The following is a 56,518-nucleotide window of genomic DNA, read 5'->3' on the forward strand; positions in this document are numbered from 1 at the left end:
GTGGAGTCCCACAGGGTTCGGTGTTGGGTCCACTGTTGTTTTGTGTATTTATCAATGATATTGATGAAGGTATATCAGGCTTAATGTCGAAGTTTGCAGATGACACAAAGGTTGGCAGGGTTGTTAATGACAGTAATGGCAGTGTGCTACTGCAACAGGATCTAGATAATTTGGGCAGATGGGCTAAGAAGTGGCAACTGAAGTTCAACCTTGACAAATGCAAAGTACTGCATATGGGTAGAAGTAACCCCAGAGAAACGTACCAACTGTGTGGTACTACACTTAAGGTGGTATAAAATGAAAAAGACCTGGGAGTAATTGTGCAGTCAGATATGAAGTTTTCTGAGCAGTGCAGACAGGGTGCTAGGGCGGGTAATGGGGTTTTGTCAATGATATATAGGAATTTTGCTAGCAGGGAAAAGGAGGTGATTGTCCCTCTGTATAAGGCAATGGTCAGGCCACGCCTTGAGTACTGCGTACAGGTCTGGAGGCCTCATTTTAGGAAGGATGTAGATTTGCTTGAGCGTGTACAGAGAAGGGCAACACGATTGGTGAGGGGAATGAAGGGATTCTCTTACCAAGAGAGGCTTAAGTTCTGCAAATTGCAGTGGCTGGAGACTAGGCACCTGCGCGGTGATCTGATTGAGGTCTATAAGGCCTTGAATGGGTTGAGCACGCTGAATTCTGATGGGATCCTTCCACTTGTTCAGATTACCAACCTACGGGGACATACGTTCAAATTAAGAAAGGACAGATGTAGAATAGATGTGCGGAAATTTACCTTTAGCCAGCTGGTGGTTAATTGCTGGAGCAAACTTCCATCTGTCGTTGTAGAAGTTGATAGGTTAAATAAATTTAAGGAGGAACTGGACAGGCATTTGGAGGGAATGGTGTGATTTTTTTTTTTTTTTGGCTGATGCTGCATAAGCTCCTACACATGCTTTCTTGCATCATGTGCTACTACTACTACTACTACTACCTGAGTCTCGCCAGGATGGTCGGCCACCAAATGGTGTCGAACGCCCCAGCGAAGTCGATAGTATCACTGCGGGTTTGTGTATAGTGTACATAGTGTTTGGGAAGGGGACGCCACCGGTGGTTCCCCACAATTGTGCCATAAGTACTCTTGTGAAGTATACATTATTTGTAAAAGCTAGACAAAAGTATTGTGTGTTGTATACGAGAAGCGTTATGTTGGATTCTGTTGTTGGGGTCTAGCTTTTGGCCGTAGGACCCCTAATGGGACACAACGTTGCTCGTACATATCGCTAGGAGGAGGTAAGCCAAGTTGCCCATTATTCTATGGCAGGTCCTGCTACCTAATTGCCTGAGCATTCAGTGACAGGACCTACATAAAAAAAAACAAAAAAAAAAAAAAAAAACAAATAGAGATTGGCGAATATGAAAGTCAAGTGTTGGGGGGAGGGTAATTAAGGTGTAGAGGAAGGCGCCCTCAAAATTATTCGGTGGAGTAAATTCCACTAGGCGAGTGGGAGAAGGGAATGGGAGTCAAAAGATACCAGACAAGAGAGTCTGGTATTGTTCACCACTTGGCACACAAATAATGGTCAAGAACCAAGGTCATTTTCTGTGGTTTAGTTATGTACAAGTAACTGTCACAATTGAAGATGTGCAGGTAACAGTTAGGAGACCAAGTCCCCTCAGTGGCCTAGTCATGTCTAGGAATTTGTCATGATCAAGAGGTAAGGTCCTTTCCTGTAGTTGAACCACGTCCAAGTAACTGTCACAATTGGAGATGTGCAGGTCATTGTTGGGAGATCAAGTTTCTGTAGTTTAGTTATATCCAGGTATTTTTCATGGTCGAGCGGCAAGGTGGTTTAGTCACATCCAAGTAACTGTTCCAATTGAAAATGTGCAGGTCACGGTTGGGAGATCAAGTCCCCGCAGTGGCTTAGTCATGTCCAGGTATTTGTCACAATTGAAGGTGATTATCAGTAAGTCTTGTTTAGGGGTTTTAGTCACATCAAGGTATTTAATCGCATCCAGGTGTTTGTCACAATTGGTAGGTATCGATATCAGCAGTTGGGTGTATATTATTCACTATACACTGATTGCTTATCGGCATTGTTTTTTCGTCTTGCAAAGAGCTCCTGGACAAAATTTGCAAATGCCGTATACTTATATATATTGTCCAGTAGGTGAAATTCCTGATTTCTGGGTAAGTACATGACTTTGGTGTCGATTCCGGTGGGACCGAACCATGGTTTTCGCCTGAGCTTCCCATGAAGGGTCCCCCCCCCAAAAAAAAGCTGGGAATTTTTTATTGGAAGAGGAGTGCAAGGTGATTTGCAAGGTGATAGTTCAAGTTTTTGGGAAGAATCAGGTGCTAGGATAAAAGGAGTGGATGATAGGAAGACTATCCACCTGGAAATTAGAAGTTAAAAGGATAGAGGGCATCTTGTGGAGGGGCTCACCCTCCAACACAACAGAAACAAAATGGTACAGAGGGACTTTATTCAAAAATGGCAGCATAGCACTGGCTGTCATGATACAGATGGATCACTGCCAAAGATGGAACAAAAAGAAGAGGTGGTCCTCAGTAGAAGATATGGCCACCCCCCCCCCCCCTAATCTCAATGCAGGCTTTGCACCGCCTGTCCATACTTAGAACAATGTTGTTGATAAATTCTTGCGGTAACATCGTCCATTCCTCTGTCAGCGTCATCTTCAGCTGGTGAACATTTTCTGGTAGGTGTGGACGTGCCGCTAGGTGTCTCCCCAAAGGGTCCCATATGTATTCGATGGGATTTAGATCGATGGAACGGATAGGCCAATCCATACGAACAATGTCTTCACTTTTTTCGAAAAGCATATCAACAGCTGCAGTGCGATGGGGTGTGGCGTTATCATCCATAAATACGAACTCCGGGCCAATAACACCTCGGAATAGATGTACATGGGGAAGGATTACCTCAGTACAGTAGCGTGTACCGGTTACAGTACCGCGTTCCAGTATCTGGGGTTGTGTACGTCCATCCCAGATAATGCCTCCCCAGACGAGAACACCCCTCGACTTTCATATCGATCCCTTTCAGTGATGTTCGCGGGGTGCTCCCGTGTGCCAACCTCTCGCCAGATTAGCTGACGTCCAGAATCGCTGCTGAGACTGAATCTACTCTCATCAGTAAAGAGTACCTTAAGTAAAGATTTTGTGGTTGTCACCTTTAGAAATAGTGTTGGTCCTTAAGTTTTGCACACCAGTGTACTTTACAAAACCATCTTCTTACCAGCTGTGTGCTATGGTGCAGGTATATGGTTCCCTCGTGCCATCATTGCACTTAATAAAGCTAAGCTACATACAATTCAACACAGTATCCTACTCACTGTGACCAGTGCTTGCCGCACAGTCAGTAATCCTTCGCTCCAAGGCCACGAAGAATAACCTGGAGGTTATTCTTCGTGGCCTTGCATACTGCATAAAGAGAGGAATTCCACCACCATTCTGGACATCACACTCGATCTAGAGTAGCACAGTGGTATCGTAACCGTCCTCCTCACACTGGATGGTAAAGGCCCGGGTTGGAATCCCGTCGATGACGCGATGAACTTTAGTGGGCTTTTTTCACTCCGTGGTTTGTTAGTCTCAGATGTAGATAGCAAGGTTTCTCCCTAGAAACTGGGTTTTTTTTTCTTCAGCAAACAGGAAAATAGACTAGAGAACACACCCAATTTACAGACAAAATAAATATATGGGTAGATGTAATCATTTACAGGGGACTCTTAATATCATAATTTTTTTTTTTTTTTGCGTTTCCACACAGTTTTAAATCTCTGGAATTTACAGTGTACTGCATCACACGACAATGTAAACTGGCGGCGATGGGAGAAACCCCTGGTACCGTTTGACCCTCAACACACTGAACACTGTTTCCCACAAGAGGTTTCATTCCAGCTGTAAGCTTTGCAATGAACAAGCAGGTGTCTCCTTGGTTTGCACTCACCATGGCCACGAGTTAACTATTCAAAGTTAAGGCTCAAGGACTAAACTATTTGAAAGAGAATTAGAATCTGACCTCTACTGTTCGTGCTGTGAGGTTGAATCTTGGAGACATTTCATCCTTGAATGCGGACTGTATGCTTCAGACAGGGAGGAATTACTAAATAGGTTACCAAACTTCACGGAGAATAATTTACCTCTCTTGGTTCAGAGCTGGGACTTCTTTGCTTTGTTTTGCTTCAGGAATTCTCGGCCAAAGTTTTTAAAAGAAGACAGAAGTTAAGAACTCTATTGCAGGATACAAGTTAACGGAAGTGCTGCATATTTGTTGACAGAATGCTTGCTGTTCATTCATCTTCATTAGATATTTATGGATTATAGTGCGAGTTGATCTTCCGCTACTGGATACCCAAATGTAGGCTTGCATTTGTGGATGGACTCTAAATGGAGATAATGTTAATCTAAGTGTTACTGTTTAATGTTTTTCTAAGTGTTACTGTTTAATGTTTTTCTAAGTGTTACTGTTAATGTTTTTTCTAAGTGTTACTGTTAAATTAATGTCATTCTAAGTGTATGTATGTATTTGCTATTTACATGTAAATAATTGTTTAAATATATCTTGAGATCGTTATTATAGATATTAAAAAAAGAGGTTAAACGCAAACTGTCCCACTAAGTCCCTGTCACATTCCTTTGATGCCCTATGAACCGTGAAATTATCGTCCTTTCAATGTGCAATTGGTTATGAAGTAAACTTAGTAGTTGGAGAGATAACTCAGAACAATAAGGGATGGTTTACCTTCACATTCCCACGTTTTATATCAAAACGTGGGAATGTGATATGATATACCGTATAGGAATTTTGCTAGCAGGGAGAAGGAGGTGATTGTCCCTCTGTATAAGGCAATGGTCAGGCACGTCTTGAGTACTGCGTACAGGTCTGGAGGCCTCATTTTAGGAAGGATGTAGATTTACTTGAGCGTCTACAGAGAAGGGCAACAAGATTGGTGAGGGGAATGAAGGGATCCTCTTACCAAGAGAGGCTTAAGTTCTGCAAATTGCAGTGGCTGGAGACTAGGCACCTGCGCGGTGATCTGATTGGGCTGTATAAGGCCTTGAATGGGTTGAGCACGCTGAATTCTGATGGGATCCTTCCACTTGTTCAGATTACGAACCTAAGGGGGCACAAATTCAAATTAAGAGAGGACAGATGTAGAATAGATGTGCGGAAATTTGCCTTTAGCCAGCGGGTGGTTAATTGCTGGAAGAAACTTCCATCTGTCGTTCTGGAAGTTGACAGGTTAAATAAATTTAAGGAGGAACTGGACAGGCATTTGGAGGGAATGGTGTGATTTTTTTTTTTTTTTTTTTTTTGGCTGATGCTGCATAAGCTCATACACTTGCTTTCTTGCATCACATGCCACTACTACTAGTTCCCATTTTCTCGAAACTGAGGTCCCAACTAAGTGAATTATTTTAACTAAATGATTCTTAATTCAGGCATAATACTCCGTATTCACCGACTTTCCTGGTGGAATAAAATCTTGGTAAAATTTTTTCTTCATGAAAGTTGACAGTTATGCATGCGAATATGGCTAAGGTGGCTATGATCATGTGGAAGGGGTCGTGACACTTATTCTGCACAAAAAGTTAATATTTTAATAGTGACAGCTTGAGCTGATCTAGGTTCATGAGGCTCAAGACTGGCTTCCTAGTGGGCCCCTTTTAGGTAATAGTATACCGTAATGTGCATGGCACAATCAGTTAAATTTATGTGGTCACTTTCGGAATAATATAATCTGTCAATTAAGAGGAACTATCGAGGGGCAAACGGCTCCAGTCCTGTTAGTCGTGACTGGATCCGCTCCTGAGTGACAGTGAAGGATTTTCAAATTTCTTCGTTATCTATTCAATGTAAGTGACATTAAATTTTCCTGTTCATTTTATGGTATATTTAACCTATTTCTGTGGTCACTTTACTGCGTACTTTCGCGGTCAGTATAATGATTATAATCACTGTCCTTACACACCTAGAAAACCTCAGTTCGAATTCTGCGAGGAATTTTTATGGGCTTTTTTTTTAAATATCGCTTTGATATTAGGTCTCTGGTGACCGTTGCATTGTTCTCTCTTCTGGAAACTCGGTTTTTCATCCAGTAAACTGGAAACCGAGTGAAAAATATACGCAGTTACCAATTTATACTGACGCTTCTTAGTTTTAATTTATTTGGCGCTTAATACTCAACGTAACCTATCCTAACTTCTAATACTGTAAAATTAATCAAATATAGGTCTAAGGAGTATTATTAGTTATAAAACTTTTATGTGGATTATAGTTTGTTGTCGTCAGGGCTGTGCAAATGCACTTGGGGGTTTGGATGCAAATGCAGTTAAGGGGCCTCGTTTATCTATATTGAGACAAAAAATAATAGACATATTCGGGGCCCGCAATATGTCTATGTGGGCAGCGCATCTCCCGTTTGCATGTCCCAGGTTGTTGTTGTTATCGTACAGTTTTTGGCCGTTCAGCGACCTAGATTATATTGTCCTGTATATATTATGTCTACAAATTGCGTGTGTTCTACGGTCGATTGGTGTTTTCTGGACGATAAAACCTGAATTTCTGGGAGAAAAAATCATGTCACCCTGTCCGCAGACAGGGCAACTCACCTGCATTGTGAAAAAGACCTATAAAAATTCCTTGCGTCATTAACAGGATTCCAACTCATATCGTTTACATCTGGTGTAGGGAGGATGGTGGTTATATCAACTGTGCTATCTTTGACAGGATTCGACCTCAGATCTATACCAACTAATTTTAAATAGGTGCATTATGGCCTTAGTAGCCCTCGCACCAATAAATCAAACAAACAACAACCAACTCAGGTTTTTTCCCCCCTGGTGTGGGAAGGACGGTAGTTATATCAACTGTGATACTCACGAGGGCTTTTCTTGACTTTCAACTTCAATTTCGTTTTAATGTTTTTTGTTTCAGTATAGTCAGTGTTGACGCAAGGATATTTGGCGCCCCAGCTGAGAGCCCATAGATATGCGCTCTAGTTAGTTTTGATAAGTTAATACAGGAAAGAAATTTTGTTATTTTAATAAGACACTTTCTCGTCACCATCCTCCCCAACACCTGGTGGAAAAGGCCTGATTTCGAATCCCGTCGATGACGCGAGGAACTTTAATGGGCTCTTTTCACTCCATGGCTGAGTTAGTCGGTCTGAGGCGCAGATAGCAAATCCTCCTCCTCACAGAAACTGGGTTTTTTTTTTTTGTCCAGCAAAACAGGCAAATCGACCAGAGAACACACGCAATTTACAGACACAAACACGGGTTTATGTAATGAACTACAGGTGACCCTAATATAATAAAATAAAACTCTTCAACAATTTTTTTAACATAACTGTAATCAGTTCTACCCTTTACCTACCTTTTCCTAAATTCTTAGTGAGCATTGCTCCTTTTATTAGGTCTTTGTAATTTTACCAAGATTAAGTAATTTTATCTAAGTTGTTCAAAATCTGCGATGTCCACCCGATGCTGATGTCAGAGGCAATCGCCTAGTTTTCTTAGTGCTGAATGCAGCTAATATATTTCTAGTGTAATTTTATACTATAATAATATAGAATGAATGACATATACTGAAAGTTAAATATTTACATAGTATAAATTTGCATTTATGTCTTTTGCAATTTGTTCTTTTTTCGTAAGCGCAAACAATTCAAATATCATGTGCACTTCAGTACCAGTTTGTGCAGTTACATGGAAAAAAAAAAAAAAATAAATAAAATAATAATAATAAAAAAAAAAAAGAGGAGGAGGAGGAAGAAGAAGAAGAGGCAAACATACAAGGTCAAGGAGAATTACTCGAATTCCTGTTTTGTGTTTTTGTTGTTGAGTAACGGCGCTTAACAAATACGGAAATGCACACTTGTAAAAGTCATCGACCTTACAAGGGCAAGAAAATAACATCAGTTACCTTAAGTACATCAAATGATTTTTATCTGTATAAAAATATCATATGTTACATTTAATCTTTTTTTAATATAAATTAATTATATTCCGGTTATATATAAATGCCTACAGTACTTAGATATGATATAAAAAACGGGAATGTCATTGACCCTTAGTGACCTGGAACCTCGAAGTGTGGAGTCGGCATAAGAAAGCAGAAGAGTATTGAAAGTCTACGCTTTTCACTTTACACCGTCAGGTGGCTACATGTCGCATGTAACTCCAGCTATTGGAGTGTAATTGCGATCACTATTCATTATTAGTTGTGCAGTTTCGTTCATCGGGTGAATGCTTCTGTGTGGTTCAAGTAGTCCTGATCGTATTACGTGATTAAGCAACGTTAACTTTCCGGAGTGTGTAAATATGTTGAGTTAAAGCTGATCGAGCCGTTTTGTATTTATTTATATTTCCAAATTCCTGCATCATAGTGAAATTTTATCATCCTCTTGCTCCTTCTGAAATATCTATATTAAGCAGTTCTGTGATTGCCATTTTCATTTATCATCATGCATTTCGGTGTTTACTGATATAAGTAAGTTATCCCCACAATTATAATATTTAGGTAAGTGCTTCAGAGATTCGTCATTGCCAGTGCGGTTCAGGTGCGGTTAGCGCCGAGTGCACTTGCCCCTTTCAGCGTAAACTGCGATGTTTAATGCATTTTACTGGACCAGCGATACTTCAGGTTTGCAGGAAAGCCTACGATTTGATGGAATGCCTGTTTTTTCAGTGAAATGCTCCGGTTTACAGATATTACCGCAGTTAAATGAATTTTTAATTAACTGTTTTCAAGCATTTGGCCAGAAAGGCGGCTTAAAATCACGTGCGAGCCATGGAGAATCTTGGATCTATTACACTTCCTGTGATATTTGCTCCTGATGCGAGTGTTTTGAAAGCAGGGATTCCTCTTTCAGGCTTGCATTTACCGAATGGAGAAGCTACTCGTACGACTGCAACAAGCCACGGTTTCGCAACTAGTTATTCATTGGCTTTGTGCCTTTTATCCAAATTGTCTTGCAGTAGGTTTCTGTGTTCTTGTTTACCTACATGCATGGTACTGACAGCTGTGTTTTTTACCCTATTATTAGGAAAGAACTATGTAAAATATTGCCTTCTTTGGCTTGATACACAAGAAGAATGGATTGTGTGTACAATGTTTATACTACTGTATACTGCAGTGTCTTTCCCACTGACTTGGGGGTATCTTTTACTAAATCTTGCTTGTGGATATCATTTTGGTCTTATTGCTGGAATGATAGTTACCGCTGTAGCAGCCACTATAGGTGTCACTTTGGCACATCTCCTAATGAAACAATACTTTGTTAGCCTCATAACTGCAAAACTTTTGAGGATGAATATTCTTCATTCAACTTTAACGATGCTAGAAGGAGCACATGCTTTTAAAGTTGTAGCAGTTTCACGCCTTACACCTATTCCCTTTGGTCTTCAGAATGCAGTATTTGCTGTAAGTAAAACCATTGCAAGATTTTATTTCAGTTTAACGATAACGATGCAATTTTTATTTTAAATAAAATAAAAGTAAGATATTAATTTCAGTTACAGAGGTCTTTAATAGATTTGTTCTTTTGCATGTGCAATTTAATACAGATATAAGGGAGATGTGTGAGAAATACAATATATATATATATATATATATATAAATCGTACGCTTTTTTTTTTTTAATGGAAAATAAAGTTGCATGCAGTTGAAAATAGCTGATGGAAGCTTACAGAGATGAAGTTTTTGTTATATACAATTAACCCAGCTGTAATTTGCAATAAATTTCAAGAAAAGGCTTTTCTATTAAAAATTTGAGAAATTCAGAGTGTGGCCAGAATGACCTAGTTTCCAAGTAGGTGCTGTCAAGATAATGGTGGCTGAAGATTAGTTGAGAAAAGGGAAGGACTTGAATTATGTAAATCTGTTATAATAAGCAGAATTGTATGAATTCCTGAATGACACTGTCAAACAACAAATTGTGTGAAAGAAAAAAAAATTTGACCTGAATTTTTAAGTGAATAGATGCTTCATCACAGCAAATGCCAGATGCTATGAGTAATGCTGCCTGTTTCCTAGTATTCTATGTTCATCATTCAGCTCAGCCTTACTATTTGCACATTCACCATTTCAGGTTGATAAATCGATTTTTAATTAACTGGTTTATTACTAGTGGCATCATTTGCCACTACTAACAACTATCTCTTGATAAACTTCTCGTTCATTTCAGAAATCACAAATATAGATGGTCTCAATTTATTCTATCTTTGATCTGTTAAGCCCCACTTTTTCTGACAGAATCCCAATTATTGGCTATCACAACTGCTACTCATCTTAGTTGCTTTAAATATTTGTTCTGTATTCCTTTTACTTCAAAGATGGTACTTGTGCATACATATGCTCTGAGATTACTTGTCTGAGACTTTGAAATCTTCTCTGGCTTAATATCTTTATCCCATTATGTCAGGTTCATTTGTTGCCTCTATTATTCTCCCAACTCCACTAGAAGGAGCACATCACATGTAACTCTCACTTCCTCTCTTTGAAACTCTGCTATCCCTCAATTTATTATTATTATCAAATTCTTAAATTATTATCAAACTGTATTAACTTAAATTATTATCAAACTCTAATGAGGAGCTAAAAGACTTTGGGTTAACTGAAAGGAATTTGAAAATGGACATGATAAAGGCAGATGGAATCTATCCAGTTATATTGCAGGAGACAGCAGAGGAGGTAAGCAAACCCTTAGCCATAATTATGAGAGCATCCTTGGATTCAGGGGAGGTCCTTATGGACTGGATAAGTGTGAATATATCCCCAATTCATAAAGGGGGTCAAAAGGTGACATGAGTAATTACAGACCTCTTAGCTTATAGTCTGTTCCAAAAAAGTAATGCAGGACCATTTTGACAGGCAGTTATACTGCAATTGCAGCATGAATTTGTCAAGGGGGTGGTCTTGTCTAACCAGTCTGATAAGTTACTATGATGTGCAGTGACCAAGGAAATGAATGCAAAAAATAATTTTGGCATCATATACTTGAATTTCAGGAATGCTTTTGATACTTTTACACATAAAAGACTGCTGTACAAACTGGAGCAATGTGACATTAAGGGCAAGTTACTGCTATGGATAAAGAGATGGTTAAGGAAGAAGACAGTGGTTATCAATGGGCACTGCTCTTCGTGGACTAATGTTATTATTGGAGTTCCCAGGGTTCAGCTGGGTCCATTTTTTTTTTTTTTCAATATTTATCAATGATATTGATGGAAGGTATCAGGCTTAATGTATAAGTTGACAGGATGGTTAATAACAGTAATCAAGGATGCTATTGTAACGAGATATAGAAAAATTAGGCAGATGGGCTGAGAAATGGCAGCTGAAGTTTAACATTGACAAATGCAAGGTACTGCATATCAGTCTGACTTGGCGCATTATGGCCTTAGTTGCCAATGCGCCATAAAAAAGCAAACCAAACCAAACCAAAGCATATCAGTAGCAGTAACTCCAGAGTAACTTATCAACTGCATGATACTATGCCCAGGGTAGTGGAGAATGAAAAAGACCTGGGGATAATTGTGCAGTCAGACATGAAATTCTCTGAGCAGTGTAGACATACTGCCAGGACAGCTCATGTTTGGTCAATGATATATACAGAAACTTTGCTAGCAGGGATAAGCAGGCGATTATCCCTTTGTATAAGGCCATGGTTAGGCTGCATCTTGAGTACTGTACATTCAGTTCTGCTATAACGTGCATTTTTGCAATGCAAATTTTATGATTATTAGGTATAACGCAATTTTCACTTTGGCTCATGCATGATTTCATCAGCGAGTAACACTAGGTGAACGCAGAACCCGGCACCAAGCTGAACTTAGCTACCTGTGCATTATATTAATGCACAGGTTTACAAAGCTTAAAAAATAGGTTGACATACAAGTTGACAAAGCTTAAAAAATGTCAAATTTCAAATGTTTGAGAGCTATATTTCCCATTTACTGTTGTATTCGTTGGAGACATACTGTAGTTATTTGCTGTATTCACAAGATAACACGTGATGTTGTAGACAGACTCTTGTTTACAGGAGCTGACTTTTTCTGTTCGAAAAGAAATTTCGTGAGGCGTGATAGCATGATCAGAGGAGCACATTTCTGGAAGACAACCATAAAACAATAAAAACAATTTGATGTTCCTGGTTTATTGGGCTTTTCTGTTAGTGCAATTTATTATAAACGGGTAGTAAACTTGATATTTTACTGCTTTTACTGCTTTTGTGATAATACCGATAGCTGGAATTCTGTGGGGTTTTACGTTATTATGGCGAAATGTGTTTCCCCTTCCATGAAATCTTCAATCATAAAAAAACTTAAATTTTAAGAATCTTCTCTTCATTCTTATTTTTTAAGCTTCGTAAACTTGTCTCACCTGTGCAATTTGTGCGTCCCATGTTCGTCGTTATTTATTGATTTTCTTTTTTACTGTTTCAAATTTTACAATCCAAAAAAAAAAAAAAGAATGTCATTGACAGAAATATCAATCAAACAAACCTCATATCTTGTGAAGGTAAAGTTCTGTATGAAATATTTATTTATTTATTAGAAATTTAAGATGGTTAAACCTGTGTTAGCAATTTTATTTGGTTTCTAACTTTTTTTAGTGTTTTACTTACCAGACTGAATTTTTTTTTTTTTTTTTTTTGAGCGCTCTGCTGCTATCCCTATTTTCTCCATAAGCCCTGTTGTTTTTCATGCGCAAAATACCATAACGTGGAGATTTTTAGGAACATATGTACCGCACTATAGTAGAACTGACTGTATACAGGTTTGGAGGCCTCACTTTAGGAAGGATGTAGATCTGACTGAAGTGTTTAAAGCCTTGAATGTATTGAGTAAGCCAAATGAATGGCATTCTTTCACTTGCATAGACTACACACGAGGGGCCATAAATTCAAGTCGAGAATGGTTGCAGGATAGACGTATGGAAGTTTGCCTTCAGCCAGTGGACGATTGGCTGTTGGAACAGGCTTCCATCTGTTGTGTAAGTGGATGGGTTGAATAAATTCAAGGAAGAACTAGACAAATTCTTGGAGGGTCAACTGGTTTTTTATTTTTAGATGACACTATATAAGCTTGCTTTCTTGCATCAATTGTGATTATTACTACTATATCCACTCTCATTCCTAACAATGAGATCATTTTCCTTGGTCATTTTAATGTTCATATCACAGCTGTTGTCAGTTTTTTAGTTAATATCTAGCTCGTCAAGATGCTGAGGCTTTTATACTTATTAATTATTAAATCACACAGCTTGTTCATTTTTATTATTATTATTAGCTGTATGGTACAAGGAAGCCTAAGGCTTATGCTGCACCAGCCAAAACAAAATTCCCGAGAGAGGGAGGGAGGGAAGGAAGGAAGGAAATTGCCAAGAAAGAGAAGGATGATGACATAGCCCTGGGTGTGCCAAGCCCATACTCACCAGATGGGAGCCCCTGGTGATAATTTTAACTGCTGGATTACTAGATAATGCCAATCACATACCCAACGCTCTATTTTTTTCTCACCAACAGTCCTTCAAAGTACATAGTCAATGTTAGTGGTCTTATAGGCACCTCAGCTCACAACTTAGTGGTATTCTCGTCTCCAGTGAAATCTCTCTCTCTCTCTCTCTCTCTCTCTCTCTCTCTCTCTCTCTCTCTCTCTCTCGACAGTTGTCAGCCTTGTGTTGTTTGGCACTACAGGAATTCAAAATGGGATGACCTACATGATTTCTATTCTTCTTTTTCTTTGGATTACTCTTTTAAATCTTCCGATCTCAGTGTTTGCAGAAATTGTTGGTGAAATTATTTTTGTAGGGATGAAGTCCTTAATTCCGCATTCTGCCCTAAAATCTCATCCTTTATCTAAACCTTTATTTTCCAATAAATGTGCTAGGCACATCAAGATAATAAAGTAGCATATGGAAAATGGCTTATATCCAAATCTCCAGCTTAATTTTTCGACTATACTAAAGCTTGCAGCAATTGTAAAACAGTTATTAATCAATCCAAACTTTAATTTGAACAGGCTAAGAGTAGAAAAGTTCAGAATTACAGTTTAAAATCAAGTCAATCAAGACTGCATATTGATTTTGAGACATCTATAGGAATTGCTTAATTTTATGCTTATAATAGAAAAAGTTAATTTGTTGCATAGCTTGATACAATGATGATGATATTCTTTTTTTTTTTTATATGCTGAAGCTGGGAAAAAAAAACAAAAAAAAAACTGGCTCATATTGCTAATTTTTGGCCATTTTTTGCTAATTTTTGTTTAAAAGGTAAAACTATGGAAATTTTGCCTTAAATTTAGTACTGTAGAGAAAGTGTATTGAGAATTTAATCCTAATCTCCAGTTAATCAATTATGTAGGATGACAGTTTCTTGCTCCTTCCCACTGCTGCTCCTTCCCACAGCCAGGTGGGAAGGAGCAGCAGTGCATAGCACACGCTTCTTGATTAGACCAGGGTTCGAGCCCATCACCACCAAATACGGAGGATGCAGAAAGGTCAGGGAATGACCACCGCATATCCCCGGAGCAATATGGCCTTAGTTGCTAATGCTCCTAAATAACAAACAAACAAACAAACAGTTTCTTGTTTTGAGTATTAGATTCATTCTGTTTTTTGTAATAGACAATATTTTCATTTGTGTGTATTAATACAGCTGATATAGAAATTGAAAATTTATCAGCTCTTTAAAAAACATTAACATCAAGTAATTAGTATTTTTTAAAAAATACTAGTTTTGAATATCATATTTATTCAACACAGGTTAGTCCTATTCATCTTTGGAGATATGTAGGAGCATCAGCAGTAGGATTGCTTCCAACTCAGGTGATTAATGTTTATCTAGGGACAACAGTACGCTCTATGGAAGATGTTCTCGAAGATGATAGTACTGCCTCAGTGGGCTATGCTATTCTTCTTGTTCAGGTCTGTTTTATAACATATTTTGTAATATGAATTTATAAGTGAATATATGTTGTACTTGTTCAAAACATGAATCTGAGTAATTTAATATACTTGGAAATAATGTTATACATTGGTTAATGAAATCTTTCATCTTACCATTTGTATTAATTTTAATTGAAACTTTTTCAATCAGGCAATTTTTTAAAAAATGGCAAATTTTAAAAATTTATTAATTCTGGCATGATTGATAATAAGATCAAAAATCATTTTTAGAAACACCAGTCGGCTTAATTAAAAAAAAAAAAAAAAAATTGCTTTATTGCCTTCAAGTCAAATTTTGGTTGAAAAGTGAGCAAAAACAAAACCAAGTAAAATAGAAAATGGAACACTATGGAAAACTAACGTGGTGGGTGCTCTTTTTCTAAGATGGAGTTTAAATAATTATTTTACAAATTTTTTTTTTTTTTGTTGATTATTTTCATCAATGCACCTGCTTGATGGTTAAACCTTAATTGCTATGTTTTATTTAGCACATCCACATACTTATCCAGGTCTTGTTAGCATATTTCTTATTACTGTCAATGACCACCATGTCCACTTATTTTATTCTCAGCGAAGTTTGACATTAAGTTTGATATGCCTACATCAGTATTAATAATAAATATTAAAAGCAGTCATCATAATCATCAGCCGTTTTCAATCCACTGCAGGATGAAGGTGTCTCCAGCAACTTTCCAGTTTCTTCTGTTTTGTGCAATGACCATCCATTTACTACCCACAAGCCCGTGAATTTCATCTGTCCATCTCCATTGTTGGCTTCCAGGTTTTCTTTTAGCTCCTCTTGGGTATCATCCTGTTATTTTCTTAGTCCATTTGTCATGTCTTCGAGCTATGTGTCCTGCCCAAGTCCATTTCAGTTCTTTAGTATTGATAAGAATGTCCTTAATTTGTGTTTGCTGCCTAATCCTTGTGTTTCTCGTCTTATCTAACAGTCTGATTCTTAATATAATTCGTTCCATTCTTTGCTGTGTAGTTTTCAGCTTCTTTTCAATTCTTTTGGTGAGTGCTCAAGTTTCATCTCTATAATGGCCTCACCAGGGTGTGGTCATGGTGTGGCATATATATTGGTTCATTATTTTAAGTTTCAGACATTGGGATATTGCTCCTCGGTATGTGACTATATTTCGTCAATGCTATCCATCTGAACTTTATCCTTCTCTTAACTTCCAGTCATTTATCATTATTACAGCTAATGACTTGTCCAAATTAAAAATTGATTTCACCTTTTCAATTACTGCTCCTTCAATGATTATATCCCTGTCTGTGGCGTACTTGTTCATCATTACTTTGGTTTTTGCCATATTCATCTTCAGTCTGAAATCCTTACCAACTCTGCATAACTGATTAAGATTTTCCTTTAATTCTTTAGGATCATGGCTTATGATCACGATGTCATCTGCAAATTGTAAATGGTTTAGATACTCTCCATTCACATTGACTCTTTCTGCGACCAGTCCAGTCTTCTGAAAGCTTCCTGAAGGGCAGCAGTAAACGACTTAAGAGATATTGTCTCTTTGTCGAACTCCTTTCTCAATTTTAAATTTGCTACTATATTGTCTAGTCTAATAAAGGAGGTAGCGTTCTCATATATTTTCTTCAATATCATAATGTATGGGGTATCAATGCCTTGTCTTTCCATTGCCCAAAACATTGCCTTATGCTGTGTGGAATCAAATGCCTTTTAATAATCCACAAATGCCAGGCATAATGGTGTTTTATATTCATTTGCTTTCTCCATTAGCTGTGATATTACGTGAAGGTGATCCATAGTTGAGAATCCTGTCCTAAAGCCAGCTTGCTCTTTTGGTTGATTCTCATCAAGTAATCTTTCTAATCTGTTAGTAATGACCCTTGTGAACAACTTGTAGATGTGGGACAACAAGCTAATTAGTCTATAATTTCCAATTTCTGATTTATCTCATTTCTTATGCAGCAAAATTATGATTGCATTATTCTGCTCCTTAAGTGTGACACCTTTCCTAATGTGTTTTGTGAAGAGTCTTGCCAGTTTCTGTGCCATGTCTCTTCCTCCCAATTTTAACAACTCTGCAGTAACTTTATCTTCATTCGGGGCTTTTTGATTCTTTATTTTCTTCAATTTCTGCTGTTCTATCTCATCAGGATGGATGTTGGGTATGTTGTATGTGTTGCTAATTTGTGATCCATCTTTCCCCACTGCTGGCATTATTCCCTTGCTCCTTATAATATTATTATTATTATTAGCTGCATGGTGCAAAGAAGCCTGAAGCTTTATGCTGCACCAGGCAAAAAAAAAAAAAAAAAATTCCTGGGGGGGGGGGAGAGATCAGGACCCTGGGTGTGCCAAGCCCATACTAATCAGGTATGAGCCCCTGGGATTATTTATAATTTTTTTATAATAGTCTTCTGCTATTTATAAGTACACCATTGCAATTTCAGTATCATTTGTCTTTCTGTATAAAATTCTGTATAAACAAAGGACTTAAGTCAGCAGCCATTAGCTGCTGATTTAAGCCCTTTGTTTTCCCCTTAATGCTTGTTCTACTTTTCTTATGTTTAAATCTTATGTCTTCTCTCAGTTTCTTTCTAATGGCTCTGCATATCTCAGTATACACATTTTTGTCTTTGTCAGTGTTTATCTTGCTCTTTATTTGTCGTTTTCGGTTCATCATAACAAGTGTTTCTTGACTAATTTTTTCTTTGGATTCCTTTTTACCTATAGGTTTCTCAGGCTTTATCACTTTAAGAAAGTGTATTCCCCATTGATACCTTGGTCCTGAAAGGTCTGCTGAAGCTCACACTTGTTCTTAAGTTCCAATACATACTGCTTTTTTTAAAAGCAGTAAGAGAGCCCAACATGGAACCTTAAGGGACCCTCTGCTCATCACATTAGTCCATGAAGAGAAGTGGTTATTAATAACCACCCCCACCTGCTGTTTCCTGCCATTTAACCATCCCTTTATCCATAATAGTAACTTTCCCTCACATTCAACACTGCTCCAATCTGTAGAGCAGTTGTTCATGTAGAACAGTATCAAAAGCTTTATTGCAATCTAAATATGTGATCAAAATTTATTTTTTGCATCCCTTGTTACTATCAGATCAGTGCCAATCAGATTAGTTAGACAATATCTCCCCTTACGAAATATATTCTTTGATTGCCATATAACCAACCAGGAGAGTGTACAATAGTGTCATCACTCTACTTTGGATTATATGCAATTGCATATGTGCATTATGCATATGCATATTGTGGCCATTGTAGTCATTAGTGCATATAAATGCATATAGTACAAATATTACAAGCAATTCTGCATATTCCTTAACTTGATGATTTTTTTCAAATGTTGATCTCAGAACTATGTAACGAGTAGTCACTGTATTGCAATTAAATTAGCATGGGATAATATTTCACTGAGCATGGGGGAAATTTCTCAAATGAGCATGGGAAATTTTTTGTAAGATCCTGATCTTACATTAAGTTGCTATTATATTTATATATATTGTTTTCGAAAGAAAGAATATGGTAGAAGAAAGATAAGACATGTTAAAGGGAGGCAATCAGCGGACTCTTTGTAATTTCAGAAAATGTAACAAATATGCTTATTTCTGGTTGTTGAGGGAGCATCGCCAGTAGAGAGTAGGCAATAGCAGCAACGTTAAAGGGGAGAGGAAATAAGTGCTTTGATAGTAAACCATGCTGTATGTAGTAAACACAAAAATTATAATAATTGGGCCAATTGGTACCATCTGAAGACTTTCAAGTGAGGGAAGTAGTAGGCAGTGTATGAAAATAGTGAGAACGAGACAGAAGAGACTGAGAAATTCCAAATAATAACAAAAGATGCAAAAATCTCTTACTTCACTATCAGAGAGTGAAATCTGATGGACATAGTCTCCAGTGGGAACTAGAGTTGTGGGAGGACAGTGGTGATGCAAAAGGGGCTGCTAATGAGTTTTGCCCAGCATGTGGCAGAGATAGAAAATAGCTGGTAATTCTGCGGGGGAAAAGGTCCCAGAAAGAGAGGATAATATATAAATGGAGAAAACAGTGCTCGCAAGTGAAAGTAAAGGGGGGGGGGAAAAATAATAAATAAACATGTAAATATCCCATAGTTTAATGCTGTTTTTTCTATTTGTCTTCATGCTATCGACTACATCAGGTGAAACGTTATTGGTAAACATTCCAAAAATTAAATCTGTTAGAAAATTTTGTATGGAATAGTGGATTGCCAATTATAGAAAGGATTTTGCTGTGGATGGCATTGTGTTCTGTGTTTGCATAAAAGAACATTCCATGCAAGAAAAAATTCCAGATTGACCAGCACGTGAAAACAGCATCACACATTATGGCCAAGCAAAGGAAAAGCAAATAAAAAGCAGAGCAGTCACAGTTAACCAACCCATGTAATTCAAAAGAAGAGTAAAGTGATTTTTCAAAAGAATTCTGTCTTGCCCTGATAAGCAGCAATATCCCTTTCAATGTTAAACAATCAAGTCTTCAAGCAACTTTTGAAAAAATGTTGCATGAATCAAAATATTCCTGAAGAATTTACTGTGAGAAAGAATTACCGAAATTCGTCATGATATTAGAGAATATCCATCAAGATATTAGAGAAAACTACATTTGGATGTCCGTTTATGAAACAACATATGTTTGTGGCAACTATATTACACATTTTATATGTGGAAAAATAGATGCAGAACCATCGCATCTGCATTTACTTGCTTGTAAGGCCCTCAAAAAAGTGAATTTCTCTACAATAGCAAGATTTTTTGCAATTATTATTGTCAGAATCAACCCATAGTGAGTCTGCATTTTTATTAGTGATACTTCTTGTATGGTAAAAGCCACCTCTGCATTACAAGTTTTCTATCCAAATTTGATCCATGTGACTTGTTTAGCCCATGGCTTACATAGATTAGTAGAATTTTGGTGAAATTAACAAACTTATTTCTAGTATAAAAATCATTTTGTCAAAGGCACCTTTGAGAATAGCAATTTACAGAAATATGCTACCTACTCTTCCACTCCTGCTTGATCCTTTTTCACAAGATGTGGAACGTGGTTGCAAGCAGCATCGTTTTATGTGAAATTTTGATTCTATAAAAGAATTTGTTGATTCCTTGGATAGTAGACATTCAGTGCTATTGGTAGTGCTGAGTCAATGTTTTCTGATTCTCTGGCTATAAAACATTTATTGTTCATCCAGACTCATTTTAGCTGGTTATCTACTTGTATAACCAAACTCGAAATGTGAAGACTTTCTTTAAGCAGCACAATTAGAGAGATGGAAAAAGTTGAATTGCAAATTTCAACCATGCAAAAAAAGTTGAATTGCAAATTTCAACATGCCTGGAGGAATAGAGAAGAAGAAAATACAATAATGTTTTAGAAAATAACTCAAGATTTTGCACTTTTTAAGGAAAATAGATGAATTTATAAATGGGAAAGGAAATGAATTTCCATTTCAAGTAGAGGCTTCAAAAGCTCACATTTTTAAATACTGCCCAGTCACTTCCTTAGAAAGACCATTTTCTCAGAAAGATCAGAAGTAGAAAGACAATTTTCTCTGTATGAAATGATCTTGGATGATAAATGCCACAAATTTATGGTGGACCACTTTGAGAAATATATTATTGTGTATTGTAACAAAATTATTCCAGGTGAGAGTTTGAAAGGGAAAACTTTTAAAAAAGATGTTAAAACTTTTCATAAATGGTTTTATTACTTTAAAATGCTGAATACAAAGAAACTGTGGTTCAATTAATCGTAATAAACAAGTTAGTTTTGGTGTATGTTTTAGTGCATATTTGATCTGTTTTTTTAGTGCATATAATCTGATGTCTATTCATCACTTTAAATTTTTTTTTTTAAACTTTGCCAGGATCAAGTATTTTGCTTTATTATGAAGAAAATAAAATAAAGCTTATGAAGCAAAATTTCCAAGTAGTACAACTCGATATTCAGAAACCTTCAAGAAAATAATGAGAAAGTTTGTATTGTCCTTATCAATACTTATAGTTCACCTTCCATTTATCAATCCTTGTGGTTCAATGGTTAAACAAAAGTTTACCATTTTAAAAGTCAGATTCTCACTTATGCTACACTGGTGTTCAAAGAAAGTGCATCACCTAGGAATTTCACATTTATAACCCTTTTCCATGATGGTATGTTACATTAATGACTAGCATCACAAATAGAAATATAAATAAAAGATATTTATTAATAGTTAAGGCAAAGCTAAGTAATATTTGACAGGTGCTCTCAAAATATTCTAAAGTGAGCATTTTCAACCTTTATACAACAGTTTTGGTAAACACAACAATTATGGCTGAAATATTATCAGAAGCCTTCAATTTGCTTCCGTTTATCACTTTAAATGGAAAACAAAATGAAAACTTTATCAGGTGCAAACTAATATTTAGTTGAACTGCCTCTGGCCCTGATGACAGCAGCACACCGACAAGAGGCACTGACAAGATCAATTTCTGAAGATAATCAACTGATAGTTCGTGGTTCCAAACATGAATTATGGTTTCCTGAAGTTCATGAAGGGTCTTTGGTTTCTTTCTGACAACTGGAGATTCGACACTATATGCCAACAGTTCCCTATAGGATTCAAGTTTCTTGACCAGCTAAGAGTTGTAATGGACTATTCTTTCACCATTTTTTCACCTGTAACAAATATAAACACATTACTGTTGAACCTCTAATGCAGAAATGAAACTAAAGTAACTACAGAAGTGCCTACTTACAGCTTTCGCCTGGAGAGCGAAAGCTGTAAGTCATCTTTCAGGAGCTAAACTGCAGGTGAGCTACTCCATGAGCCATGCAGGTCGAATTTCTTCTGTTCTGAGAAAATAACTGATTTCCACTGCTTGGGGGTCCATTTGATATGCTCATTATACCAAATTAATTGGTTATTTTTTGTGTGAGGAGGGGCTTCTTCTTAGGACAGTGGGCTACAAGTCCATTTTTGAAGAGGCATCTTCTGAGTGTTACTGCACTTGCTGCCACTCCTGTATGTTCTTTCCATTCTCTTTTCAGCTCAGATGAAGAAGCGTTATGGTTCTTAAGGCACAAGCACTTCAAAACGCGGTCCTGTTTTGGCATAGAGGCTCGTTTGTGTCCGGTTCCTTTTTTCCTATCTATCAGCAGAACCAGTATTCTTGAATTCGGAAAGAAATTACTCACTGTCGACTGATTGTTTGTTTATTTGGTTTTTTTGGAGCATTAGCAACTAAGGTCATATTGCTCCGGGGATATGCGGTGGTCATTCCCTGACCTTTCTGCATTCTCCGTATTTGGTCACGGGCTCGAACCCTGGTCTAATCAAGAAGCGTGTGCTACGCACTGCTGCTCCTGCCCACGTGGCTATGGAGGCGGCTGTCGACTGATTACAATACATTCTATAAGCAATACGACAGGAAGAACATCCCTCACATAAAGCAACAATAGCACTCTTTCTTCGTGGTGTCAACTGCACGTAACTGCCATCGTGACACAAGCAAGGAATGATTGCAACTCTTGCAGAGCATATAGCTGAAAGTAACAGCGGATGCAATATTATGTCATCACCTACGCGTGTGAATCTTTTCTGATGCAATTTGTAAGAAATATTACCATATACTTATGTTATTCGGATGACAGTTACAATTTTTAAGGGTGATGCAATTTGAATGTGTGCGTGTTATTTTTATTTTTTTTTGTTTCTAATTTTCTACCTTTTTTATTTTACTTTTTTTTTTTATTTTAATTCTCTGCCACTAGTCTCATCAATTTTTCTGACATCTATTCTATTTAGGCCTAAACTTTGAACAGTATCTCTTGGTTTTATATAAAAATCATAGTAGCTTCTATGATTACTAGCTTTGACACTTCCCATTCATCATTTGTATTTGGTAAAGGAACTGCCTAGTGGTTCCTTTACCTGAAGATTCTTAATTCTTGATTAAACCTGGGTTCGAGCCCGTGGGCCACCAAATATGGAGGATGCGGAAAGGTCAGAGAATGACTACCGCATATCCCCAGAGCAATATGGTCTTAGTTGCTAATGCTCCTAAAAACCAAATAACAATGACAACAATCCTCCAATAAATCCATAAAGGTCTTACTAGCATGCGAGTGACCACCCCACAAGTTCCAGTTAACATCTGGAAAGTTAAAATATTACAACACATTCTGATTTACCCTCCACTTTATTTCTCTGCACAATTGTTTGTTGTACTCATCAGAGTCAGTAGGCCTATAACACATTCCTACTCTCATTTGCCTTTAGCCAGCGGGTAGTTGATTGCTGGAACAGACTTCCATCTCTTGTTGTGGAAGTTGATAGCTTAAACAAATTTAAGGCTGAGCTAGACAACCATTTGGAGTGAATATGGATGGGTGAAATGCTTTTTTTTTTTTTGGCTGAAGCTGCATAAGCTTGCTTTCTCACATCGTATGCCTCTGCTAATGCTAATGTGAAAAATTCTTTGTCCACATTCTTTGCTCTTTTAAACAATGCTTTATCATATGCAGCCTTGGCCTCTCTGACCTTACCTGTGGTACTATTAAAATCAACTTGTAGATATAAGCTTCAGTCTTTTAATTGCTCTGCTTTCTCTTTCTGCTCTATTTTGACTGGTCAGTCCTACATTCATCTATTTCAGTACTTATCCAATATTTTCTTAAACAGTATGTACGCTTATGTGATTTTTTTTTCTTTAAAGGTATTCCATAATTCAAGTGTATTCACCTTCACTTTGCAACGTGCCCAGTTAATAGATACCATATTATTTAACCCCGGGGGCTCACATCTGGTGAGTATGGGCTTGGCAAACCCAGGGTCCTGAGCTGGATATCATCATTCTTCTCTTTCTTGGTGATTCCTTTGTACTTCTCTCTCTCTCTCTCTCTCTCTCTCTCTCTCTCTCTCTCTCTCTCTCTCTCTCTCTCTCTCTCTCTCTCTCTCTCTCTCTCTTCTTTCTTTCTTTCTCAGGGGGTAACTCAGGGAATTTTTTTTTTTTTTTTTTTTTGGCTGGTGCAGCATAAGCTTCAGGCTTCCTTGTACCATATGGCTAATAATAATAATAATGTATGAAGGGACACTACAAATAATACTATGTAACAAAAAGTTTGTTTATATTTAACTGCTTCTTTTATGTATTTTGTGTGTTGAATCCAATGATATTATTGGTTTCAACACAACATTTTGGCTATGATTGTTTCTTACATTTATATTTATTAAATAAGTGTGTATCAGTATTGTGATGTATATCAGCCTATAATATTCATTTAATAAGATTTCTATTTATTATTATTATTATTATTTTTTTTTTTTTTGCAGTTTGATGTTGATACCAAATGAATGTGTAAGTTGTCTCTTATTCTGCTATGTTTGTGGATTTGCTATTTCATTTACCTGTGAATTATTCCAAGTTCTGTAAAATTCAGGAAGTTTTCTAAAACCTGTAAAAGATGTAAGGATAAAACTAAAAACATGACAAATATTGCTTTCTCTGTATAAAAAGTTGTTGTTTTCTTTTGCTGTCAGCATTACTTGTTTTTTCCAAAAACAACTACTGACTGTACAAATCTTGAATACACCATACTGTGAAATAGTTTCCACATATGAGGTGATATGCCCAAAACCTTTCAAACTCCAAGACTATTCAAAAGAGAGCGGTCATGTTAATTAATGACTTACATCTTACAAACTCTCTCCACTTATCTCTCAAATATTCAGTTTCTACTGCATCTTTTCTGTAGATTCTTCTATGACTGCTCTTCTGAATTTGCATGTGTAATTCTGCTGATGTTTTCCAAACCAGTTCAAACATATGCCTCAACCGTTCAACATTCATTTATTTGCTGTCCAATTCCAAACCTGCTGACTAACTTTCCCTCTTCTTTGTTTATCCCTTCTACTTCTGTTTTTTTGGAACAATCTTTATGTGTATTTCCTTAAGATTATTACAAACTGCAGATATTCAAGTCATTTTAACAAATATCTTCTGTCTCATCAACCTTCAATGGTGTTTACCATTCATAAAAAGTGGGAATCTTCTTGCAGCTTTACAGTCTACACTACAGTTCTTTACAATTAATTTATAAGTAATAGCTTGTTATTTATGAGTTAATTTTTATATATATTTTTTAAATTATTACTGGATTTACAGTTATAAATGCTTGAATCCAAGCATTGCAGATGCTTAAGATTCATGCATTTATAAGTGTAATGATATTTTTTATGTTGCTATAACATACATTTTAAATAATAAGTTAAGACGAGACCAGATTAACATAGATAATATAAATAACATTTGTGCTAATCTGGTTCTGCTACATATGGACTGTCATATTTGCATCTTGCTTGCTTATTTTTGGCCCTATCATATTCAATAAGAGCTTAAAATCATCTGCTGACATTCTTGTAAACAGCTGTTTGTAGAGGTGTGCCTGACCAGGGAGAAATGGCCTATGCTTGGCCTCCATCAGTTTGTACAGGTATTTTGTATATTGGAATGCCATTGTTTTTAGTACCTGTTGTTGTCACCCTGAATTAAGAATTACTCTTTAAAAAATTTTAAATATAGTCAATCATCTATATACAGTATATATCTATATACAGTCGATTCCGGTTATTTGGGACACATCGGGACTAGTGCATTTTGGCCCGATTAAGCGGCTTCCCCAATTATCCGAAGTTTCACGTAAATAGTTAAAAATACAATTTACCCCCCCCTTTACAATTAGTTCACTGTACAATCAAATCACGTTACGACGAACTCAAAATAGTAAAGTACCGTTCACTGTAGTATGTGCAGTAAGCGCCGGTCATTATGATCACGTTTGTGAATTGAATTTTAATTCTATTAAACAGCGATTCTAATTAGCGAAAATAGGAGGAATGTTATCTACAGGCTATAAAAGTAAAGATATATTAAGCACAAATTTACCCTTTATTACCTTACCAATTAAAAAATTAAATGATACGTGAAAATCGGAAGAATATACGTGATAATCGGAATAATTAATACGTACTGTAATATGTACATACTAATTAAACTAGTTGACATTTCTGTTCACTGACATTTGTTGGTGGGGGCTGAAATTTAAAACAGTAAAAAGATAAGCAATCAATAACAAAGAACAGGGCACACACAAATTGCAAGTAACACAACACGTGCAAGTGAGAACGGAGTAACAAATTAGGAAGCTTTAAAAATAGGAATGAAGAGAAGATTCTGAAAATTATTATTTTTTATATGATTGAAGATTCCATGGAAGTGTAAACACATTTTACCGTAATAACCCACAGAATACCAGCTGCCGGTATTATCGCAAATTCAATAAGATCGAGTTTACTGTCCGTTTATGATAGATTGCACTAACAGAAAAGCCCAATAAACAGGTGACTGCTAATTGTTTTTATTGTTTTATGGTTGACCTCCAGAAATCCGACCGAACTACGTGGTACGGTCGGAGACAATCGTAGGGTAATCTCCAGTGCTGAGGTCTCCTGCCCCGATTAAACGGCATTTTGTCCCAATTAAGCGAAGTAAACCCTGGCTATTTTCTCGATTGGTTTTTGTTTTTTAAGATTTGCCCCAAATAAACGGCTGCCCCGATTAACCGGTGGCCCAAATAACCGGAATCCATTGTGTATAATCAATATATCATCTATATATAGTCAATACTACATTTAACAGGCCAGCTTCATTACATACTTTTACAAGTTATGCTTCCAAAACTTTTGTTTTCTTCTCTGTCTTCCATCAGCTATTGCAAACATCGCACATGCTTTAGTGATAGCATTTTTGGACTATATTGCATAGATTTATTACTAAGGAATTTTACATTGGTTTGGCTGCTGTTGTTTTGAGTTTTTTTTTCCATTGTTCTCCAAGTTTTCTTCTTTGCAGAAACCAACTATGACTCATGCAAAATTCAAGCAACTATGCATAGGTCAGGGTGGTTGCATCCATGGCACATTTGCAATTATTGGCAGATCCTGGCATTAACTACTGGTTGTGTGGGGGGGGGGGGGCTAACAAATATCAAATATTTGAAGCTGAGTGGTGAGGAGCAAAGGCACGCAGTAGCAAACCTCTTTGAGTGGACTGTGGTTCAAGCTCAAGTGACTGCTAAATACAATTAATAGTTGTATTCATGAGTTACTGTAAATTCCTCTGAATTTGGTGATCTTGCCAGAGTATAAACAGGAACATTATTATAAGGCATCAAGTTCAGTTAAGCTTATATTAAAATGCTGAGTGATTTCTTTATATTAAGAAATCAGTTTTTCTGACTTCAGCTTTTTTAATTGTATTATGTGATTCATTGTGAATATATTACTGTATTTTATTGAATCCCTCAAATAAGCCATGCACCCTGTTTTTTTTAAGACATCATGAAAAGTAAAATCTTTTTTATTGTGAAAAACTAAGAATATTTTCAGTTTTTCCACTGTATGATACATCATTACTGCATGCCTTTAGTAATGTGTAGCAGAACATATACACAATGTTCTTGAGCTGCACAAAGTAATATACCTTTTGCAGCTCAAGATCCTTAAGTTGCATGAAATGAGCCAAGTCATTTCTTTCATAGGTAAGGGAAAGAGACAAATGAATGTGCCCACTGCTTTTAATAACCAATTAGCAGCACAATTATCAAAGGAATTATATCAGTGTTATTTGCTTTGCTTCCATTCAAAAATTGTACTATATTTGAATGAATTATGGAAGCAAGAATCTTTATTTCTGAAAGAAAGACAAACATTTTTATGCAATTTATTATTTCAAATCGCAATTTTAATATTGATAATAAACAAAATACTTCATTTATGCTGCTGCCGGACACCAATTACTTTGATGAATAAAAACACTAAAGTAAGTAAAAATGCACCATTTTTATTTGCTTGTTTGACCATAATCTTAAGAGTTTGCTTGTTTGACCATAATCTTTGGGTTAAATTTGAGTAAGCTGCACATTGATATATATATATATTTTTTTTTTTAATTTAGAAAAGGGCACATGGTTGATTTGAGAAAATATAGTAATATCCATCAAGCAAATTAATAATAAATAAATAAAATAAGTGAGTGATTTGGTTTATTTCATTTTCAGATTGTATTAAGTATTGCTCTTATGGCTTTAATTGTGAGGTGTGCTCGACAAGAATTAAAGAAGACTGTAAGTGTTGAATTGCAAGATATTACTACACAAAATGGAAGAGTGAACTGTTCTAAGAAGTTGTCAGTTAGGCAGAAGTGTAATGTGACTACATACAATAACCAGTGGCCTTATGGATGGAGAGCAACCAATGGGAACATCCTTTTGCTTAACAGGGTGTAAATACATTTAATTTATAGAAACAAATTTAATAAGATGTTAATATATAATTATTGACATATTTTACCAGTAATCTGTGATACTGTGAATCTGTGCATGGAGCAAAGATATTAATTAGTATATTTGTGCAACTGAAGCTTGTATATCCTATTTATAATGCTTGAACATTTTCTTTAAAAATTTGAATTGTTTCAAATTTATGAAGTGTTTTTCATCGTGAAACATTTTCAGGTACAGACTTGTACATAAGATTGTAATATTGAAGTTACAGTTAATACATTCCATTGTTTGTTTCATATTCTAATATTAATTGTTTCTAACTGTTTTCTTTCTTTCTTTTTTTTTTTTCCTAGAATAAAGCTATTTTTGTAATTGTAGAAGAGTATTTTAATATAGCTTGTTAAGTCAGATTTTATAAAACTAATGATAACTTAAATTGCCTATGAGTAGTTGTACAGTTGTGTGTGTATGCGCATGCAAGCGCCAATAGTTGAATTCCTTATGAGTGAATTAGGTTTAGTTTCAAATGTTGATAAAAATGCATTGTTTGGGAGTTTAGCATATTTCAACAAAATTTAATATATTTTATGTTGCAGAAGGTTTAGATATTTATTAGCTGTGCCTGTAAAATATATATAAAGGGCACAATACATTTCACAAATGTTATGAATGTAATGTTAATTTTGTAGAAAAAATATGACAACAGCACTTGACATATCTTAAAATATGCAGTTCTCTGTTTTTCTCTAGTCCCTTTGATGTATATAGTACATTTTTAATCAGTCAGTTAAACATAAAAAGCATTTCCTATTTGCATGATAATATTTGCAACGTTGTCATCTTTATTCATCTCATCAATATAATTGGTTGATGAGATGAATTTTGCACCGATGTAACCTTCTATGCATTTTAGATTCAGGTGCCCTGTATAACAATTATGAAATCTAATGCCTAGTTTCAGAAAAAAAATTGGCATGGACTGCTTTGTTAATTTTTCATTCAGAAAAGTTTTCTTGATATGGTGTGATGTGGAAAATTTTTCCAACCATTGATGGTTGATCTTTAACTTCTGGTAGGCAATTAAAATCTAATTACTTCTTGTTAGGTTGTTGGCTGGGAGTTTTTTTTTTTTTTTTTTTTTGAGAAAACATTTGCAAAGTGTTTGAAAGTAACTGAAATATGCAATGCTTTGAGCAAGATAGTGGACTTTATGCATCATGGCCTTAGTTGTCTTTGCGCCATAAAACAGAAATCTTGGAGATAGAAACCGAAGACATTACTTGAAAATATAGCCATTACTTTTGTTTGAAAAGTAATGGCTATTTTTTCCTGTTATAAATTGTTTTCTCTAAAAATTCAGTAAACAGATATGCCCTACTTTTATGAATGTCTTAAACTAGTGGCAGCCATTTGGCAACCCATCAATCCAAAATACTTTTGGTTTGTTTCAGTAATTTTAAAAAGTAATGTATGTTTTTTTTTTTCATCAACAAAACAAGTAAAATCAAAGAATAGGAACCTGCTGACAGATAATACAGTACTTTCTTTCACATTAATGAGAGAAACTGATCTCACATCTAGAGAGAATGATGTCAATGTCAGTGCTTTGGCCATTGAAAAAATATCTAAAAATTGATACTAATTGCTGAATTTGTATAAATTTTTCAGGAAACTCATTATATATAATTTTTTTTCTCTCCAAAAAATAAATTACAAACTTTTCTTTTGTTTTGTATATTTTAAGAAGCTACTTAATTTTATTTATATCATGGTTAAAATTTTTACGTCTTGCAGATCAGTGTCAAATATGAAGATTGTCTGCATCATTGTTCAAATATTTAATATTTGTGTTGGTACTTCATATTAAGGTCTTCTCTGACCATCAGGCCTTGTTTACATGAATTTAATGGACATGAAAGTTTGTTGGACAAGCTTAATAACTAGATCTATGTAATCCCACATTGTAGTACTATTTAGCAGTGAGTAGAGTACTAGATTCCAGAAGTGAGGTCAGTCAGACAAATAGAAAGATGTTCTGTTCATTCGCCTACTTGCTTCCCTCCACCACACAGTTTTTTTTCATTCGACTGTCTACTAAAAACAGGTGAATATTCAGTGTGTTTGTGGTTCGTGTAACTTTCGTGTTGAAATTTTGCCCATTTACTGAACAAATGTGTTCATGCAGATTCTCAGGGCAGCTGAAGGAACTCCCTCAACTATGTTATAAATGGAAATGTTCTTGAAATATACTGAAGAATCAGAAACGTTGTTTGCCTATTTTGAAGTTGTATCATTTTTAATATTCATTAGGTAAATTTTACCCTAGTACCTATGCTCCTGGTTTATCTATTTCCTTGCTCAGTTTTTTTTTTTTTTTTTTTTTTTGCTGCTCATTTATCTCTTCAATAATATCCAAAAGTTTAACATATAATAACAAAACCATTTTTTAATTATATTTTTAAAACAGAGTATCTATTTTCTCACATTCACTTTTAAACTGATAAGAAATATACTGGCTGCATGTCGAAATATACTGGTGCAGTGTCGAGTCAGTTTGGTGTGACATAAGCATTGGGAGATCAAAATTGAGAGTAGGAGTGTGCTATAGGCCTAATGACTCTGATGAGTATAATAAGAAACTGTTCGGAGAAATAGAGTGGGCCAGTAAATCAGAGAGTCTTATAATGGGGGATTTTAATTTCCCAGATATTGACTGGAATTTGGGGGCTGGTCACTCACACAGTAGCAAGGCTTTTGTGGATTTATTGGATGATTGTTTTCTACATCAGCATGTTCGGGAGGCAACTAGAGGGAGTAATACTCTTGATTTGATTATCAGTAGTGATTCTTCATGCATTAAGAATCTGCAGATAAATGAACCACTTGGTGGCAGTGATCACAGTGTGCTGAAGTGGGAGTTACTCAAAGAGGTAACTACCATTAGGGGTAAAGGGAAGGGGTATTGCTTTCGTAAAGGCGACTACAATGGACTGAGACAGTATTTAAATTCTATACAGTGGGATCAACTGATGATATTGCCAACAGCAAATTCAAAATGGGAAGCATTCAAAGAACTTATTGTGGAAGCTACTAGGCTTTACATACCAACTAAGAAATATTGTTCAAGGTTTAGGCCTAAATGGTTGTCAGATGAACTAATGAGACATGTGGCAGAGAAGAAAAATGCATGGGATACATATAAATTAATGGGTGACATGGAAGCCTATGATAGATACAAGTTGATCTGTAACCAAGTTACAAAGGAGGTTAGGCAGGCGAAGGCAGATTACGAGAGATCCTTGGCAAGGGATGCGAAGAAAAACAGCAAAGAGTTCTTTACTTATGTAAACTCTAGAAGGAAGGGGATGAATCAGATTGGTCCACTTGAGATCGATGGGTCAACTGTTGATGACCCTGCTCGGGTAGCTAACAAACTAAATGAATATTTTGCATCGACATTCACACATGAGGAGTTATTCAGCGAGGGGAATGCCAGAGGTGTATTCAACTCTAGCAGTAAGCTAGAGAATCTTGTAATAACTGAGAGCAAAGTGGAGGAGAAAATGTTGAAGATAAACACAAGAAAGGCACCTGGGGTGGATGGGATCTATCCAGTTATATTAAAGGAGGCAGCAAAGGAGGTAAGCAAACCCTTAGCCATAATTATGAGAGCTTCCTTGGACTCAGGGGAGGTACCCATTGACTGGAGATGTGCAAATGTGACCCCAATTCACAAAGGGGGATCAAAGGCTGACACAAGTAATTATAGACCTGTGAGTTTAACTTCTGTTCCCGGAAAATTAATGGAGGCACTGGTGAAAGAAGCACTGCAGGATCATCTAGACAAGACTTCAGTTATAGCTAGGACACAGCATGGTTTTGTTAAGGGGAAGTCTTGCCTGACCAATTTGATTGGATACTATGATGCAGTCACAAAAGAACTGGATGCAGGGAATAACTTTGATATTATATACTTGGATCTTAGAAAGGCTTTTGATACTGTTGCACATGGAAGACTGCTGCACAAATTGGAGCAGTGTGGCATTGGAGGCAAGTTGCTGCTATGGATAAAGGGGTGGTTGAGGGGGAGAAGACAGAGAGTGGTAATCAATGGACACTGCTCATCGTGGACTAATGTTATTAGTGGAGTCCCTCAGGGTTCAGTATTGGGGCCTTTATTGTTTTCTGTATTTATAAATGATATTGATGATGGTATATCAGGCTTAATGTCCAAGTTTGCAGACGATACGAAGGTTGGCAGGGTTGTCAAGGACACTACTGACACTATGCTGCTGCAACAGGATTTGGAAAGGTTGAGCAGATGGGCTTCGAGGTGGCAAATGAAGTTTAACATTGACAAATGTAAAGTACTACATATGGGAAACAGCAACCCCAGAGCAACGTATCAACTCTGTGGTACTACACTGACAGTGGTAGAGAATGAAAGGGACCTGGGGGTGGTGGTGCAGGCAGATATGAAGTTCTCTGAGCAGTGCAGACGAGCTGCAAGAGTAGCTCATGGTGTATTGTCAATGATATATAGGAATTTTTCTAGCAGGGATAAGGAGGTGATTATTCCCTTGTATAAGGCAATGGTCAGGCCACACCTAGAGTACTGTATACAGGCCTGGAGGCCTCATTTCAGGAAGGATGTAGAGCTGCTGGAACGAGTACAGAGAAGGGCAACTAGATTGGTGAATGGGACAAAGGGGTTCTCTTACGAAGAAAGGCTTAAGTTTTGCAAATTACAGTGTCTGGAAACTAGGTACCAGCGGGGTGATCTGATAGAGGTGTACAAAGCCTTGAATGGTTTGAGCATGCTCAATGCTGATGGGATTCTTCCTCTAGCTCAGAAAAATCACCTGAGAGGGCATAAATTCAAATTGAGGAAAGACAGATGTAGGATAGATGTGCGGAAATTTGCCTTTAGCCAGCGGGTGGTTGGTGGGTGGAACAGACTTCCATCCCTTGTCGTGGAAGTTGATAGCCTAAATAAGTTTAAGGCTCAGCTGGACAGGTATTTTGAACGAACAGAGGGGTGAAGTGGAAGTGGGTTTTTTTTTTTTTTTTTTTTTTTTTTGGCTGATGCTGCATAAGCTTGCTTTCTTGCATCAAATGCCTCTACTAATGCTAATGCTAATGCTAATGTGAATGTTCACTGAAATGACTACTATATCCTTACCAAATGAAGCTAGTAGCTTGCTCCAATGACTTGACTCTACTAAACCTGCATAAACAAGGCTTAATTGGGAAGAAGTGACTTCTGAGCATACATCGCTGATCATTGACTTAAACAGTTTTCATCAAATTAACAAGAATTTGAGTGTTAGTTATCTCTTCCTGATGTGGAAGTTAAATATCAATCAAAAAGTCACATTACAGAAATAATATAGGCCAGTTATGTTTTTGAGAACCACGCAGTACTCTTCACTAAACTTTTCCTTGCTTAATGCAGACTAAATCCAGTTACTCAGTTAAGTGCATGTGATTATGTATAAGTATTGTGTGAAAGCATCAATAATACATAGCCAAATCTGAATTTATATTAAGATTTGGCTATGTATTAAGTTATATCTCATATTGTGAATACCTTCACAACAAGTTTCCATAATATTACACTACTTCGAATAAATAACGCTTCAGCTGAGGAGAAGACTAATTTTACTTATTCTCAGTTGGATACCACCACCCAGATGGCACCGTTTCAGGGCTATTTGGCCCTTCTTCGAAGTAGGGCAATAGCATGGCAACTCATTGTGAAGGTATTCACAATATGAGATATAACTTAAAACAATGCTGCTTTACTAATATTCTGTTCATTCAGATTTGGCTATGTTATTATTGATGCTTTCGCACTATACTTATACATAGTCTAGACTTTTTCCATAGCTTGAAGCTTACGCCCTAAACGCTATATAGTCTAAATACACCATCGGGCATCTCTCATATTGTGCAGTTATACTTCATAATTGTTTTGCCATCATTGCATCACTCGGGTACCTACCCACCCACCAAAGAAGGGCCAAATAGCCCTGAAACGGCACCAGGGGGAGCCTGATGTCCGGAGTTTCCAAGAATAGGTAACAACAGCCTTCTCCACTGGGGAAGCGTTGCCTATTCGAGGAGTTTGAGTTTTTGAGTGGTGTGAGTTGGAGTTACTGTCCCCTTCATTCTTCTAAACCGTTTCTTTTCCTCTTCTACTCCTACTATTACTTTCCCTCTACCTTTTTGCTTTTTTTAGTCTAATAGTGACAACTGGATAGTTGAGTTATTATCCCACACAAATACAAAATAACCCTGAAACAGTGCCATCTGGGTGGTGGTATCCATCTGAGAATAAGTAACATTAGTCTTCTCCTCAGGTGAAGCGTTACTTATTCGAAGTAGTGTGATATCATGGCAACTTGTTGTGAAGGTATTCACAATATGAGATATAACTTAAAACGATGCTGCTTTACTAATATTCTGTTCATTCAGATTTGATGTATTTTTGATGCTTTTGCACTATACTTATACATAGTCTAGATTTCCATAGCTTGAGGCTTACACTTTATAGTGCATGTGATTTAAAACATTAAAGATAGTGATGCATCACACTACAATGATCTTCATGATGGTGCAGTCCAAAACTTTTACAAATAAAAATTATGTTCATCTTTGAGGCTTAACTTTAATAAGCCTGTTGCTTGCAACATTAGATGTAAGAAGTAAATTTCACTCATTTGGCAGTTGGTTCAAATGAGTTTTAACCACATGACCATTAGATCATATCGCAAAATCCATTAAAATTAATAGTTGTTTAAAATATATATTTCCATAGTTATTTGGTAAATAGACTTAAATTATTTTTAAGAGCATATTTGCCAAATTTTTTAAATTTCAGATTTCATTTAATTATTCTTTTTCTTGTATCTAATGCTGGATATCTAATATCTGGTCCTTGGATATACTAGGGTACTTTTTTGAATTCTGAATAACAATATGAAAATTGGCATTCCCCAAAATCTTTATGCCATGATGCTACATAATTTTGCAGTTACATGGGGCATGCATTACCAAGCCATGTAATGTGGTATGAAAAATTTCACACTTGATACACTTAATGTTGTCTAAGAATTATATATAAAAACGATTGCCTTTTTAGTGAAAAAAAGAAAATATGTTCAATAGTATTCCTTTCATATTCAAAGGTACAGATTTTTCATTGTTAGCCATTGCAAGGCTAGTCTTGCATATTAAATACTGCATATCTTTCCTTACATTTAATATTTTACATCTTTTGCTAGGTTAAGGACTTATTTTCAACCCATAAGTGGATATTTAAAAAAAATCTCCAGTTCTAATTTTTTTTTTTTTTAGTTTAAATATCAAGATATTGTTGAATATAAAATATCGGTACCTCCCCCAATTTAAATATTAAAATATATATTAAAATTATGTCAGTGTGAATTTTAATGAGCTTGATCTTTTCATTCAGTTTTTAATTTAAAAACTACAGCTAAAATAAATTTTTGTACAAAAGATGCCTTGTGCTTTACCATGTGCTAGTAGTGTGTAAAAGATTCTGAAACTGGTCATGTTGCGATGCTATGAAGTAGAGCAGCAGAAATGTAATGTAGTAGGCATAACATAGTAGTTGTCGTTATACCTAATTTTTACGTTTGCTATCATGTAAAAAGTGAAGTGCACTTCATTATGATGGATGCAAACAAATATTTCATACGTCACGAGGCTGAAGTGGGGATTAATGATTTTATTTTTTGTAAAAGTTTGGAAAATGAAGCTAGGAGGTGCTGAAGCATATTCAGCATGATCATGGATTGGATAGATTAATTAGAACATCAATATTGAAGTGGTAGAAGCATTTTACTAGCGGTATAGTACATTGAATGGCACTTTTAAAAACAGTGTATTGCATGTGTTTGAGAAGTGGGTATAATTTTTCAAGAAGTCTTCATATTACAGTTTTGGTTTTAAGTGACAGGTCTCAGAACTCTTCAAACACCACTTATTTTCATGTAGTCTTGGTTTTTGCTTCAATTTCACTTACCTTAAAATGCTGTGTTGAAATTGACAAGACTGATGTTTCTAAAACTCTTAATTGCTCTTGTTATTCAATGTGGTGTCAGAATGAAGGGAAATTTTTGAAGTTTGCCAAACTTTGCATTCCCCCCCCCCCCCCCCCCCCAAATATTGTTTTGCATATTATGCAAACATCCTTCTGTGAATTTTTTCTCACCTGCTTCAGCGTTAATAAAGATGTTAAACTGATACTAAAAAAAAAAAAAAAAAATTACATAAGATATTGCTATTCATTTCTACTAAGACACTCTTTTGCATGGAGCTTCTCATAGGTAGAGCCATATGTAAAGAGGAGGCTCATTTATGTCTGAAGAAATTAATGAACTTGGCACAAGTGGCTCATATTGTGAAGGATTTCACAATATGATATATGTATAATAATGATGCCTAATATACAAACATCAGTTTATCTTAAAATTCAATGTTAGTAATGAACAACTGCAAATAATATCTGGCAGATATTATTTGTAGTTCCAAATATATTTAAGATTGATATTTATAGCTGATATTGTAAAAAATTGATATTTAATAAATTTGCATATGATGCAAGAAAGCAAGCTTATACAGCATCAACCAACAAAAAAAAACAAAACCCTATTTCACTTGTTCATTTCCTCCAATAGTTCACCTAGTTCTCCCTTGAATTTATTCAAACTATATGCTTCCACAACAAGTGAACACTTGTTTCACCAATCAACCACCCACTGGCTAAAGGCAAACTTCTGTATATCTGTTGTACAGTGTCCTTTCTTAGTTTGACTTTGTGTCCCCCCTTCGTGTGTAGTCTGAGCAAGGAAGAATCTATCAGCTTTAAGCTTGCTCAATTCATTCAAAGCCTTAAACACTTCAATCAAGATCACTTTGTAGGTGCCTAGTCACCACATGCTGCAATTTGTAAAACTGAAGCTTTTCTTGATAAGAGCATCCTGTTGTTCTCCTTACCAATGCTAAAACCCTTTTCTGTACCTGTTCCAGGAGCTCTACATCCTTCTAAAATGAGGCCTTCAAACCTATATGCAGTATTCAAGGTGCTGCCTGGCCACTGCCTTATACGATGGGATAATCCTCATTATCCCTGCTAGCAAAATTCTTGTATATCATTTGACAAAACTCCATGAGCTCTCCTGGCAGTCTGTCTGAACTGCTCAGAGAACTTCATATCTGACTGCACATTATCTCCAGGTCTTTTTCATTTTCCACTACCCTGAGTGTAGTACCACACAGTTGATATGTTACTCAGGATTACTTTTACCCATATGCAGTACTTTGCATTTGTCAATGCTAAACTTCAATTGTTGCCATTTCTCAGCCCATCAGCCTAACTTTTCTAGATCCTGTTGTAGTATCTTTTTTTTTTTTTTTTATGTGAACCCCCAAACACGAGAGGTATTAGAACCTATAGTAGTTAGTACGGTGCTTGGGTTGGAGGTTGTGACAGGTTTTGGGGGCACCATATCAGATGTGGGAACAATATTCCATGGCAGGGCGGATTTGCGATTTATACAGAGTGAGCAGCTGTTTGGAAAAAAGTAACGCCGAGAGCAAGTTTTTTTAGATGCAGAGTAAGCAATATTTGTAATGTGCTTGTGCCAAGAGAGATTATAAGTCAGGGTAATCCCCAAAAGAGATATCATTTAGCCTAGAAATCAGAGTGTCACTAAAGATAAGCATAGGAGCAGAAGAATCCTTTTTGTGAGATATAAGACAAAACTGAGTTTTAGAAGGGTTGAAATCAACCAAGTTATCTTTGCCCCACTGGAAAATTACCTGAAGATCGACATTTAAGGAATTGGGAGCAGATTTTCGAGAAGTTGAAGCTGATTGAGCAGGACAAGGTTTCTCAAAATGGAAAGTGCAATGTGCTATCATCGCAAAACTATGGATAGGATTTCCAGTCAATGGAAGAAGGTCATTAACATACAAGAGGAAAAGAGTGGGGGAAAGAACTGAACTCTTGGGGGACACCGGCATTAGTGGAGAAGTTAGAAGACAGAGAGCCATGCCGACCGGGCTAGCCGGGTGGGTAAAGCGCCTGCCTGGCAACACAAAGGTCGCGGGTTCGAATCCCGCCTCGGGCTTGGATCAAAGTACTGCAAAAAACCTTGGGAGGTGCACTATGGCCACAGAAGCCGATGCGCCAATAACTACGAAAAAAAAAAAAAAAAAACACAGAGCCATCTACCATCACCCTCAGTGAGCGATCAGAGAGAAAACTGGATAACCAATTACTAAAAACAGTTGGCAAACCATAAGATGGAACTTTGTTTAGAGGACCTTTGTGCCAAACACGATCAAAAGCCTTTGAGATGTCAAGAGCAACTACTTGTTTTTCACCTAACCTTTCCATTTAATTAGTCCATAAATGGGTAACATAAGCCAGAATATCACCAGTCAATCGACACTGACGGAATCCATACTGGCGATCGTTGATCAGATGGAAGGTTTCTAGGTAGTTTAAGAGTTGGCGGTTAATTGATTTCTCCATTACTTTAGAAAGAGTAGAAGTAATTGCAATGGGAGGGATTTGTCACCCTTTTTAGGAATATGGCTGGATATGAGCAAATTTCCAAGCAGAAGGAAAAACACCTTTGTAATAAGAAAGTGAAAAAAGGTGGCAAAGAATAGGAGTAAGTTCAGGAGCACAAGTTTTGAGAATGAGTGGAGAAATACCATCAGGACTTGGAGCTTTCTTAACATCAAGATTCATCAAAATCCTTCTGATATCCTTTTGACGGAAGACCACAGGAGGCATTGAATGGAGCGTGTTGGGAATGGTGGGAGGTGTTTTACCAAGATCATTAATACATGAGCTGGAAGAAAAATGGGATGCTAGCAGGTCAGCTTTATCCTTGGCTGAAGTGACAACAGAACCATCTGGATTGGACAGAGGTGGGAGCAGAGATGGGCAAAAGTTGCGGCCAATAGCTTTGGCAAGAGACCAGAATGCTCGGCTACCATTAGGCAAGAAGCAAGTTTTCTACTCTTAGCCTGTTCAAACTCTAGTTTGGATTGATTAATAACTGCTTTACAATTGTTGCAAGCTTTGGTGTAGGCAGAAAATGAAACTGAAGAATTAGAAACAAGCCAATTACGATATGCAACATTCTTCACTTGAACAGCCTTAGCATGTTTATTGGAAAAGCAAGGTTTAGATAAAGGACGAGATTTTAAAGTGGAATGTGGGACAAAGGATTCCATTCCTGCAAGAATAATTTCATTGACACGATCTGAGCAAACGTTGATATCAGAAGTTTTGAAACAGTAATCCGACCAAGGAAAAGAAGCAAAGAAGTCTCGCAGGTCCTCCCATTTTGCATTCTTGTAATACCAAACAACACAATGTTGGGAATAGCCATGAGATAAAGGTTCCATTGGGGAAGAGACAATTACCAAGTTGTGATCTGAAGTGCCTAAAGGACCTCTCACTTCGACCGTGTACTTAGAAGGGTTGTTTGTGAGAAAAAGATCAAGCACTTTGGCTGTATGATTAGGAAATGAACAATCTGTGCTAGGTCATTAGTATTGCTAAAGCCTCAGCATCTCGACCTGCTGGGTTGGTGTGACTAGAAAACGGAAGCCAGCTGGAGTTGTGAACATTAAAATCACCAAGGAAAATTACCTCACTGTTAGGAAAATTTGGACTGGGGAAAGTCAAGTTGCAAAGAGAGAAAGTCAAAGAGCTCCAAGTGATTAATGGAGTTGCGAGAACGGTAGAGACAACAGATGAATTTGACACAATGAGGTAGAGAGATTTTAAGCCAGAGAAGATCAAAGAGAGGAGATTCCAAATTGCCAAGTCTCTGACAGGGAATATCAGAACGGACATATGCGCAAGTACCACCTTTGAGGCAAAAGGAATCATACAGCAAATAATTTGTGCATCTGAGATGAGCAGTAGTTGAATCAACCGATAACTGAGATTCTGTCAGAAAAAGTACATGGGGTTTGGCTGACTGCAAGTGGAAATGGACATCGTTGAGATTAGAATTGAGACCACATATATTTGTGAAATAAATTAGGAAGTGCTTGGGAGGTTTAGATCTTTTCTCAGATAAGCTTGCTCTATTAGTTTGACAATTCATGGTGTATTCAATAGTAAGAAAAAGTGAGTAGGACATGCTGTATGAAGTATTAAAATTTTTGGATATGGTGTACACGTGGTAAGAATATACCCAGATCCTTGACATAACGTGGCCTCGACAATGCTCCCCGCATACACACTACTTGGACTCCCTCCGGTCACTATCTGGCAGAGTAGAGGTAACAGTATTATACACTAGCTGATCTGTAAGCCTCCTCGAGAGTTAGCAATAGGTTCGGTCCGGTGTACTAACTAGCGGTCGGCCTGCGAACACCGTTTTAGAGCTGCACCCTCGAAATGTAAGGAATATTGGATTTCGCTACGTTCATCAAAACCTCAAAAGTCATCAATCATACTGCATGATGGAAGAGATAGGGAAAGGTTGACTGGAACTTAGCTCTAGAGACTAAACATGGGTTCCACCACTTCAAGCCTCCAATAAGCAGGTGGTGGTATTTCACCGGTTGATGAGTCATCTACCACCTAGTACTGCCTGGTAACATAGAGGGGCGGCATTCCTCCATGTGGTGTGGGTGCCACACCTTGACCCCTGCTTACGTTGGTTCCCACCTGGGTGGTCACCCACCATGTACTTGTGCATGGAGGTTATACCCGGATTACCAACAGTCCCACCATCGTGAAGAAGCTTACCCTGATTACTGTCATTAACCACCCTGCCAACCTTTGTATCATCTGCAAACTTGGACATTAAGCCTGATGTGCCTTCATCACTATCATTGATAAATATAGGAAACTACAATGGGCCCAATACCAAACCCTGCAGGGGGGGGAAAGGATGCCACATAACATTAGTCCACGAAGAGCAGTGTACATTGATTACCACTGTCTTCTCCCACTCAGCCATTCCTTTATCCATAGCAGCAACTTGTTCTTAATGCGACACTGCTCCAATTTGTACAGCAGTCTTTTATGTGGAATGGTATCCAAAGCTTTTTAGAAATCTAAGTACAATAAACCCCCGTTATTCGCGGTGTCTGTATTTACGGTTTCGTGTTTTCATGGTTGCTGATTTAATATAAAAAGAAACCTAAAAAAATGTGAATTTTAAAGTGGCGTGAACATTTTCTGCCATAAAAATAACATGGGCATGGCTAAAATTATCTTTCCCGGTAAAAACAGTGCTCGGTGGGGGGGGGGTGACAAAATCGCGAGCGTGGATGTTTCTCGCTAATCCTTGTTCAGTATGTGCTATGCGCTTGTCATGGAAGGTTTCGTCGTTTGCTTTTAATTTATATGCTTATAAATTGAATAAATTTATCAGTTTATAAATTGATATGCTTACAAAAGTGATAAATCTACCGTTTTGCAATGTAAAACAGACTTTTCAAGTGTGTTAATGAAAGAAAGTGACTTTATTGTGGACAAGTTCTTTCTAACCTGTACAAAAATATGGCTACGAATAACAAGGGAAATGTGAAAAGATCAGAGAACATTAGCGAATAAAATTGAGTTATTAGACAAAGTTTCTAATGGTGAAAGTGTCTCCTCAGTGGCAAAACATTATAAAATTAATGAGTCAAAGGTACGATTAATCAAGAAATCGGAAGAAAAAATCTGCCGTAGCGTCCGTGAAAACGCGCTTTTTGCTTCAAAAATTTGCTCTAACTCGTGATGTTAAATTAGGAAAAATGGATTAAGCTTTAAATCTGTGGATAGAAGACCGAACTCAAAATAAAATTCCCTTAAGTTCACTCATCGTTCGTGAAAAGGCAAAACTCCTTTATCAATACTTTAGCGAAACTGGTGATAGCACTGGCGGATAAGTTTTTTAGCTAGCAGAGGTGCTGGTTTGAAAAATTTGTTTGAAATTTCTAATAAATATTACATTTAATATTAAATTGTTTCTTATTTTCATTTCGATGCCTTATGCTTGCATTTCACTATGTACTGTCTATGTACATAGTCATATTATGAAGGTACATATATAGACAAAATTTTAGACTAGTTTTTCTTATATATTTCATACTTTGGAACGGAACCCCTTTATTACTATGGGAGCCATAACTCAGTATTTACATTTTCGGTATTCGCGGCATTTCTCAGGAACGTAACCCCCGCGAATAGCAGGGGTTTACTGTACATGGTATCAAAATTAGTTTTTGTATCCAGTTCCTTTGTGACCACATCCTAGTAGCCAATAAGATTGATCAGACAAAATTTCCCCTTAACAAACTCATGCTGTGTTTGAAGTATAATAGTAGCCTTGTCTAGATGATCCTGCATTACTCATTTAACCAGCAACTCCATTATTTTCTCTAGAACGGAAGTTAAACTAACGGGTCTGTAATTATTCGTGTTGCCCATTGATCCCCCTTTGTGGATATATTCACACATCTCCATTTTGTGGGGCCCTGCCCTGAATCTAAGAGTGCTCTCATAATTATGAGTAAGGGTTTGCTTACTTCCTTTGCTGCCTCCTTTAATATAATTGAATAGATCCCATCCATCCCAGGTGCATTTCTTATGGTTAACTCCAGCTTCTCTTCCATGATTTTGTGCTGATATATATTAATTTGCTATATTTTGTTTCCATTTCATATACATTTGAATGATTGCAGTCATTCCTGCCATGTGATCATTGCCAATTTGTATCATCATAAACTGATTATTGTTAGTCAATCAGGCGTTTGCATTTACATGATGCATAATTTTTATGATTAGCATAAAAAGCATAAAAGTCATGATACCTTTATGCTACTGGAGTGTAAAGTTAGTCTTAAAATATTTTGACTATTTTGTGTATGTTAAGTTCAAATAACAAAAGTCTGTTAAAAGAATTATTGGTTGCCTTCTAACGAAACACTGTTGTCCTAACACTTTATAAGAAAGGCCATACATTTGAAGAAATATCAAACAAAACTTGAAGGTGAAGTTACCAAATTTGTGTTAGGAAAGTGGGTAACCTCCACTGAATCATTAACAGAACCAAAACTGCTCCAAGGATGAGTCGAAAACCAAAAATAACATCCCAGGATGAAAAAAGAATATTTTGACTGGCATTGTGAGATTGTAGAAGAATACGAAAACCATAAAAGAAATTTAAGAAAGCTTGGAGTAAATGCTGCTGGCAGAACAAGTAGGAAAAAAATAGGTCACAGGCAAGGAAGGAGGAGCCTTTACTAGAATTAGATGACATGATTGAGCAAAAGTGGTTTGGAATAATGAGACATGTATTTCCCTATTTGGTAGTGATATGAACCGGATGACACTAACCGGATGTTTCATTGTGACAATGAAACATCCGATTAGTGTCATATTATGGGAATCTATGTTAATGGATGGTACGGACAGAAGTGTTAGGAATCGTTGATGAACTACAGTTACTTTATATGCAAAAGAAAAATATCACTGGCTGAAAGACCATAATATTAATCTGTTCACATGGCCGGGTAATAGTCCAGACTTAATCTAATTGAAAATTTGTGGTCAACATTGAAAGTTTGTTTCCCAGCAATTAAAGGGAACTGATTGGGGCTATCATTAGGTTTGTTCAGGGTAACTGCACTTGAAGAACTATAACATTTAGTTGATTCTGTGCCAAAATGGATTCGATCTTTTTTAAAGGCGAAAAGCTTCCCAACAGAATATTAATATAAATTAAGTTTTACACTTAATCATAAAATCTCAAATCTTAATTATCCATTTATAATTTAGGTTTAATGTAGGCTTCTATATCACCTGATAATTTATGTGTTCCATGTATTTTTCTTCTGTGCCATGAGTTTCCTTGGTTCATTTTCTATCCATATAGGTCCAAGCCTTGAACAGGATCTCTTATCCTTACTTAAGATTACTTCCTTGAATGCTTCCCTTTTTGGATTTTCTGTTGGTAATGTCATCAGTTGGTCTAACTTCATAAAATTTAAAAGTTGTCTGAGACCATTGTAGTCACCTTTATAAAAGAAAAAGCCTTTCTCTTTGCCCTTGACAGTAGTTATATCTTTAAGTAAATCCCACATGTGTTTTAATGCAGCAAAAGGTCTTATGTTGGGGAATAGCAACCACAAAATAACTTAAGCACTTGGTGGATTGAACTTTTAGTCAGGTGACAAGAAAGGCCTATGTGTTCTCTCAATGATTTAATATATATCTGCTTGTAGAAATAGGGAGGTTATAATCCCACTGTATAAGGCAATTGTAAGATCACACTTGGAATGTTTGTACAAGTACAGAGCCCCCCCCCCCCACACACACAAAAAAAAAGAGACCGCATTTCTTGAGAGTTCAAAGATGAGCAGTGCACCTGGTGACAAAAGGAGACCCATATGAGTAATAACTTCAAATAATGTGAGCTATAGAGCTTGGAAACTAGGCACCTTAGATGACATTTAATTGAGGTGTATAAGCCTCTGAGAGGGGGAAAATAAACTGAATAAGTATGAAATTTCCACTGTTATAAATTATTCCAGAAATAGGGACTATAAATTCAAATATGGGAGAACAGGTTTAGACTGGATTGCAGGAAGTTTTCTTTTAAGTTATTAATTACTGCAATAAGTTATCTCCATGGGTGGTTGAGGCTGACATCTTAGGAAAATTGAAAAATTCAGGTGGACACCTATGTGAGGAGAAAGTCAAATATTAATCTTATTATTTTTAATTAATTTTTTTGCTGTTGCAGCAGAAGTCTAGGCTTCATAGCATCATATGGTTAATACTAAGTATACGTTAGAAGTTGCCATTAAAAATGTAATTTATTTGAGTATTCTTTTGAGCTACTGTAGATCATGAACAGCTAGAGTAAAGTAATATGCCATTGAATCAGAGAATCTGCAAATTCAAATTTACAAACTGTTGCATCCAACAACTGTAAACCAGCTTAGCATTGGTTTCTTGGGATGTAAAATAAAGCTTAAACTTTTTACAGTCTAATGGTTTGCTTGCATTAACTAATTCCAGTTATTTTCATATCAAGCTACCTTACCAGGCCTTTGCAGAGACAGTAATATGACTGAATGCGAGATGCTCTGATCAAAAGAATTGAAATGTCACCAAAGTTGATCTTCGGTGACATTTCAGTGTCACCGAAGATCCTTAGTTGATGATTGTTGATGTGATCTGCAAATGGAAGCAGATTGGTGCTGAAACTGCCATAAAAGATTGTGGAAAACCTCTGAAGCTGATGGAATTTGACAGGAGAGCCCTGCAAATAATTGTCTGCTTGGAATGCAGGTTGATGTCTCAACACACATAGGCCCTCACTGAGAATTGGAATATGTCAGCACCAGTATAGCAGGATACTACATGATTTTGTTATGCAGCTGTCTACAGCCACTTTGTACAAGCCACTAATTCTGACTAATGCCAGATGCTGTAAGCCACACTGTTCTTGGACTGTAGACAAGAACCATTACCAGAAGAGCTGGCCGAAGTCTCCCGAGAGCTATGTCAACCAGAACAGACTGCCATCTAGTTCTAACAGCAAGATGGAATACTATGATGTCCTCTCATCAATATTTCTCCTGAGGTTGCTGCAGCCCAGAATATGTCACTTGGAGCCCTGACAAATGGGGTACAGTTCTGTTCTTTGATGAGTCCCATCTTAGCCTACAAACAGAAATTAGATGTTATTTCATCAGAAGACAACAAGGAATGCGGTACCATCCCTCTAACATCAGCAAAAGGGACACTTACAGTGGAGGCAGTGTTCTCGTGTGGGATGGAATAATGATCAAAGGGTGCGCCCCTTCATGTTTTTCATAGGGAGCCTGTAACTGTACAGAGGTACTGAGAACAGATCCTCAAACCCTACGTGTGACTTTTTACAACAATGCCACTGCACATAGAGCTCAAGTGTTGAAGGATTATCTTGAAACTGAAGATATCCAATGCCTGCCATGGCCAGCGCAATCAGCAGACTTAAATCCAATTAAACATATGGGACTCCCTCGGCCGTCCGTCCGTCCCATATGTTTGCCACCAGTCAACTCCTCGGTCAGTTGGTGAGTATCATCTGTGCTGGTGGAAGAATGGAATTTGTTGCCATAGAATCTTAAAGATGCCCTTATATTGAGCATGATTCATCACTGTCAGGTGGTTTAGCCATTGGAGGGGATCATACGCCACACTGATGTCATGTGACCATATTTTCAAGCATCTTGTATCAACTTCTGTAATGTGAATCTTTTTGGTAATTCTTATACAATCCCTATAAATGTCCCTTATGCTGTCCAAAGTTTTTCAGTCTCCTTGTTCCATTGTTATTCTATAGTGCTCTACCATACCAAATTTTGTCCCACTTTATCATAAGCTGCACGAGTTACACTACGTTTTTTACATGTTCTGTTAACTTTGTTGAGCGGTGTTGTCCATATGGTTTTATTATGCCTTAGCTTCATGGCAAATACAGTTCATGATTGCTGTTCTTCCAAAGGCTTTTCGGGGTTCGAGCCCGTCACCACCAAATACGGAGGATGCAGAAAGGTCAGGGAATGACCACCGCATATCCCAGAGCAATATGGCCTTAGTTGCTAATGCTCCTAAAAACCAAATAACAAACAAACAAACAAAACCAAAGGCTTTTATTTGAGTCTTGTCAAGGTGGAGAAAGTTTGCCTTTTTTTCACAATGTAGCCTAGGATTTTGTGGATTTTCATCTGCTAAAACAGAATAACTGACCAAAGAATATATTTTGTTTATTGATTCAACATTACTAATATAAATTGTATGGATCTGCCTGTGCAGCAGCAGTAATATATAAAAACCTAATATGGGTTATGAATTTGAACTTAGACTTTCAAAAACATGTGGTGATTGGATGCCACATCAGTAACCTCTCTCTCTTTCTGTGCGTGCGTGTGCAAGCGTCACTCATCTGAACCATCCAAAATCTATTGTGGTAGATTTTATTCAAAGATGGGAGACCATAGGTGATACCTAAATGGGAAAAAGGTCTGGATGGGCTTTCTAACACACAGAATGTGTGCAATGAATCATGATGAGTGTCTCATGCATTCTGTCTACAGAAAACGTCATAGAATATATCTAAGAAGTCACAAGGATGTCTGTTGGTATGTCAGCCATTTACAATCTTGTGGTATGGGACTTTTTATGAAATCCATGACCTACCTGATTTTGACAGTTATGCTCTAAGACAGTACGGGCTTCCTCCCCCACCCATGTCCAGGCAACTAAAGCACTTTCAAGCTAGAGTAATTTGAAAGTTTTGGTTTGGCTAAATAATATAAAATGGCAATAGACAACATATTATAACATTACATATAATGTAAAATTCGTATTGTTTTTCTTTTAATTGCAGTGAAGTTTATTTTCCATTCAGGTTTACTGAAGTCCCAAGACTTTTACACTCACTCAGACTGGTAGGAAATGCATTAAATATGCATATTTACAGACATGGTGTCATGATGCTTTGTTGCCTTAGTTGTGTTGTCATTTATCAAGAATGAGTCAACCTTTTTTATATATATATATACACACACACACATACAGGCAGTTCTCGCTTTACGAGTTTCCCCCCCCCCCCAAGTATCAACAAAATTGAATATATGAACATTAATTGCAAAAAAATGAATGTTAAACATTCATAAATACCGCATTTTAAACCATGCACGTAGCTATACAGTACAGTGTACCCAGCTTTACAATATTAATCTGTTCCAGAGATACCATCATATCATGAAAATATCGTAATGTGACCTCAATAACACATTGTTTTTTTTGGTAATTTGTTCCATGACCTCGGAAGTTGAAATTTTTGCTATATGACTCTCTAAAAGGTCGTTTTTATAGTGCAAATTTAATTAGTTAACAAATCAAATCACTAAAATGCACTACACTTTCATCATTATCATACGTTCCGTTATAAGAACCAATTTTGAATGCCTTTGTGACATTTTTCTAAAGCACATTTCTCAAGGTCACGACCATAAAACAATTTGCACTTTCCGGTTAATGGGCTTTTCTGTTACCGCAAGCAATTATAAACTGGTAGTAAACTCTGTTATTGCATTTGAGAAAATACCGATAGCTCAAACTGTGTGGTCTTTTTGCATTATTATGATGAAATGTGTTTCCCCTTTACTGAAATCTTCAATCGCATAAAAATTGTAAATAAAATTTCAGAATCTTCTCTTCATTCTCTTTTTCCTTAAGCTTCATAAACTTGTTAATCCATGCAAATCGTGTTAGTTGCAATTTATGCATTCTGTTAAAAAAAATGCTTATGCATTTATCGAAATTTATAAAGAAAATAGAAGATTATCTTGGAAACAAACTCTTGAAGCATTTTTGAGAAGACGACTCCTTTTGCAACAAACCAACGAATGCCGAGCCAATAATAAGTGATCACTGAGTGTGCATTTAGTCAATGATGAAGAATAAACATTCTTTAAAATTTGTAAGTCATAAAGAATTTCTTTATTATTATAATTTGCTTGATTTTACAGGCTGTTTTAATTTCTTTGGATTAATCAATCATTGTTTAACAAACTAATTAGCTAACTAATTTCATTGTTGAGAACGTAACCCCTATTTTTAACATTGTCTATGGGATTTAATTCCCGCTTTACGAGCACACGCTAGGAATGAATTAACTCTTAAAGTCGAACTACCTGTGTGTGTGTGTGTGTGTGTGTGTGTGTATATATCAGTAAAAAATAATTAACTTTCTGCTAGTATGGAGAGTGATAGTCTCATCATTATTCACGAATCAGATGACAAAGGGATTAAAGTACAGGAACCATTGTCAAGTAACGATCACACAATCATTAGTTGGAAGATGAAGAAATGTTGCAGTACTAAGAGTAAAGGTATGAGTTTTTATTTACGAAGAGGGCAATTTGACAGTTTAAGGTACTATGTGGCATCTATTAATTGGGCGGATTGCAGAGTATGGGCAAATACATTTGAATTATGGAATACCTTTAAAGCAAAAATCACAGAAGCCATGATTTTGTGATTTCTGCCCAGACACAATAGGAGGGATTATATGCTGAAAGCCTTGTGAATCAACTCAAGACTTGAGGGAATCTGCAAGGCCCTGTTGGAAAATTTTTATCAGCATGGCCACACTTGTAGGTAGAAGGAATCTATATTGTAGAGATGGTAGTCATTTGAAGAAAGATGGTGCAAAGGTTTTGTCAGTATCATTGAGGATACCTTAAGGGTTCAGGGAAACTGCTAGTTAGGGGAGAGAAGAGTAATATTGATCCACATTTATCTGATAATATGGGTCAAATTAATGCTTGCACTCACTTCAGGAATTCTTGTTTGCAACAGCTACTGTTGTCAAGATGTTCTGAGGGTAGCAACATTTCAAATGAGCAGGAAGATAAAGCTAGGAAAGCAAGCCTAAATCACTTCAAGGGGCATGTCAGGGTAAACTATTTAAGAATACTTAGTCTTAACTGTGTGTACAGTAATGTCAGGAGTGTTGCCAATAAAATGACTGAATTTGAGCTCCTGGTTAGGACAATTAATGCTGACATAATAGGGCTAACAAATGTGGCACCACCTGGAAATTGTGGATGACAAGTGCCACTACGGTATGTATAATGTATTTAGGGAAGATAGAAGGGGTGGTGGGGTCATGTTTCTTGTCAAAAGCAGTCTGAGTATGAAAACAGCTTTTGCTGAGTCTAGTTACATCTGCCAGCATAGGATCGGTGTGGTGTGTTAGTTGGAAGCAAAGGTGTAACGTGAGTGGGAGTAATTTATAGACCAGAAGATTGCGAAGAGTATGACAAGTCTTTGTGCAGATGGAATGGGCAAGCAAGAGTAGAGGTCTTATTATGGGTGACTTCAGTCTGCCCTAGAATGATTGGAATAAGTGGGAGGAAAATCACATTGGGGAAAAATTTTTCTAAATAAACTAGATTATTATTATTTGTACCAGTATGCCAGAGATAACACTAGGGGTGAGAATATTCTTGACCTCACCATTACTCACGAATCAGATTGCATCACAGAGCTCAAAGTAGGTACTGTTGTTGGGTAGCAATCTCGCGATCGTCAGATGAAAGATGTTGCAGTAGTTAAGGGCTATGGGCATCTATTAACTGGGCAGTTTGCAGAGTGAGAGTGAATACATTTGAATTACAGAATACCTTTAAAGCAAAAATCACAGAAGTCATGAACACTTATGTACCATTAAGAAAATATTGCAGGAGAAGGAGGAGGCCAAAATAGACAAATGTGGAACTGGCAGGTCAAATAGAACACAAAAAAAAAATAGCATGGGAAAGTTATAGTGACGAAAAGTACTGAAACTTACAAGTTTATCTGTAATAGTACCACAAATATGTTTAGGCAGGCCAAGGCTGCATATGAAAGCACTGGCTAAGAAAGTAAAGAATGGGGACAAGGAATTTTTCATGTATGTGAATACAATGAGGAAGAAAGCAAATCTTATCGGACCTTTGAGCATCAGATGTGGGAAAGTCTTAGATAATCCAGCTGATGTGAATTGAATGGATACTTTGCATCTGTGTTTACTGATAAAAATCCCTTCGTGCTGATAAGAGGCTGAGCCATATGAAATTAGTGATTTTGAAATTACAGATGACTGTTTGTTAGAAAAATTTTTGAACATAAAGCCAAAAAAAGGCTCCCCGAGTTGATGGCATATACTCAGTAATTTTGACGTACGCTGCCAGGTTTTGAGTTGTAGAGAAAATCTTGGAGGCAATGATTAAGAGTGCAATTCAGGGACATTTAGTTAGATAGAGCATTCTGAAGGAGACACAACATGGTTTTGTTAAGGGAAGATCATGTTTAACTTAGTAGGCTACTTTAAGTTATTCATGAGCAGGATGTAGGGAACAATTTTGACATAGTTTATTTGGATTTTAGCAAAGCATCTGCGTTGGTACCTCAATGAGAGGTTTCTGTATAAGCTGGAACATGTTGGGATTACTGGAAATATTCCAAGACGGACTGCTGGGTGGCCGGATAATGTTTGATAAATCATTCTATTGATGATTTATCGAACATTATCCTGTAAAGATAGGAAGGTCATAATCCTGCTGTATAATGCAATTGTAAGAGCACATTTGGAATACTGTGTTCAAATATGGAGAAGTCATTTGAAAAAAGATATTAAGCTTTTGGAAAGGGTCCAAAGACAGGTAACTCGCAAAGTGAGATTGGTAAAAGGGCGACTGTACAAAGAAATACTTCGATTATATGGGCTACAGAGTTTGGCCACCAGTCACCTCAGAGGTTACCTGATTGAGAAGGGTTAGTAAAATTAATGAAGGTAGAATTTTAACTGTTATAAAGAATTCCAGAATTAGGAGCCATAAATTCAAATTACAGGGGGAAGATGTTTAGACTAGATTGTTGGAAGTTTTCTTTTAGCCATCTAGTCGTTGATTGCTGGCACAAGTGCCTTTGCAGGTTGTTGAGGCTGACAGTTTGAATAAATTCAAGGGTCAATTGGATAGTTCCATATGAGAGGAGGGAAATAAAACAAAAAACAAATAGATATTTTCTTATCTACTTTTTTTTCGTTTCTTCCATTTTTTTTGGCCAGTGCCACAAAAGTCTGTGCTTCTTTGCACTATATGGCGAATGTGTAATTTTCTGCTTTCATTTTGATATACTGTGAATTACGAGATTATTTATGTAAATCTTGTAATTCACAGTATATCTAAAACTAATATATATTAGTTATATATTAATAACAACATTTATGTACAACCAGTCCCATAACTAGAAAAAATGGGGCCCCCCCAAAAAATAGGTGCAATAGTAATACTATACTCAATAATAATGACCTCCAATAAATGGGCCCCTTTTTGACTTTGGCCCTGCAGTCACAAATCCTTAAAAATGCCCTGGAAGCAGCAGCTATGCTAATACCATTTCACCTGTATTCACTGCAGTTTCGCTTGTGCTGTGCAGCTAGCTAACAATAACATGCTTTGCATGAAAAAAATTATTGTTCGCAGACAGTAAATTTTATTATCTCCAACTGCAAAAGTTATGGCTTCTACAGGATTTTCCTGGCGCAGTATAACCATAGTCGTTTTTGCGCCAATAAAATCAAAATCAATCAATCAATCAAAGCTTCTACAGAAAAGGTTATGGTCACCTTTTTTTTTTTTTTTTTTTTACATTCAAGAAATTGTTTACCAGCATGTGTCACGTCATGCATCTGTTATGGAACATTATTACAGAACTGTAGTACACACTCTGTGGGATCTCATTAATCGCAAATGACCACAACTGAATGCAGATGGGTGGATTCTGCATCACAACAATGCGAGACCACACTTTGCTCATACTATCATGGAGTATTTAGCCAGCATTAATGTCAAACGTGTTCCTCATCTGCCCTACAGCCCTGACCTTGCACACTGTGATTTTTTTTTTTATTTCCAAAGTTAAAGGAGCTGTGAGACAAATCTTTCCAGTTGTCAGAAGAAGTTGTAAAGACATTGGAGGTGATTCTCAAATGTGTCAAAAAGTGGCTTCCACCATGTTTTTTAAGAATGGTAGAAACGTTTAAATAAGCACATATAGTCAAATGGGGACTGCTTTGAAAAGGACCATCAGAATATGGATGACTAATAAAGGTATTTTGTGAAAGAAAATTTGATTATTCTTTATTGAACAGCCCTTGTAATAATAGTCTAATCAGAATACACTGCTCATCAACTCTCTTTAGAATACTTGTTTCAAAATCAACTATTTTCTGAAAGAAACATGGTCTTATTTGTGACAGAGCTCAATAGCTTTGTATTGTTTTTATTGTATATGTACATTAGCAAAAAAAAAAAAAAAAAAAACCCCACCTTTCTGCAATCATGAAAATCTTCATTTATTCTTTTACAGGTTTAGTAAGTTTGCATAACTGTATTATTTGAGCTGCTAAAATAACTAGTTTAGGTACTAAGAAATGTTGAGTATAATCTTTCTGATATCTGGATTTTATTTTAAATCCTTAATTTAGTGTGAGTTAATTTGTCATTTGTCTGATGCACACATGAGCTTTCCCTTTACAAAAAAGTTAAACTGACTTCAGTATATATATATATATGTATATATATATATATATATACACACGCTGCCTTACCATTAATATCTGGACACCCCTCCATGGAGGCGCCTCCGTAGCCAGGTTGGGAAGGAGCAGCAATGCGCAGCACACGCTTCTTGATTTAGACCGGGGTTCGAGCCCGTCACCACCAAATACGGAGGATGCGGAAAGGTCAAGGAATGACCACCGCATATCCCGGAGCAATATGGCCTTAGTTGCTAATGCTCCTAAAAACCAACCAACAACCCCTCCGTGGATGGGGAAACGGGTCCTGTGCATGCAACACACCACGGAACCTACTATAAATATGCACACTGGCCTTCGAACAGACAATTGCAAAAGTGGGCATGCATGGATGGGAAAACAGGCCCTATGCATGCAACACATCATGGAACCTGCCATAAATATGCACACTGGGCTTTGAACAGACAATTGCAAAAGTGGGCATGCAAGATGACACGTTCAACAGAATTGACAGACATTCCAACATGGAATGATAGTAGAATGCCACATAAGCAAGTGTTCAGTATGAGACTGCAGTCATTCTGGGGATCAACGGTTAGTGACGTCATATGCAAATGAAGAGGAATGGGACTGAATCTGCCAAAAAATGGCCTTGTTAACCCCGAAAACTAACAGAACGAGACAAGAGAATTCTGTGAAGAACTGTGCGTGCAAATCATAATTTATCATTGTCTCAAATCACACAAACCTTCTGTGAGAGTATTGGGACTAATGTAAGCCCTAGTATGATACAAAGGACACTCCATGATATGAGTTACAATGGTTGTGCAGCTGTTCACAAGCCATTGATCACCTGAATAAGTGTTAGATGCCGATTAATGTATTGTAAGGAGCACAAATCCTGGACTGTAGAGCAGTGGAAAACAGTCCTATGGACAGACAAATTGAGGTTTGCACTCTACCAGTCTGATGGCTGTTTCTGGGTGTGGCAAATGCCAGGGGAACAGTTCGTGATTGTATCCTCCCAACAGTGAAGTTTGGCGGAGGCAGTGTCATGGTTTGGCTTGGGCCCATTAGTTGTTATTGATAAAACTATGAATGCTGTGCAATAACAGAACAATCTGGACAATTATGCACTTCCAACATTATGGCAATACTTCAGGGACGGTCTATACGTGTATCAGCAAGACAATGCATCATGCCATACTGCTCAGGTCGTAACAGAGTGGTTTTAGGGCATGGGTGTGGAAAAGTTGGATTGGCCAGCCCAGAGTTCTGCTCTGAACCCTATCAAACATCTTTGGGATGTATTGGATCGTCGAGATTGCCCAAAGAATAAGGCCGAACTGGTGGCTGCGTTAAAGATCGAGTGGAGGAACATATCACCTGACATTTATAAAAAGCTAGTTGAGAGTATGCCACGAAGATTGAAGGCTGTCATAAAAGCAAAAGGTATCATCGCAAAATATTAAATGACACAATAAAGGCTCTTTTTTTTTTTTCTTTTTTCTTTTTTTTTTGTCTAAAGGCAGGTGTCCAGATATTAATGGTAGGGCAGTGTATGTATATATATGTATGTGTGTGTGTATATATATATATATATATATATATATATATATATGCATGGAATGATTGAATTATGTTCAAGAACAGTTACATTTTGAAAAGTAATAGTAATAAAATATAATAAATGTGGTTTTACGAATTTTCACTTAAGAATGTGTACATTTCTGTACACATTCAAACAAACAAACAAACTCTCCATGTTTTTTAATCCAAATATGGTAACATTTCTAGTCTCTGTCATCTAAGCTTCTCTGATCTGTATAGTCATGACAGTAGAAATAGAAAATTTGTTGATTTTTATTTTGATTTCACTTGACTTAACTATCCAGTATGAATTATAATGCTTTCCTCAGATTGAATTTCTGTTATTAGAAATTTATCTGACATCTAGCTGTAAATTAAGTTATTGTATCCTGTCCTCTTAGTAGGACTTCAGTTAGCAAATTTATATATTTGGATTATTTCCATTTAGTTTAGTTTAGTTGGAAATTTTAGCATTAGATTTATCTTGCCTTTTCTTTTTGTCCAAATTTTTCCATGTAGGCTGTGTGTGTAGTGCAGTTTCATTCATATTCTTTTATTAATTTTATTCTAAAAAATTGTATCGAATTTGAGATTCTGCATAGCATGTATGTTAGCAAAAGATGATAAATGTAAAATTTGCTTTACTTATGTAATGTTGATTTGTTGAGAAAGAACATTTCAAAAACTTTAAAATAAAGATGCCTTATGTATATTTTCTGATTATTTGGTTGGTCAGTGACTAAAAAAATAATAAATATTGATGTAGACATTGTAAACTTTGAACTATATTTGCTCAATTGTTTTTTGTTGAACCATGTGAAATTAATTTTACATTATGTGAATATACTCAGTTAATATTAATGATTCAAGCTGAAAAGATAAATGAATTGAAATGTTTTCATTCACTTTGTACAGTGGTGCTTTGCTTATATAAAATCTGATATGTGGAATACATAGAAACACAATGATGTCTGTGGGCTTTTGGGAAGAAAGGTTAACTTAAAAACACTGATGTTAATAAAAGTTCATAACAGAAGAATATCTGGCATTCCATATGCCCTTCTACCCATTTTGATATAATTCTAAACCTCTTGAGTACTTTAAAGTAGGCCTCAGTTTTTGCTGTGGCATGATTATAACATTTAGCTTCACTGTTGAGATGTTAAATTATATAAAATATTTTACTGAGTATCCTCTCCCTTCCTTTGTTTTTATCTGATAAGTGTGATCTTTCTTGCCATTCAAGTGCAAATGTAGCCTTATAATTCTTTTATTTTAAAAAACAATTTTGAATTCCTTTTGATAAGCATGGATATAAATTTTATTTGCTATATTTCTGAGTGTTTTTAATAACATGAATCTCATTGTTAGCAGCTAATGTCTGGAATTTTTCAGTCATTGTTTTATTTATAATTCTTATTAAACAATTTAATATATTTGCAGGAACTGCAGCTTATCTTTTTATG

At 36.5% G+C, this 56,518-nt stretch overlaps 1 protein-coding gene across 1 annotated transcript; it reads left to right on the forward strand.

Annotated features, from left to right (window-relative positions):
• The first annotated feature begins 8,279 nt into the window (after window positions 1–8,279).
• On the forward strand, window positions 8,280–28,328 carry LOC150082951 (transmembrane protein 64). Its single transcript, XM_090376933.1, has 3 exons — window positions 8,280–9,443; window positions 14,790–14,951; window positions 28,090–28,328. Exons 1-3 carry the CDS (start codon window positions 8,811–8,813, stop codon window positions 28,315–28,317), a joined length of 1,023 nt encoding a protein of 340 aa, XP_090233059.1. The 5' UTR covers window positions 8,280–8,810; the 3' UTR covers window positions 28,318–28,328.
• Window positions 28,329–56,518: the final 28,190 nt, after the last annotated feature.

The sequence above is a fragment of the Mastigoproctus giganteus genome, chromosome 7 (genome assembly GCF_048544385.1).
Source record: "Mastigoproctus giganteus isolate SK-2022 chromosome 7, ASM4854438v1, whole genome shotgun sequence".
Lineage (NCBI taxonomy): Eukaryota > Metazoa > Arthropoda > Arachnida > Uropygi > Thelyphonidae > Mastigoproctus > Mastigoproctus giganteus.

Coding starts and splice junctions, on each gene's coding strand:
- LOC150082951 (XM_090376933.1), top strand. CDS start 8,811: ATGGAGAATCTTGGATCTATTACACTTCCTGTGATATTTGCTCCTGAT. Junction 9,444..14,789: donor TTCAGAATGCAGTATTTGCT/GTAAGTAAAACC, acceptor TATTCAACACAG/GTTAGTCCTATTCATCTTTG. Junction 14,952..28,089: donor ATGCTATTCTTCTTGTTCAG/GTCTGTTTTATA, acceptor TTTCATTTTCAG/ATTGTATTAAGTATTGCTCT.